This window comes from Cryptomeria japonica, chromosome 10 (genome assembly GCF_030272615.1).
Source record: "Cryptomeria japonica chromosome 10, Sugi_1.0, whole genome shotgun sequence".
NCBI lineage: Eukaryota > Viridiplantae > Streptophyta > Pinopsida > Cupressales > Cupressaceae > Cryptomeria > Cryptomeria japonica.
Window position 1 is genome coordinate 135093536 of NC_081414.1, and position 72089 is coordinate 135165624.

The window sequence follows — 72089 nt, forward strand, 5'->3', positions numbered from 1 at the left end:
TTTGCCAGGTTTTCACCAAGTAACAATTTTGTATGTTTATGATTTTTTTGTCTTTTTGAAATTTGTGGTTTTTTTTGTATTTTTGAATTTTTTGATTTTTTTTGTATTTTTGAATTTTTTTATTTTTTTGTATTTTTGAATTTTTGATTTTTTTGTATTTTTGAATTTTTGATTTCTTTTGTATTTTTGAATTAGGATACTCTGAAGAAATCTGTGTAAAACCTGTGAAGGTGCATGTTGTTGATAGGATCCTCCAAAGGTTTGCCATCTAGAGTTGAAAGCTGATATGCACCGAATCCATAGGCTACTGTAATGATGTAAGGACCAAACCAATTTGGTTCGAACTTGCCCTTCTTCTCTCTATCTTGTTGATTCTTAGGATTTTCTTTTAAAACTAAGTCACCTACCTCAAATGCGTGAGGCTTCACCTTGTGATTGTAACTGCAACTCATTTGTTGTTGATAAGCCTTGAGATGATTAAAAGTAGTTTGTCTTCGTTCATCCAATAGTTCTAGTTCTTGCAAGTGAGAGACCCTATAGTCTTCATCATTGATAATGTTTTGCAAAGAGACTCGTAAAGATGGTAACTCGACCTCAATAGGAAAGATAGCTTCAGCACCATAGACAAGTGAATAAGGTGTGGCTCCTGTAGGTGTGTGAACACTTGTGCGATAAGCCCAAAGTGTGGGATTAAGTTGGATATGCCAATTGCGGCCAGCGTCATCGACTGTCTTTTTTAGGATTTTAAGAATGGTTTTATTAGATGCCTCAGCTTGACCGTTACCTTGGGGGTAATAGGGCATGGAGAAACAATGGGTAATATGGAATCAATCACAAAGTTCACGAACATCTTGATTTTTCAAGGGACGTCCGTTATCGGTGATGATGGAAATAGGAATACCATACCGACAAATGATGTAATTGAGAATGAATGTAGTAATCTGTTTTTCAGTGACTTGTGTAAGAGGCACGACTTCAATCCATTTTGTGAAATACTCTGTGGCAGCGATGATGAATTTGTGATCATTGGAAGAAGGAGGGTGAATCTTGCCTATGAGATCGAGTACCCACTGACAAAAGGGCCAAGCAATTGTGATCAGTTGAAGTTCTTGTGCTGGTGCATGAATAAGGTCTCCATGAATTTGACATTGCTTACATTTCTTGACAAATTGATATGAGTCTTTTTCCATATTAGGCCAGTAATATCCAGTCATGATGAGTTTTTTGGCTAAGGTAGGACCACTAGAATGTGGACCACATATCCCTTCATGAACTTCACATAACACAATCTGAGCTTCGTCCCTTTCTAAACATCTAAGAAGAGTGCCATCTAGACCTCGACGGTATAGGATATTGACTAGAATGACGTATCGAGAAGATTAGCGAATGAAAGTGCGATGTTGGTTGTTGGATAAGTCAGGAGGAAGGGTGTTGTTACAAAGGTATTTGAAAATGGAACCGTATAACTAGGAATTGGGACCAATGACACATATCATCTTAGCAGGAGTGATATCATACGAAAGAACCAAAAGGTTATCCACCAAGAACTCATAGTGGGTTTCATTTTGCGGTAGATCGATTAGCGAGGCAATAGTAGCCATGACATCTGCGACTCGATTCTGCTCTCTTGGTATATGCTCAAAGGTTAACTTCATGAAATGTTGCTTCAGGTCATCCACTATTTTTTTGTAAGGCATTAATTTTTCATCATTTTTTTGGTAGTCATCAGTTGCTTGATGAATTACTAGTTGAGAGTCCCAAAAAACATGAAGTTCCTGGATGTTCCACTGAACTGCAATCCACAATCCAGTTGTTAATGCCTCATATTGTGCTATGTTATTAGGGCAAGGAAATGATAATCGATATTGATTTTGGAATGGAATCCCCTTGAGGAGTGATGAAGAGGATGCCAGTGCCTGCACCATGTTGTGTGTACGGGTCGTCAAAGTATAGTTGCCAAGGCTTTGTGTGTGATACCATCAAGATGGATTCATCTGGAAATTCTGAAGTTAGAGGAGCATCATCTATCATGGGAGCATCTTCTAACTAATTTGTAATAGATTGTCCTTTTATTGCTTTTCTATCCACATATTCAATGTCGAATTCACTCAAGAGAATCACCCATTTCGCTAGTCGACCGGTAAGTGTTGCTTTATTGAGAAGGTACTTCAATGGATCGATCCTTGTGACCAACTTAGTTTTATGAGTTAGCATGTAGTGTCATAATTTTTGCGAAGCAAAGACCACAATGAGACACACACACTCAATTGGTGTGTAGTTTAGCTCATAGCCTACCAAAGTACGACTGATGTAGTAGACTGCCTTTTCTTTGCCCTCAACATCTTGTTGTGCTAAGAGTGCCCTCAGTACTATTGATGTAGATGATATGTAGAGTAATACGGGTTGTTCTAGAACTGGTGGCATAAAGACTGGTGGATTCAGAAGATAATCTTTGAGTATCTGAAAATCCTGTTGACATTTATCATCCCATTTGAATTTGATGTTTTTGTGTAGCAAGTGTTGAAAAGGATGACATTTATCTGCAAGTTGTGCTATGAATCTTCGTATGGATTGGAGTCTTCCTTGCAAAGATCAAAGTTGATTGATATTTCATGGTGGTGGCATCTCTAGAATCACCTTGACTTTTGCTGGATCGACTTCAATTCCTCTTTTTGAGACAATGAATCCCAGGAGCTTCCCGAAGGTTACTCCAAAGACACATTTCTTGGGGTTTAATCTTACTTTGTATTTTTCTAACCGATCAAAAATGACTGAAAGTATGTCCAAATGTGTATCTCTGTCTATTGATTTTCCCAAGAGGTCATCAACATAGTCTTCTACAGTTACGTGCATGAGATCATGAAAGATAGTAGTCATGGCTCTTTGATATGTAGATCCTACATTATTTAGCCCGAAGGGCATGACATTCCAGCAAAAAGTTCCCTAGGGACAAGTAAATGTTGTTTTGTGCTGATCCTTAGATGTGATTTTTATTTGATTGTATCCAGAGAATCCATCCATCAAAGATAACATTGCATGATCTGCTGTGAGATCTACGATTAGGTCAATATTTGGCAATGGAAAATCATCCTTAGGACAAGCTTTGTTGATGTCTTTGAAATCTTTGCATATTTTGATGCTACGATCTGGCTTACTAACTAGTACTAAATTGGATATCCATTCAGGATAATCAATTCGGGGTATGAATCCGACATCCAATAATTTTTCAAGCTCTGCCTTGACTAATAATGCCACTTGTGGATGCATCTTTCTTAATTTTTGTTTCACTAGTTTTGCCCCTGGTTTAACTGTCAAATGATGCATTACTAAATCCGGATGCAGTCCAGGCATATCAACATGACCATGCAAAATTGATTTGTCACTCCCTGAAGAGACTTATGAACTTCGGTCTTTCTATTTTTGTCAGAGATTGTGCCAGGAATATGTTATGTGAAATTTATTTTGTACCAATGTTTGTTTTGATGGTCTCTATTCTAACATAGATGATTTTTATTCATATGATGTTGGGAGAATATTGAGCCTTCCATCTTTGGGTGCCTCAGAGAGGTTTTCACCCCTCAGATACATCCTTTCTTTTTACCTTTTTGGGGTCAAACAGTGCCACAATGTGGTTTTCACCATAAGACCCATGATTTGTTTTTGTTTTTTTACATTTTTGTGATTGGAAGGCCCAACACCCTCACCAAAATATGTCACGCTTTTGAGTTCTATAGTGTATCCTGCCTTATGGTCCCCAAGAGGAAGATCATCTCGTATGCCTAGATAGTCAATAAAGGCTTCAACGTTTTAGAATGTGTCGAACTGTATAGGTCCTTCATGGTCCCAGTCAATAAGTTGGTGGTGAACAAGGGGAAGGCCTTAAATATTTTCAAAGTCGGCGGGACTAAGGGTGAAGATGCAGTTATATTCAGGTATGTCGAGGTAGTTGTTGAGGTCATCATTGGCACTCTCCTCATCTGTCTCGATTGTGAACGAGTCCAAATTGTCATCAGTAAAAGCGCATTCAGGGACGGGTGTCCTCATCTTTCATGATTTCAACCTAGAACCTAGAGGCCAATATTGTGTGGGATCCTCAGGGGTTGTTTCTTGACAACTTTGAATTTTCTACAAAATTCCTCTTCTTCTGTGGGTTCACCTGGTTCTCTGAATGTCTCGGTGAGTTCATAGTCACTAGAGGATTTGTTTGAACCCCATTCCATTCATTAGATTAAGTGGAATATCAGTTCTCTTGTTGATCATTGGACCTCATGATCTGTAATGCTTCTTCTGATTTGTGAGTGTTTGCCTTGGAAGAGATGAAACCAAGCCCTTTTGAGCACTAATTTTTAAATGTCAATTCTGGTTGCAAAGGTTGAGTGATACCTTCTTTTCTTAAGCCAAGAGGACTTTTGCCATCATACCCAAACTTTTGTAGGATCTTGAATCCTTTGCCATATTTTTCACATGATATGTTGATGTGCTCTTATGTACCATCTTCAGGGTCTCTGTAAAGCATTTTGTATAAGTATTCTCCTTCCATTTCACCTCACTTTTGGAAGATAGTAGGATCCCATTTGAGTGTAATGATAGATACCCGTTTAGAAGGATGGGGTCGTCTATATTCTTTTGGTGAACTCATAACTTGTCGTAAGCACATGGTTTGATTCAAAGTGTATTCACCCATGCCTTTGTCCTGATATTTCCCTTTAACCTCACCTTGCTTTGATGTGGAAGGTTTTAATGATTCAAGGTCAATGTATGCAAAAGAAGGGATAACTTCTCTATTAATTGGAATGATTGTCTCAGCTTTTGGTCTCAAGTTATTGCAGTATATAAATGGATTAGGATCACCATTAACTGTTACTTGAACTCCATTGTGAGGAAACTTAATGTATTGGTGGTATGTAGATGGGATTGCCCTCATCTCATGAACCCATGGGCATCCTAGCAATATGTTGTATGTGAGATCTAGGTCCAGGACTTGACAAACCACGTCCTTTGTAACTGGCCCAACTTTGAGAGGCAAGGTGATTGTGCCTTTGGATGAACACTCTTCATCATCATATGCCTTGATGGTAATTTTGTCTGTAGCATTCACAACTTTGTCTAAATATCCCAATTGTATTATTGTGTTCAAAGTACATATATTGAGACCAACTCCTCCATCTATCAGGACTCATTTTATTCGATGTTTGTGTAGGAAGGCTTCAATGTGTAAAGGTTCATTATGTGGTTGGCTCACGGAGGCGTCGTCAGCTTCTGTGAATGTAAGGGAGTGTGGAACAGAAAGGTATCTCACCATGTCTTGAAACTGGTCCACATTTAGATTAGTGGGGACGGAAGTGTCTCTCAAAGTTTTGTCAAGAATGGCTTTATGTGTAGGGGATATGTGTAAGAGCTCAAGGATGGAGATAAGCGTGGGTGTCTTCCCTAACTGTTCTACAAGGTCATACTCAGGTTTGGTTGATGAGGAAGTAGTGTTTTTAGCTGGCACACCTTGCAAAGTGAATTTACCTCGATGAGTTGTAACATTACATTCAGAGGTAGGTTCAGAAGAAGATCCAATGCCTTTAGGGACAACCTTGGGTCTTTGGGTAGAATTTTCAAGCATTTTGTCCTTGATGATAATGGTAGAGACATAATTGTCCATTGAAATGTGATTGACAGTTGAATCATAGTTAAAGGATGCTCTGGTATAGTTGGTCTGGTCATCTGTGGCTTTGGATTTTCCCTTGCCATGTTTTGGGAATGGTTCTTTAAACATCTCATGTTCTTGATTGGATGAATGCCCTTCAATCTCAATGTCACCTCTATCAATAAGATCTTGTATGATGTTCTTCAGTTGATGACAATTTTTTGTTTTATGGCCCTTGCTTTTATGATATTCGTAGTATTCATTGTCATTCCACCAATTTCGTTTGACCTTTGGCTCAGATGGAGGCATATTTGGAATTGTTATTATTTTGTTTGCCACTAGCTTCTTGAAAGCTGACTCAAGTGGTTCTCCCAATGGGGTGTATTTCCTTCATGGTTTTGAAGTTGTTTGAGTATTCACTTGATTGTTTGTAGAGCTTGATCCAGAAAAAACGATTTTGGGTCGTATTGTATTGGCATCAACAACACCATCATTGACTGTGTTCTTGTTTTTATTCCAAAATCTTGGCTTGTCTTTTCCTTTAAAGTCCTCTTTGTTTTCTTTGAATATCTTAATTACTCCTTGTTCAATTAGGACCTTCTCTGTTGCTAAGCCTTTTTCAATAACGTCCTTGAAGGTGGACAAATAAGCTTTTCTTAGATCATAACCAATTTCTCTATGGAAATTCTAGGTGAACATCTCTACCATTTGTTTTTGTGGAATTTCACAAGAGCATCTGCTGGCTAGATTTCTCCATCTTTGTAAAAATGATGAAAAAGATTCTCCATCCTTTTGTTTGGGGTTGCACAAAGTAGTGAATGATATGTATGTCTCTATGTTGTATGAGAAATATTGGATAAATGCCTCTGCTAAGTCACCCCATGATTTAATTCCAGGTGGGAGTTGGGAGAACCATTTCGTAGCTTGATCACCTAAGCTCTATGGGAATAATCTCATCAAATATGTCTCTTCTACTGCTACCTCAATGCAAGCTGTGAAAAAATGTCTTATATGTGCCTTAGGATCCCCTTTTCCTCTATACTTATCAAACTTAGGTGTCACAAAGTGTGTAGGAAATGGAGGCATTGGAATGCTTTTGTCAAATGGATAGGGACATATGTCTCTCATCGTGTAAGTTGGCTTCAGTGTATTTATGTCCTCCATTTTCTTTTTTAAGTCCTTGATTTGTTGTTCCAAATTGTTCTTAGGTGGAGACTGACTTCTTGGACCATACCCCATGCTTGAGCCACCGGGTGGAGGAGGAGCATGTTGCATATATGGATGGTATTGATCATACACATGTTCATATGGAGGAGGTCTATAATGATGTTGCGTATAAGGACCACTTGGTATAGATTCATGATGAGGAAGGGAATATTTGTTTTGTCCATGTATACCATACTCTACAGGCATGTCATGAATTTGTTCTAATGTGTTGCCCCCAAATTTGACACGGGGTTTCCTTGTGTCCAAATTTTGAACATGCCTTTGGATATCCAATTGCTTTGGTGGTTGGTCCTTAGCATTGGTATGTGATTGAGTATATTTTTCTGCATAAGACTTCCATAGTGGTCTGCAAAGGTGAGTATCATATGTTTGACCATGTGCATGTGGGACCTCATGTTTTTGAAACAAAGATGATGGTGATTCAGGCACAAGATGTGGTCCTCTATTGCCTCCACTATTAGGCCTCCTTCGATCCATGTTGAGTTGAGGTTCTTGCAAAGGTTGATTTTCCATTAATTGAGACATGTCAAAATCATGAGGGATCTTCACTCCACTTTGTGCCATCACTTGTAAGAAATATTGTTTATCTCTCCTCATTATTTCCTCAACCAATCGATTAAAATGGGGATCCATAATGAAGTCTTCCACTTCTATTGAATGTATGGAAAAGTTGTTCATATTGGCATTGTGTGTATCATTGTTGTTTGTAGTGTCCATGTTCTCAACATTTGGAATGTTTCTATAGGCATCCATGTTAGGTAATGTGGTATGATCAGAATTGAAAAAGACATCATTATCATACTCATAGGCACTCATGTTAACGAACTCTTGAGCCTCTTTAGCTTCTCTCCTAGATTTTTGGGAATGGGTTTCAACCATGAACTAGGTTTTGACCAAGATGTGTGAAATTAGATGAAAATGGAAAGAGTATGGAAGACCAAGAGTTGGATGGAATGTAAATGAATCTAAGGTTTACTTGCAATGTCCAAAGTGTAAGACCAAGAATGTATGTAGTAGAGTAGGTGTGGCTTCCAAAGAGATGATAGTTTCTCTTGATGAGGTAAGTTGACCTTGACTCTAAGTAAGACCAAATGAGACCCAAAGGTGATAGACCTTGATGAGGGACCACTTAGCAAAATGTTGTTGTATGTAGTGTGTTGACAAAGTAAGATGAGGACAAGAAAGTGACCTTTTGACTCAAGTTTAGACAAATGTGAATGTAATGTAAGGTGTAAAGCAATGATGGACTTTATGAGACCTAGGAATAGGCTAAATTCTAGATGAAAACCTGGAAAGATAACCTAGGAAGCTCAATAAGTCTGAAACTAACTGCTCTTGTTTGTTGGACTGTAAATTTTTCCAAATATGAAAATAGGCGTGCCTGTCTACTTCACAGACATAGTTAAATGACACAGACGTGGTTGAACAGTGCACATACGTGTTTCTAAGATTTTGTGAATGCAATTTTTTTAGGATGACATAGACGCGTTTCTGTACTTCACAGACGCAGTTAAATGACAAAAACATGTTTCTGTCAGACACAGATGCGTTTCTAAAAATTGAGTGCAATTTTTCCAATTTGTAAAGTTGTTTGTTGTGACCAAATCTAAATTTTTTTGACTGTTTTTCGTGACAAGAGGACACAATATTGATGAAGACTAAATGTTTGTAAGTGTTTAGACTCAAAATGACTCAAAGAAAAGTGTGTTGTTTGATGTAAAAATGTTTTGCATACACTTGAAGACACAAAAGACACAATGTTTTGATGTTTGATCTTGAATGTTTGAATGTTCAAAAGAAGACAAGCACAATTCTTATAGTTGGCCAAGACAATAATTGTTGATCCCACATGGGGTTTCCCCCAAGGCTATGCTATTCAGAGAGGATACTTAAATGCTTGACCCCACTGGCTCCACCCTCGACACTCACTTCTCTGGGGCAGCCAAGCATCAGTCCCCACAAAAAATCCTCGTGGCAAACTTTGTAGCTCTACTAAGAACCGTATGTGTGTGGGCCACTCCAGAGGTCCGACCTCCTGCCCCAACAACTAGAAGGATTTTGGCTTTCTAAAACAAAAAAAGGTGCTAGTAAGGGCATCCGCTTGTGTGGCCATACATGCGACACTTTCAGCTCTGTAAATATAAAAGGCTCCCAACTGGTAGGGGTTACACCCTACAACTGATCAAATAAATTTGATCAAACGGGTTTGTGGGGAGACATAGTGTCCAGATGAACTAATCAGCACACGTTACCCATGGCTTTCACCATGGATACAGTTATTTATAGTGGTTCAAAAGAGGTGGGTTTTCCTCGCTACCACTTGGGTCGTTCTCTCCTCACTAGTAGTCCTAATGACCACATGGGGAGACAGGCCCTCTAGAGATTAAACAAAAAGAGCCTATTGCTCAAGACACAAATGACACTAGTTCAATTTTAGTGCACCAATTGAAGTGTTTGGTAATCTATGAAAACAAGGCACATATTAAAGATCAAAAGAAAACCCTTGTCAAGATCCTGCAACAAATATTTGTTAGTAGTTTGGGTTGTTTCAAATGATTACCCCTTCCTGCAAGCAAACAAGTTAGGTGAATTTTAGATCCAAAAGACTATGAAATAGGGGCCTTCGACAAGACAATTTGCTTCCAAGACAAGATGCACCAATTTTGTTAGCTAGATCACAACATGTTAGCCCAAAATAAACTAGATCTGAAATCCAAATGACGAAATAAAGCCCCAAAAATGGATCAAAAACTGAAAAATGCAAGATCTTAAACACATACGCAATTAAACCCGCAGTCACATAAATCTGTCCATTTTAATTAAATGAATATTTTCTATTTATTTGATTAAAAACCCACTAGCCATCAGTTAATTAAATTAACATTTAATTAATTCATCCTCAAACATTCTCCTATTAATTAAATAAATTATTCAATTTATTTTAATTAATTCATTAAACCAAATTCACAATCAATTAAATGAATAAATCCTATTTATTTAATTTAATCCCATTTCCTCTTTTAAATAAATAATTAAAACATTTATTCAAATCATTAAATCCCCCCTACTTGCATTCTCCTAAAAATGCAAGTTGCACCTATTTGTTGAAATAAATAAATTTTATTTTAATAAAAACCCTATTTTCCCTCACCCACCAAACCCACTTGCAATCATAAACCCCTTCTAGACTCTTCTAACCCCTTCCTAGTTAGCCTAATCCATCCCCTAATTATTGTCACATTCCTAAGCAACTTGAAGTCACTTCTCAAAGACTCCAAAGTCTTTGAAAAGCATTTAATGCTTTATGTGTTCAACAATTTAACCTCTAAAGTCTTCCAAACCACTAATGGCTCTTACATGACCATTAATGACTCTTACATAACCATTTACGGTTAGATCCAGTTGCACCCATGGTTAGGGACTTTGATCTCTAACTCAACCCTCATGTAACCCATGTGTCTCCTCAAGCATTTATTGCTTTGACCATGTTTATCCTCACTAACTCTTGCACAAGAGTTTATCCATTGGATAAAAGCATTACTATTTGAATAATGAATTCACTCAACTCAACATTAACCCTACCTCCCAAGTTAACCCTCAGGTCATGTCAAGCATTTAATGCTTCTTTCCTCTCCCCTCAACCCCTCTCATCTTGACACTTGTCATCCTGGGATTGGGTTGAAAGTCCTCACATGGATCTTAAACCATTCAATCATGACCCTTGTTCCGTTTAAGATATCAAGTACTTGGTCGGCTTGTTAGTTATTTATTCATTTATATCAGGTTCCTACGCTACTCCGGGATATCCACAAGTGATTAGAGTAGCCATGATGGTTCCTAAGCATTGTTTGTGTATCTTCTATGAATTATTCCAATGAATTTCTGGGGCATGTACTAATAGTGTCTATGTGGGAAGTTCACTAAGCTACGTGATCTTATGCAAAATACAACCATGGATCAATATGGCTTGCTGACTACATCGTATACCTCGACCATATGAGCATGAACCATTATGGAGGGTCCATATTCTTTATTTATGTTGCTTGCTTGCAGGTATAATGCTCCAAACTTGGTTCCTACTGCCTCATCTAAGATTGATACTACCCTTGCTCAATGATGAAAATAAAGCACTATGGATCATCATTTCATCTCATCTGTTTATATTGCATTCTGTTGCATATCACCCATCCATTTGATCATTCATTATTCATATTTATGGTTTTCTATGCAAGTGTGCACAAGTTTAAATATGAGACATTATTTGGTCTTAGATACAATCACGACATAGTTCTCTAATACATCATCAGTGCATCATGTAAAGTCTAACCAACCTTGCATTCATCTCTCATGAACACATAGCATCATCATTTCATTACATTTAGTTGCATTTTTAAATACACTTAATTCATTATCATGTACTTGCATATAGGTTTTATTAAATTTATTTTTAAATCTTCATTTAAATACATTTAATATCATTTAGTTGCATTTACAATGCATCCAGTCCATTGTCATTTACTTGCATTAGTATCATTACATCATTTCATCATTACAAAATCAAGACATTTAGATTCATTTGTAGAAATTTCTCATCATTGCATTTACTACCATTATTAGCCATTAAGTCATTCATTAAGTCATCTAGGTACAGTTAGATGTCTTGTTAAAATCATCATTCACCATCATTTTAGCTTATTTACCATACATTTGTCTAGATTCCTTTAGTTGCATACATTTATTTCTCTATCCATTAGTTAAGTGCATTCATCTATTTATTCACGTATATTCTTATTCTCATTCATTTCATCTTACAAATATTTCCTTTAGGATTCATTAATATGCATTCATTATTCTTCTTATTGCATTAAGGTGCAGTTGTTCATTACCCCTCTATTGCATTATCATCACATTATCATATGCATTTACATAAGTCATTTACATTCATTTTAACCATCTATATACATTTACATAAGTCATTTCGATTCATTGCATTTCATCATAATTAAACACAATTGCATATCATCATCTCATCAAACGCAAGTGCTATCTATATCATTGTTAGCATCATTTCATTATGCATATATCATCATTATGGCATTACATACATAAAACATTACACCAACACATCATGCATATAAATTAACCTGCATCCACATGTTAGTATCACATTCATAAAACAAGCATATACATCATATAAGTCAATATAAAATAGGCATATAGGAATCATCTCATAAATACATACATATAGCACGTATAAATATCCATCTAAGCATAAATCATAGATCATCATCCTGCATAAATCTATACATATCATCAGCATGCATATCATCACAAAATATAGGATCTCCTCATATATCACATCATATCATCTCACAAAAACATACATGTATCAGATTACAATGATGTCAAAAATATCGGCTACCAAGACCCATCCAAGTCACAGTCCAAAATGGCAATGTAATAAAATACATAATGCTCTCTCAAATGCCACTATGGCCAAATGTTGCACCACCATCACCACCTACTCCCCCACTACCCCTGCACCACCTGCACTACCTCACCGCGGAGGACCCATCACACCACCACTGCTCTGCATCCTCTGAGACTGCTCTGATCTCTCCCGATGCATCTGTGAATAGCTCAGTGCCCGCCGACTAGATGGCACCACCTGCTCATATAGGCCTTGCCAATAATCAACCTTTCCACCTGCCCTCCATAACTTCCTCGCCAATGAATCAGTTGATGGCCCCTGTCCCTGTACTCCCCCCAAGGCCCGAACTCTCTCTTGTAGCTGGATCACCCTATCAACTACTTGATCTCTCTCCCACATCACTACACTCAACTCTGACTCCCATGCAGCTGAACATCTCTAGCTGCAACCTCTACCTCCATATCCTCTAGCTGAGTCTGCAAAAATAATATCATATAATCCCGAAGATCTCCTCAAACTATAGCTCCCTCCTCTCCTCCACCTATAGCTCCCTCCCCCATATCCATAGGTGCCTCTCCCTCCCCCATATCCTTGCCACCTAATCTAACTCCTTCCTGCATCAAAGGCCCTTGTGACAGTCGCAATGGCTTCCCGCCTCTCCCTCTCTACTGTAACAATCCTCCACCACCACCTCCACCTCCCCCTCCAAATCCACCACTCCCACCTCCTCCTCCTCCATCCCCTCCTCCTCCATCATCTCTCCCTCGTCCCCCTACTCCAACTTCTCGACCCCCTCTCCTCCTCAAGAGATGGAATCAGCTCTACCGGATCCGATATGCATGGAATAGGATGTGTTGTAATGTACTGGGTGTACTCATCTGTCACCCCTACATCTACACTCCCCAACCTCATCTGCCATGGTATCGCTTGTAAAGTCTGAAACTCTACTAAAGCCTAATCATATGGTAATACTGGCCCCCACTGGAACCTCTCTCGTACGACCTGTGCATACTCTCCTGACCCACTCAACAATCCCTGCTTCCGTCCGAACTGTCTCAGCACTCTGCCCAATACCTATCTCTCCACATTGTAGGTTGTCCTACCAATCAAGTACTGTGTCATAAATACATAAGGCAAGGCCTCTGCATCATCATCCTAGGCCTCACACTCAATATAGGGCCTCCAAATCATCTAATGCTCGTCGCCACCACTCTAACTTCCCCAGGTGGGATTGACTCATCATACCGCCATACATATACACATAGGGTTGATCTACTGCTCTAAATCTCATACTAACCGGTCGGGTCACAGGTAGATGCTCCTAGGCCCAGATATGCAATAGAGTGATCCCAATTCCCAGTGAGCTCGTCTCTCGATACACCACCTCATGCAGCTCCCAATACAGGTGTGACAGAACGCACGGTCCCCATGCAAAGCGGGTCCCCTCACTCATCATCTGCTCTATAACTTGACCCCAACCCACAGCTAGTCCATGAGATTGTCGATCCAGGCATAGAAGGTCCCCAACAATACCTGATAATACAGCTGGTAGTGGCTCATATAATGCAACTATATCCTTCCACGCTATTGAGCCATTGTGAATAAACACATCCTCATCAAAAACCTGCTGCCCCGCTGCTATCCCTCAGGCTCAGTCATATGTCACAAGCTCCCCTCATATAGGAATGTGTAGGATCCGCCATACATCCTCCAGTGTCACAGTCATCTCCCCCATAGCTAGGTGAAACGTACAAGTCTCACTATGCCGCCGCTCTGCCAATGTTGTCATCAAATCGTGATTCGTCCGAATCATGGGCATATACATCACATCGTACAAGCCTGTCACTGCAATGCAATCAATCTCGGCCTCTGTCAGCCGATCTCTCAATTGTTGTGTAGCTGGATGCCTCTTCCGCATCTATAAGACGAGAAAATCCTCCCACACACGCACAACAACCATCATCATCAGTTGTTTTGTTTCAAACTTTCTTAAGTTTAAATCTAGACTATCAACAGATACTCTGATCTGAAGAAGTTGAGGAAATACAACTTCAGAGATCCCAAGAACACCTGCATGCAAATACCTGTCACAAGAGAAGAATGGAGGCACATAAAGCAAAAAAACATAAATGCTCTAAAGAAGAAAATTATCATTCAGAAAGGGAATCAATTGAATGAACAAGTACAATACAATCCTTATAAAAGAATAATAGAAACCCTAAAGGGATAATGTGTATTTAATATTATTAAATACCTACAATATTTATTAAATGCCTAAGTTTAGCTTAAGCGTAGAGTTTAATAGACTAATAATTAAATAAATAATTATTAGCTAATACAAGATAACTCCAACAACCCCCCTTAAGATGAACTTAGGGAGTAGCTAAAAAACTAAATGCATGAAGCAAAAAATGCAACTACATGATGAAGGCAAATTTGGGTCCCGGCAACAAGGCCCGATGAGGTACCCAATCATAACCAAATCTCTATGAACTGGAGAAATAGAGAAAGCCACGTGGGAAAAAAACTCTACTCCAAAAAGAGATGGAAAAGAAAGAAAAACACCACTAAAGCAGGAAATAGCTGCAAACACTGTCGAAGAGTAACTGCTGATCTGAAGAACCTCCACTAAAATAGAACATGACCAGGTAGAGAAGACTGTAATCTGCATGAGTGCCCTCAAATGACACTACTCGAATCAGATGGCAAACAAAGGCAAACAACTGAACTCGAAGATACAGATGACATGAGACACCAAAGCCTGAAGAGTTGATCAATCAAACCAAGGAAGCATTAGAACCAACAGGACAAACCTCCCCATAATGCTGAAAAGGGAGAGGGATAGGTACACTGAAAAGAACGACCAACAAGAACTGCATGATAAAGAACCAGGAACATCAAAGGTGTAGAGAAAGTACAGTGTCATGGAAGGAACACTCACTTGACACACATCATGAGGCGAATGTCATGGAAGGAACACTCACTGGACAAAGGTAGATGGCAAACAAAAGACAAACATCAACCCCCTCATGACACTTAATAAATAGTGCATGTACAATAAGGCACAAGATGTGCAAGATCCCAAGTAAACAATGCATGATGACACTTTATCTCAGAGTGTTTGCATAAATGAAATGCTACAATGATAAAAAAACTAAAAATAGAAACGAGAACCAAAATAGAGACATCCTACCCAGATAAGAGATCCCAGGACCTGAAACAACCAAGATATCCACCAGAGTGCTGAAAAGCAAAAAACTGAATAAAATATGCATGGAGAAGAATCTGGAAATAAAACTCATATGGCTGGAAAGTGCACAGAACAAGCTTTCTAACAATATAAAGTTTTCGAAAAACGAAGTTTGGATGCTCATTCTATGGCTCCCGGAGTGAAAAAAAGAGACCCCACTTTGACTGGAAAAAAAAATACAGTCAAACAGCAAAATTGGAAAAAATTACCAACATGACGAGGTTCGACTTGGAACCAGCTTTCCGACGCCTATTTGTTTTCGAAAAAACAACTCCGTATGCCCAAGATATGGCCAAAAGAAAAAAAACCCCTCTTTTTGGGCAAAAAAAGGGTAAAAAAAAAAAAATTAAAAAATATATATATATTTTTGATGAAAATTTTCTGATGCATTTGCAGGTACAGCCATACGGATTTTTGTGCTTCGTAAAGCGTGCCAATGAAAAAAGTCATGGCCCAGACGCACTTGTCACCAAAATAGGTTGAATTATATATCAAAATGAATGGAAACGCCCTTCAGAAGCCAAAAATGAGGTCTATTTTGGCCCAAACTACTCTGAATTTTTTTAATGATTATTTTGACAAATTTCTCAAAATTCGTGCCAAAAAAAGGCAAAAACCAAAGAAAAATTTCAAAACCCAAATTTGACAAATTTTATATGGAAATGGGGGTTTTGGGGCATTCTGAGCTCAACGGTGAGGTCTGTTTGAGCCCACAATGATCAAAAACAAAATAGCTACCCCAAATCCAATAAAAAAACTCTGAAAAAACTTGAAACCCTCCTCCAAAAAATCTTCTGAAAAATCAAGAACAAGCAGCAGCAGATGTAGGCTTTGATACCATGAAGAAGTTGAGGAAATACAACTTTAGAGATCCCAAGAACACCTGCATGCAAATACCTGTCACAAGAGAAGAATGGAGGCACGTAAAGCAAAAAAACATAAATGCTCTGAAGAAGAAAATTATCATTCAGAAAGGGAATCAATCAAATGAACAAGTACAATACAATCCTTATAAAAGGATAATAGAAACCCTAAAGGTATGCAACCCTAAAGAAACCCTAAAGGGATAATGTGTATTTAATATTATTAAATACCTACAATATTTATTAAATGCCTAAGTTTAGCTTAAGCTTAGAGTTTAATAGACTAATAATCATTAGCTAATACAAGATAACTCTAAAGAAACCCTAAAGGGATAATGTGTATTTAATATTTATTAAATGCCTAAGTTTAGCTTAAGTATCTTCGGGTCTCAACAAGTAATCGATCATGGCACACCTAGACCACAACATGCATTTATCCTAATGACCTAAGTCTCAGCAGGATTGCTATGGTTCAAAATAACTAACCTCTCCACCAATCCATCATTGGCATCAGGAGATTCTTTTTCTAAACACTGGGGCATCTATTTTTCAGACAATAGCGCTACTCTGTTAACAATCGCGCTACACACTAGCGCTAAAACACAATAGCACTATAACAACTATGCAATAGCGCCATTTCAAAGCACTAGCGCTACAAAAAGGACTTGATCACGCTCAAACTACATTAGCACTAAAACAACAACTAAACTGCGCTGCAACTTGCAAAAGCCCTAAAACCACTATGCGATAATGCTATAGCAACACAATAGCGCTAGTTTAATTGACAACAACGCCAAAACACAGTTTTAGCGTTATTATTTTGACTCAACTTGGACACTTCAAAAAAGACATCAAAATTGCGTGAAAAACAAAATTTTAAATTTACATACCACTGGTCCGTAGTCATCTGGTCACTGGAATCGATGAACCCGCTCTAGCCGATGATCTGCCATCGATACCGGCATCTTGACTATTGCTCGTTTTTTCAAAGAAGTCACTATCAAAGCTCTAAATCATTATGGAGATGAATGCAAATGACCTTGTTTTTCCCCTTCACCCCCATATACACCCTTTGACGTAAACCTAATTTTACCTCGCTCACCGCCATGGTCCTCGGGAACTTCCAACGCCTCCGATTTCTTCGTTTTATCTCCAATTTCTTCGATTCTTTCACCGATACTGCTAAATTCTTTTCTTCTACCTCCTCGCCAATTCCCATTCTTTTTCGAGAGATCGCCCGATTTTTCAAAATTTTCGGCCCATCTCTCGAGGGGGCATACCACCCATTAAATTAACATTTTATGGGGCATATTTCTTCACACCTATTTTTCTTTCTTTGAAACGACGAGATAAACCGCACCATCTCAAAGAAGGGCAAATGTAGTCGCATAAATATGTCCATTTTAATTAAATGAATATTTTCTATTTATTTGATTAAAAACCCACTAGCCATCAGTTAATTAAATTAATATTTAATTAATTCATCCTCAAACATTCTCCTATTAATTAAATAAATTATTCAATTTATTTTAATTAATTCATTAAACCAAATTCACAATCGATTAAATGAATAAATCCTATTTATTTAATTTAATCCCCTTTCCTCTTTTAAATAAATAATTAAAACAATTATTCAAATCATTAAATCCCCCATACTTGCATTCTCCTAAAAATGCAAGTTGCACCTATTTGTTGAAATAAATAAATTTTATTTTAATAAAAACCCTATTTTCCCTCACCCACCAAACCCACTTGCAATCCTAAACCCCTTCTAGAATCTTCTAACCCCTTCTTAATTAGCCTAATCCATCCCCTAATTATTCTCACATTTCTAAGCAACTTGAAGTCACTTCTCAAAGACTCCAAAGTCTTTGAAAAACATTTAATGCCTTATGTGTTCAACAATTTAACCTCTGAAGTCTTCCAAACCACTAATGGCTCTTACATGACCATTAATGGCTCTTACATAACCATTTATGGTTAGATCCACTTGCACTCATGGTTAGGGACTTTGACTTCTAACTCAACCCTCATGTAACCCATGTGTCTCCTCAAGCATTTATTGCTTTGACCATGGTTATCCTCTCTAACTCTTGCACAAGAGTTTATCCATTGGATAAAAGCATTATTCTTTGAATAATGAATTTATTCACTCAACTCAACATTAACCCTACCTCCCAAGTTGACCCTCAGGTCATGTCAAACATTTAATGCTTCTTCCCTCTCCCCTCAACCCCTCTCATCTTGACACTTGTCATCCTGGGATTGGGTTGAAAGTCCTCACATGGATCTTAAACCATTCAATCCTGACCCTTGTTGATATTACTCAATCTCAACCATTCATTGCTCCATTTTACCTATAAATAGAGCTCACTTTCCTCATTTTCAAATGCTCAAGCCTCAAGCATTCTCAATCACTTCTATAATCCTGAAAACCTGTATGCATTTAACTTATAGCCAATTTTAGAGAAGAGCATTTTAGCATAAATCACTAATATATTGTCATTTTGGACTAAAATAAATCTTAGTTCATTTCATAACATCTCATATTAGTTTGTTTTACATTTACATAACATAGTTTAAAACATTTCAATCTTAAATCTCCTTAAGACATCCATAGTGCAAAAAGCTGCCGAGAGCTACACTCATTTGGAAACTTGGAGAGGAGAGGAACAAGGGAGGAAGAGCTACAAGTATGGTGGAAGGCATTTGGAGATGCCTTGTTGCATTTGCTTTTATTGTTAAATGTTTTATTGTGCTTATAGTGTCTCTCTTGATATGCATGTTTAGAATAATCTTTGGTTGATTAACACTAACTCTTTGTTTCTTGTGTTTTTTGTGTGTGTGTTGCCTCACCACAGGTTTTTCTAACATCTTTCATTTGCAGAGCATCAAAACCTAACCCAGACGCGACATAAAATCATAAACGTGCCTAAATTATTCGCAGATGCGCCTAGATAAGACAGATGCGACTCCCGAACACAGACGCATTTGAAAGGTGTACAGACGCGGTTTGAAAACAGACACAACCCTACAATCTACAAAATAAGATAAAATAATGCCGAACACAGACGCGATTATAGAGGTCACAGACGCGACAGAAAAGCAAAAACGTGGTTCCAGGATGCGCAGACGCGGAAATGCCGAAAGTTTGTCAAAAATGTCAGATCTGCAACTTCAAAAACACAAAATCTACAACAAAAGATGTTAAATGCAAAAGGGACAACAGTCCCACCAGGCGTGCCAAAATGTTTATGGTAAAAATGGAAACAATAATATTGAAAGACTAAATGAATTCAACCATGAAGCCCTAACCTAATAACAACAAAGATCCACCATAACATATGAAGATTACCTAATACAATGCAAATCAAATAAAATCACAAATATTATACCATCACATGTCCAATAGGGTTTGGATCTCCATTCTTCCTATCTCCATTGATCTTGCTTGATATATTTGCTTTCAAATTTTATGTGTGCACAAGAGCTCAACAAAAAACGAAAATGTGGTTGCAAGTAGGCTTGATCGCATATGAAAATTCGAAAGCGTAGTCAGGGTTTAATAATGAAGGAAGCATCTCCTTATATAAAAGACACTATAAGAAATGGAGGGATAAGATTAAAAAGTGTAAAAGATAAACGGTCGGCTAAAATTAGAGGGTAGGTAGAGAAAATAAGAAAATAATGAGAGCATAGATAGTGTAGGAATTAAGAGATGAATGACATGTGTCACGGGTAGAAAAGACTAATGAATTAATTAAATAAATAAAAATTTATTTAATTAATAGAAGAAGTGGGATGATTAAATAAATAAAAGTATTTATTTAAATTAGGAAAAGGGTAATTTAAATAAATAAAAGTATTTATTTAAATTAGAAATAAGGTTAGAAAAGGATAAATGAATTAATTAAATAAATAAAGATTTATTTAATTAATAGAAGAATTAGGATAAAGTAATTAAATAAATATAGACAAGACAATTTTAGGTGTCTACAATAAATACTTTAATAGGGTTAAACAACAAATGTATTGTATGTAGTCAAACTCTTAAGTTAATTATTCTAATATGGTATAAAAAAGTTTCATCTTAAAAATATATTTCACATAACTTGACGGTTCCAACAAGAGACACATAGCGTCAAGTTCCTGCCTATAGTTATTATTATAGGATAGAGTAGTTGTTAATAGTTATTTATCGGATATGAATATTACAATTTATTTAACTATAACTATCAAGATTGAAGACCAAAAATTGATGTTATTATAGAAAAATTTAATGTTAAGATAATAATTGAGAGTAATGGCATAGGAAGTAGAAAGTCTACAAATTTATTATTTGATAGAGAAAAAAACTTAATATTTACTTGTTGGTAGATAAGATTTCTTAATACCAATTTTTGGATTTTGTCAAATTATTATTTGCACATAAATTAATATTTACGTATTTATAGTGGATAAGATTTTTGTAGATTTTTTTCTCTAAATTTTTTGATTTTGTCAAATTATTATTTGCACATAAATTAATATTTACATATTTATAGTTGATGAGATAAGATTTTTGTAGATTTTTTTCTAAATTTTCTGACTTTTATATCTTGTGAGATGAAACACCACATTTAATGTTTAGGTAAAATAATTGCTATAGAAAATTATAGGAACTTTTATTGACATACTATAAAACTAAAAAGATAAGGAAAAACACTATAAATATGAATTATTACATTCATTAGTAAGATAATAGTTGCATTTTAAGTGTTGTGAAATTTCCACATTTTGAACATTTGCAATACAAAACATTTTAACTGTTGGATGGAAAACCTTGATATATACTATAGTAGATGTGGATGTTCTTGCACTTGTAAAATAATTGAGGAAAATAGATTTTTTGCAATGACTATTTCCATAATACACCAATAAGAGAGTAATACACCAATAAAAGAGCAGATAAATAGTATTATTTGAATTCTAAAAAAATATACAAAAAATAAAACTATAGAAATATGGATAAAGTTTAAAAAATATTTTCAAATGATTTGCCTTAAAAAAAGAATGCACCAAATAGATGCATTAGTAATCCCGCCTATGAATAGAAACGAAAAAATGAGAATTAAAAGATTGGAAAAAAATATCATGAATAATTTTCTATTACACCATTTGTTATTTCATAGTAATTCTGCGCCTAACAAAAATTAGGGTAAATATTAATCAAATTGTGCAATTACATTCAACAAGCACATGATTATATCAAACTACACTTTGCAAGCTACACTTTGCAAGCTAAATGTCCAACTATCTAGCACATTAGATACAGTGCTTGAAAGTGGAATTAATTAAATTTTCAAGCAATACAAGATTTTAGACATGATATCTTGAAAAGGGAATGGGGCTCAAATAGTTATCATTTATTACCAAATAAAAAGAGCATAACAGAGAGAAGGGAAAAGTGTTTCACTTTGAAGTCTGTGAACGAGCATTGAATTGGCATTGCTATTCTTAGAAAGGCAGCTTCCCATGCTCATTAATTCTTGATCCTTAACCACATTAAGCAAAACTAATAAGCATGTAATTATGAAAGAAAATTCAAGATGAAGCTTGTAGCTCGTCTTCTTCTCCTCGAAAATACCCTTGCAAGATTTGCCTCCAAATTAAATCCCACTTTGGCTTTGGAGTGATATGCTGTTAGAGCTCTGTAATGAATTAGTGGTCAATTAAAATGAGTTACAAAACATAAACAATTATACAAATACATCGATAAACCCGACAAATTAAGTATGTGGGTTAAAAAGGAGAAAACTTATCTTGCTTGTAATCCAGACAGATAGTCAAAATAAAAAGTTGTAGATTGTCCTTTTTGCACTATCAAAGATAAGAAGATAGTTGGTTGAAGAATTTGTCCATGAAGAAGCTGAAAAATTGGTGTGACTATCTATTCTGTTGTGAGGTTTTATAACTGAAAATTTGTAACTATTTTGTTTTATTGAAATAAGTAAAATAATTATGAATTCCAAGAGCCCAGAAGATCATGAGCAGTAGATAGTGCTGCCATCTCAAAGATCTTTCAAACTTACAATTAAAAATGAACAATAATCTTACACAAACCTTGTTGTTGCATAACAATAATCTAATAAGTGGTGCATTAAGAATAAATTACAACTAGCATATGATTTGCAAGCACAGGGTGATATCAAATACTCCTCTGCCAATAAACTAGCTTCACCCAACATAAAAATTGGAGCTGATTCCAAGCAAATTCTGCAGATTGGATCAAATTGCTCACCCCCTATCATTTTCTCTGGATATAGTTGCACCTGAAATAGATTGCTAACCTTATAATACATGGATAATTTTAAAATTTAAAGGTTAATGTAAATAAAATTTTAATTTTCTCCAAATACATTCACCATCAGCTGTTGCAAAACTCTTTGTAGGATTGATGCATGTGCCTGTGATTCAAACTGTTGCACCATGAACACAACAAAACTAATTGGTAATAGAGCTAGAAGAGGGACATGGGAGTCAGGAGCACTGTGTCATTAAATAAATTGACAAATTTTTAGATAAACTATTTAGAAAGGGTTGTTGCAAAAACTGGTGGCACCAATATATAGAGACAACACCCAAAATTCCTCTTTGGATTTCCAACAGATTCTTTGTCCTTACAAATTATATAAAAACCTTTCTATAAAGCACATTAAAAATACTACAATATTTCATATTAATAAACCTTTGAGACATATCTCTTAAATAAACTAGAAAACCCAAATATAAACCAGATCTCCAAATTCCTTCCATATAACAGAAGTCCTTCAAATGATTAAACTATTATGATTTTTTTTTGACATGTCAAAGGACAAATGACAAGCGTTGGTTATTCAGTGCAATGCCAATACTTATTAGCAACAAGAAGCGGAAGCACCAACATAAAGCCAACAAAAAAGGAAATATTCCCATACCTCTTTTCTCTTTCTCTCTGAGCGTAGTCTTGTTGCAAAGAAGTGTCTGCAGTGATGGTCAAATAGAGAGGCAACAGAAAGTAATGAAGGCAAAAGAAATAGAGAGGAACATTTTGGATTTGACAATGGCTAATTAATACACTGAACAACTGCACAAAATTTGATGTGCATGCATTAAGCAAGAGAGGATGTTTCTAGACATTTACAGTAGCATTCATACTTTAAAATTAAATGTGGGAAGTGCATATACAGTAAAACGTACAATTAAAATAGTTCTATGTATTTAATAGATATCCAACTGTCAAAAAAGTATATTAATATGCATTGAAAATACATCCTAACAAACAATATTTTATTTAGATTTTTTTGATCTTATTGAATGAGATAAGATTTTGGTACATATCATCTATCATAATCAGAATTTATTGACACTTTGGATCACTTTGGATGGTTCTAAAAAATATTGAATAAATAATTGAAGAAAATAGATTTTTTGCAATGACTGTTTCCAGAATACACCAATAAAAAAGCAGATAAATAATATTATTTGAATTCTAAAAAATATACAAAAATTAAAACTATAGAAATATGAATAAATTTTAAAAAATAGTTTCAAATGATTGGCTGCCTTCAAAAAAAGAATGCACCAAATGGATGCATTAGTAACCCTGCCTACCGACAGGAACTAATAAATTCCATTAATTCAAATTGATTCATCTTTACATTACACTTCTAGTTTTTATTATTTTTCAACACTCCAAATCAATTACCAAAACTATATCTCACTATTGATGTAACCATTACACCTCATTAAAGTAAACCTAAAAATTTATTTTTCCATTACGAAAAAAACACCTCCAAAACCCCTCTTTTATGCCATTGGGTTAAATTACACACATATGTACCGAAATTAATTGACTATAAAATGTGCACTTAAAGATTATTTGTAAGCAAATGATTTTTTTTTCGATCTTGTACTTTTTGTTCCTTTCGACTAATCTAAAGCCCAAATGTAACGTAACCCTACGATGTTGATGTGTGTAGAAGAGAATTACAGGTCTCAGACCAAAAAATGAAAACTCAAATTGTAAGTAAATTAGCATCGCATAATTAACCTGGTCTGATAAGGGCAATGACCGAATGCTATGCACCAAAATTCCCATTCAGTCATTGGATCATCTCCATTCACCAAAACCTATTTCCATTTTCTTTTCAGTAATAGAATTTGCTGGGCATTCTTTTAGAAATGTATATTGATGGCCCCGAGCTCTTTAACTATATTGAGTACATTAATCAGTATCACTCATGATGCCAGGTACGAGTCCCGCTTTAATGCTCTGCTCTTAGTACTTGTTTTTAAATTCACTTAGAAAAAATGGTGGCCCGAAATTTGATTTTGATTATAAACTTTATAGTAATAGATGATGATGCAGAGGAATTTTTATGTCTTCTAAACCAAATATCAGAGTTTATTGATAATTAATGTTTGCTGTACTTTGCTGATGAATATATTATTAGAGGTGTGGATTTGAAGTACTGAAATGGTAGGTGCCATTGAGATACCTTATTAGTTTTAATATAGAATCAGTGTTCCACGGGGTTGTGCTGTTTTGTTAAAATGGTCTGCACTCCGGGAGTGACACAAATTTCAAAGTCCCACACCACAATAAGGTGGACTGTAACAGAAAGGATATCTTACATAGTATTGAAACATATGGGTAAGTGAGGTTGTGGACTGCTGAAAAATATCGGTCAGTGAGGTTGTGGATTATTGAAAATCGGTATTCATAAGTACGTGACACACGTTCAACTCCACATTGCGGTCGCATACCATCATAATGTTGAAACCGAAGTTAAAGAAATTACGCGGAGGAAATGTCACAGAGGTTGCTGAAAGTACAGATTAAGTGAGTCAGGGGAGTATCGAAAATGGATGCATAGGCTTAACTCCACATTTTTTAAGATAGTCCACGCTCTCAACTTCACATCATATTCATGTGGAAACCTAGGTCAAGAAAACCATTGGAAGCCAAGCTCCTTTTGTGAATGGCGTCTTTTGAGCTCTTAGAATATTAAGCTGCATTATTAGATCCATTGGGGAACATCACCAATATTTGGACTAGCGTCCAAAGTTGGAAAGCTGTAAAAATGTCTGCCTCGAGTCTGAAATACCATAAACAAATTATGGAAAATCAAGGATAATTTTGATTTCCCTTTGTTTGCCAGCTCTTTTTTTCTGAAATTTGATAGAAAAGGTATATGTTTGTAGAGATGTACAATTACTGGTGGTTCTTACCCTAGTGCCAAGAATTTGATTGTCCAATGGCATCTACTTGCCATTGTTTCCATGATATCTGTAAGGATTCTGGCTAAGATTTTATTTTTCCAGTAGTACTTTGGCTGGTCATATTTCTTCTTCTGAAACTTTTATTGCCATTTTTTCGCCCCTTTATTGTTATTTGTAATGTCCCCTTTTGGGATTATCCTAGATTTTGCCCTAGAATCACAAGTTCAATTAAACAAGAGCTGTAATATGGTTAGAATTTTAACTTTACCATAAAAATGTCTTTAGCAAGATGAAACCTTGGAATATGTCCTGCAATCATGTTAGGTAACTTAAAATTCTTTCAATATTTCAATTTGTGTTAAGGTAACATATAAATGCATATACATTATTAATTATATCAATCTATTTGAATTTATCATTTAAGAAGACAAGAATCAATAGTTCCATTCCCGTAATCCACCATGATAAGGGTTGGAGAGGAAGCATGTTAGTGTTGAGACATGGACCAGCTAGGACTCGAACCTTGGACCTTCCATACGCTGTTGGAGTGCTCTACCACCGAGCTACTGGCCCCTCTTGGACCAGTCCATTGTCGGTCTGGGTGTGGCTTATTTCCAACACCAACACCCCCCCTTAAGCCACACCTCTCGTGTGCTTGGGGCTCCTAGCCTGGACCTGGCTCTGATACCATGTTGAGACATGGACCAGCTAGGACTCGAACCTAGGACCTTCCATACGCTGTTGGAGTGCTCTACCACTTATCTACTGGCCCCTCTTGGACCAGTCCATCGTTGGTCCGGGTGTGGCTTATTTCCAACACCAACAGTTAGGGTGCCCTAACTTCACTACATCTAAGCCCAAGAGTGCAGAGTACCCCTACTCGACCTCCTGGTCCCAAGTGGCAAGGAACTCTTGTCCATCTAGCATGAGGTGGGCTACTTAGAAGGGGAAGACACACCTGCTCCCCTAATCATTACTCCTCAGTAAGACACTATAACTTCACCACAACTAAGCCCAAGAGTGCGGAGTATCCATGTAATGTCCCGTTCAAAGGACCAAGGCAAAACCTGATGGAACAACTTTTTCATTTAAACACAACAACCCAAACAGCAAAAACCCAACATAACATGTTGCACTTACACTACAAGGTGCACACAAGTATTAGAATAATATCTTTAATAACTTATTTAATGGTCAATATTGTGTTATATTGTAAATATTAGTAGTTTCTAATTTTACCTCTCTTATCGTTTGTTTCTTAATAGAACATCGATCCTTTTAAACTATAAATGATCGTTTGATCATTCAACTAATTCATTCAATTTTTACCAATTGCTTGTGTAATATGGTATCAAAGTAGGATTAAATTTTTTGGAAAAACTTTATTTTTCTAAAATTTTTCGTTGAAATTTTTTAGTGAATTCTTTTCCAATTTTTTTTTTTTTAAAGTGTTCGTGATTTTTTCACAAACATTTTTTCTTGTGGTGTTGGTAAAATTTGTGTGGGTATTTTTTTCACACATTGTTTGGTGTTTTTTCCCACTTGTGCCACCTGCAACTAAAAATCGTGTCTATATTTCAGCTCCCCGAGCCCACGTGATTTGAGCTTTGTCTGTGCGTTTCACAGTGGAGAGTGCCGCTCATTTTTTCGTGGGTTTGAGGGCTGCAACGACTGTGTTTTCTGTGTGTTGGATGAAAGGGTTTTCGGCCAATGCTTGTTGAGTGCTCTGTATTTTTTTTCGGTGGCGACCTCTATCTCTTTCTTCCCGTGTTCAATCAATGCGTTTTTCCCTTTGTGCATTTCGCGACGGGTCTCTTTAGCAATTTGACTTCTGTCTTTTGTTGTAAGTTTTTGGCGCTCGTAGTGTGTATTACTGCCTACGATCTTGGGATTTTCCTCACAGCGAAGGTTATTTGCCTTCGCCCTCAGGATTTTTTGAATCCACGTGATAGTCTTTTTTTTTTTGCACCTCCTATGTGTGTGTTTTTTGCCTGCGCCTGACGACCAGGGTTTCATGCATTCGGACCTTTGTTTTTGCCGCCTAGGGTTTGTACCGAACACTTAGTCTTTGTCCTGCGGCTAGGGTTTTTTTGAAAAATCATTCTTAAAAAACTATTTTTTGGGTTTTTCAAAAATCCTTCTGGGTCTTTGTTTGAATTTTCTGGGTCATTGGAAATCCGTACATTGAGATTCGTGCCTGAAAATTCTCAATTTTGCCTCAAAATCAGTGCTAGCTTTCTGCTTTCGTTTTATTCATTAACGCACCGCGTTTACGCGATTTCATGCATTGATTATCTCCTGCATCAATATTCGTGCCATCATTCGGTCAACTAGCTTTGACCTCAGTTTTCAGTTATGGTGTCTCTGACGAATATTCTGCTCGAGGGGAGTCAAAAATTCAATGGCAGAAATTATAATACCTCAAAGCAGTGGATGCTCACAATTTTTTAGTATCATGTCATTGATCAGTTAGTCCTTGGAAAGGTTCCCCGTCCCACTGCAGCCAGTCCTGATCAAACAAAGTTTGGTGAACAAAATCGTGAAGCTGTCTTGCACATCAAGCTCTCAATGACCGACAATCAACTTTCTCAGATGCCTTCTGACAAAACAATTGTCAAGATATGGGAGCATCTCAAGACGCTACATGAGATGTCTGATAAGAGCAGAGCTTTCTTTCTGAAAAATATGCTATTCTCTATAGTCATGGATGAGCGCAAATCCCTTCAGGAGCATCTCAATTGGATCAAGGACATCCATGACTAGTTAGAAGCTATTGGGCAGAATATGGAGGAGGACATGGTCATCATCACTTGAAATGTTTGCCAAAGTCCTACGAGCATTTTGTCGAAACACTCAACATCACCTCAACCAACGTTGATTTGAAGTTCGCTGATCTCTGCACTAAACTTCTGTAGCAGGATCGGTGGAAGCAACAGTTCTAGCTCATCTTCTATAGAACAAGCATTCACAGCCAAATCCTTTCACAAGGATAAAGGCAAATCTCAGTCTCCTCAGCAAAAACCCTCTGCTCCGTCATCAGAAGGCTCGAAGAAGAAAAGTGTTCAGTGCAATTACTGCCATAAGTTTGGTCATATGAAACTTGAGTGCCATAAACGCTTGGCTGCATAGGTTTAGCAAAGTGGTTCACAACCTAAAGCAAATGTAGCGCAGTAGAGTGAGTTTGCCTTTTACGCCTTCATGGCTAAAAGACCTGTAGACCATGTAAAATCTTCTGCCTGGTATATTGATTTAGGTGCCTCACGCCACTTCACTCATCGCTGGGATTGGTTCATTGATTTTCAACCTTCCTTAGATTCAGTTATCTTTGGAGGAGGGGAAGAGTACACTGTTGTCGGAAAGGGCAATGTGCAGATTCAGTCTGGAGGGAGGAAATTGATTTTACTCAATGTGTACTATGTTCCAGGAATGGAACTCAACCTTCTCTCAGTCAGTCAAATTCTGAGACATTCTCCTCAGCTTGACGTGGACTTCAATTCACATTGTTGAGACATGGACCAGCTAGGACCCGAACCTAGGACCTTCCATACGCTGCTGGAGTGCTCTACCACTGAGCTACTGGACCCTCTTGGACCAGTCCATCATCAGTCCGGGTGTGGCTTATTTCCAACACCAACACCCCCCCTTAAGCCACACCTCTCGTGTGCTTGGGGCTCCTAGCCTGGACCTGGCTCTGATACCATGTTGAGACATGGACCAGCTAGGACCCGAACCTAGGACCTTCCATACGCTGCTGGAGTGCTCTACCATTGAGCTACTGGACCCTCTTGGACCAGTCCATCATCAGTCCGGGTGTGGCTTATTTCCAACACCAACACACATCAGTGCAGTATCATTGATCAGGAGACTCAGTCTACTGTTGCCATGGGTCTTGAGGATCGTGGTCTATTTAGACTAGTTGATTTTGGTGATTCTCAGGAGCTTGCCTGTAATGTCCCCTTCTGGGATTTCCCTTAATTTAATCTTGAGACAACCATTCAGACTTTAAGTGAGAACTGTAATATAAAATTTACCCAAAGTGAAGACATTTCATTATGATATTTAATTTAAATTTTTAAGAATAATTCCGAAGAATAGGACTTATCTTTATAGCTTTCCTGATTTATATACTTGAGAGTAGTTCTTCTATATCATAAACCTCTGCTCTACTAAAAGAGATCCAAATCAATAACAAAGGTGTTACTGCCTGTAACTTAATAACAGTTCTGATTTGATCTGCTGCTCTTATTGAGTGCTTTCCTATGAAATAAGAACCTCCCTCTCCCCTCCTTTCTCAATGGAATGAGTTCCATCTTCTTTAAATATCCTTGACATGAAATGGTTGCAACTTATGGTGAACATTCATAACCTTTGTCAGCGATTACACTTCCTTAATATCACACCTCTTCATAGCAAATTGATTTAACTTAATCTACACATGTATGTTTGACCATCTTAAGATAATCGCTTTCAATAATTGTCTTCTTCTCTCTTCGCATTGCTTTATGATTTAAGATTAATATAATCCATTTTGACTGCTAATTTCCTATTAACCAATGCATTGTAATCCATCATTATTAAATCGCATTTTTCTTTATGATTAATGTAATCGCTCGTCTTAAATCGATATTCTTTGCTTTCATCAGTGATGCTCAGTGTTAGTCTTAATGGCATAAGAAATGATTGATGGTATCACTTGTCTTGTTAGTTTAGTTGATATTTCGATCCCCTTGCTTAAGTAAACATCATTACCATCCAACTCATTGTCTGCTCCTTAACTCGATATTACTTAATATGTCTGTAACATTTGTTTGCAGTATTAATGCCAAATATAAAAATCTGCTATCAATGTGAGGAGGTCTTTAGCGGCTACTTTCTTATTTAGTTTCTCTGCTATCATTCATAAAGCGATAATTCATGACATACGATCCCTGAAAATTATTATTGCTTTATTCACGTCCTTAGCAATGATTATTCATTGTCTTGTCTTTTCAATCATTGCTAATGAAGTCAATAATGGTATCATAGGATATGGACTCGCCCAGTATTGAAGCTCGTATCTTATTGAATTTCTTGTTCATTTATCGATTGTTTGATTAGTAGTCGTTTCTATAATAATCTTCTTTAGAGAAGATGACCATCTCCAACAGCTGGCAAAGACTCCCGACAAAATAACCTATTCAAATGTCATGCACAAATCCCCGATATTGGCTTGAAACTTCTACTTGCATCCATACCCTTAAAACGGAATATTCACACAATAATGGAAGATCCATTTACCGCAAAGTCCAATACTTGACTCTTAATATCACGGTGCTTGTAAACGAAGAGTCGTAGTAGAGGAGATCAAATCGTTTATATTAATATTTCACTTTTCGCTAGGTAATTCGATGTCTTACTTAATAGACCCCAACATTGACACATATAATCGTATTTATTCTTTAAAATATAGTGAAGAGGTGTTAGTTACCTTTAACCGATGTTATGATCCTGGTCATCTTGGCCATTCGCCTCCCATATCGTTATACATGTCTTGCAATGACGTACAGGGACCTCTAATCCATCCCCTATGAACTTTGGGAGTTTTTGCCTCTCCTAGGTATTCTAGTTGTGCAACATTGTCCTTGCTTGGAAGGTACCGTGTGTGTTCGACCAGATTGGATCATCTTGCTCTCTGCGTTCCTGTGTCTCTCTTGCACTCTCAACCACACGCGAGCTCTCTGCGTGTCCACCTTTTGCGTCTTTTGCACCTTGATCACCTTCGTTTATATACTCTCTCCTCGGAGTCTTCGGCTCAAACCCCCCTATTCTTGGTTGCTCGACAAGTGACAAATTCCCAATTCGGTACAGGTTGGTTTCAAATATTTCGGCAACCTCGGTCTTGAGGTTCCGTGCCTCTTCTTCGTCATGTTCGGAGTGTATAGACAGGCTGTTCTTGGATTTGGTTCCAGAGTCGTCACTTGAAGTAGGGTGTATGGCCTAGTCGGCAAGATCTTTCTCCACTACGTCTGGAAGTGTAGGTTCCTCACTACCTCTATCAACTTGTTCGACGTACACAGTCTCTACCTCTCTTGACTGTGGCTTCTACTCACACTCCTACTCCTACTTCTTGTTGGACTCTCCGAGCCTTTGACGATTCCTCTTAACCGCCATCTCCTTCCACTTTGTTCTCTTAGGTGGAGAGATCTTTGTACTGATGTTTCTATCTCTTCCTGGGCGTTTCTGGTACGTTTGTCCTTGTTTGGGCATAGGGGCATTAATTGTCGAGGGTATGGGGTCTGCTCGTATCCTACTACTCTTGCTCCCTATGGGTCCTCTCTTCGTATCTTTGCAGTATTTGTTGCCAATGTTGTTCACGGTTGCTTTCCTCTCATCGGTCTTGTAGTTCAATCAGATTCCGTGCCAACAACCTTGGAAGTCTTCCGAGAAGATCAAAGACCACAATGTTCATTGTGAGTTTGCCACGCATCGTCCCTTTAGGGACTGCTCGCTCCTGAGCTTCCCTCTGTACGTATTGAGTGACGGAAACCTCCCACAGATCTACCAAGTCTTCTGTCAATCGATCCTCGCGCACTTCCTCCCGTGTTGCTTCTTCTTGGGTGTCACTTTTGATTACAAGTAATTGCTGTTCGAATGGTCGGCCCATTATGTGTGCCTATCGCCTGCCACCATATTGATCTTTCAGTTCATATCGGCATCGGTGCCAAAATGTTTACTCCCTACGGGATAGGTACTTCAACTATTGGAAGTAAACAAAACAGTAACAGGAACATAAACAACACATATAGAATCCACAATAGTATATGGCAGAATGATAGATCCTTTATTGCAATATGTAATGAGTACCACAGTAACATCCCCGTTCCTGATACAATGCCAAACATATATACCACTCGGCAGTGGGTTAAGAGTGCCAATCGCCGGCAACTACCAACTACCCCTACGGGAACTAAAACCCATTACATTGCCATTTATTAATTAAAACATAATAAGTATTATTCAGCTAACTATGGCATATTTACCGTTTACAGACTTCATCTCTTACCACCTTTGTAGGGCTGTCTTTGATTGCTGCAACAAACCTCTAGTAGCCCCCCTCATTTTCTTCTATTTTCACATCTTATCCTTCTTGTGCTGATCTCTTCTACTTCATTATTTTTTTCCATTTACAATTATTTCTACGCTTTTATTGCTTCCTTCTGTATCCTCTTAAGATAAGAAACGGTCTTATGCCTCTTCCATAACTTGTGTACATTTTGCTTGATCCCTAAGATCTTCATGCTTTTTCTTACGTTGTTTACCTTTTCTGTTGAACTTCATTCTGTGGTTTCACTTCTTTGATCTTCACTTCTGCCATTGTTGCTTCACAGCCACTATGAGCCAATTCACCAACTTTGCCTTCTGTATCTTTTTGCCTGTTTTTACTGTTTTTACAATTTGAACTTCATCATGTTTTGGCTTCTTTGAGCCCTCTTGAGCTGCCTAACCAACTTTTTAAAACATCACTCATTCGTTTTGAGAAGAATTTCTTTTTGCCTTTTCTTCCATTTATTCCTCTTGTTCTTCCCAAGAAAATCTCGTGTGCCACTTCTCTACTATTTTGCCTTGCACCACGGCCTACCCTAGTGCATTCTTTGTCAGTTGCATCTTCATCTTCTATCTTAATGGAAATCTAATCTTCTTGTTGTTTCCAAAATTCTTCCCCAATAACGCTACTATCATTGAAAATGTTATCATAAAGGGAAGTTCTTCCTTTACCATTTGTCTCATGTTTTATGCAAATCCCTTCATTTCATGCAGCAACTCCTCTTGTAGTATTACGGTACCCAGTCATTCTCTGAGGCTTTAGCAATTGATGTAGACATTACTCCCATTGTCTTTCCAACAATCAACAATTCCTTTTCCATGATCACCATCACTCTAGGCTCTCCTTCATATTCTTCGTTTGGATTCTTTAAAGGATTCATGGCAAACCTCTTCCCATCGTGTATGGCCTCTCTATGAAACTACCAAGGTCTCCCAAGTAGAGCATGGCAAGAATCCATTGGCATGATGTCATGCACCACTTCATCCATGCATGAGCTGATACAAAGTTTCACAAAACATTGCTCCTTGACCATTTGATGGCTTTTTTTTAGTCAAGACACCTTGGATTGGGGTGAACCATCCTATTCAACCTCAATTTTTCTACCATCCTCACAGACACAAGGTTGTTGGTGCTGCTGCTCTCAATGATTACCTTGCAACTTTTACCTCTTGACTTCCACACCGTGTGTAATAACTTCTGCTTTATGCTGGTTCCTTAGTCTCTTGAGGCAGCTTCAACAATATTCTCCTCATCGTGAATGCCTCTCCACACTCCTTTCCAAAAGAGAGAAAAGATGCAAATAAACATAAACAAGTGATGGAAGGGGAACACAAGACCCCCCATGGATGAGATCCATCACAAGTATACAATCAATTATCCCTCCATAGGAAGGAAAGAGAGAGAATATGTGACCCCCCCACAATGTATAATCTCTTGCAGAAATGGTGAATGCTTGAACACAAAACATGATCCAATTTCTACAAATAACATTTCTCCCTTTGGGAAGAAGATCAACCAAATACAAATGCAGAAATGCTTCCCATTCCAAATAGGAATTGGTAGGAAGTAGAATCCGGATGTATGATGACTGTGTCTCTGAAAAATTGCTCATGTTTTGCTAAGTCCTTGGTAGATGATGATGTCACAATCAAATCAGGTACATGCCTAATCAGTGATGATGGTGACAAACTAGGATCAAGTGCTAACTGATGTTGAACTAGATCCAAAGACAAATATGATGAGACAATAGTTGTTCCATGACTACCATTAAAGAGGAGAGATGACCCCTCAAATTTGTCCTCCAAATCTAAATGTGACTCCACAAATAGGTCTGAAATGCCTGTCAAGTGATCATCCCACAAAGATGAATCTGATTTACTTGTTGCAAAGAATCAGTAGGAGCTCTTAGTGAAGCATCTTTGGAATTTGATGAAGCAACAAAAGATGGATGTGTGATCAATTGGAGAAGTGGGAGTTGCAGGAGAGGTCTCTTGATCATCAAGACACTCAAGTGCTGCACCATATTCAAGCTCCTCTAAGGTATCATCATCAAAAGGTAGAATATCAACATTATCAAGTGGAATGAACCAATCTAATCCAGGATCATCTAGGAATGGAGGATTATGTGGATCTCCATAAATCTCCCAAATCTTGCTCCAAACTGTGTGTGGGTACTTGATTCTTGAGATACTATTGTAGGTCTCATAGAAGATGCTCGTGCTTATTGTAGACTTCTGAATGGAATAGTTTTCACTTACAAAAAATAAACAAAACACGACAACATAACAGAATAACAGGAAATGAATATTTAACACAACATATGGCAGAATGATGTGCTTATTGTAGACTTCCGAATGGAACAGTTTTCACTTACAGAAAATAAACAAAACACGACAACATAACAGAATAACAGGAAATGAATATTTAACTTCCGTCTACACTTATGGTTGTACCAATTAATCCTATGATGTGATCATTTTTATTACTCCAAACTGATTTCTTCTATTGTGTCTTTGGCTCAAGGATGAGTCCATAAAGATGAGGCAAAAGATTGAGCCACCTGCTATGTGTCAGGATGCCTTTTGCCAAGATTCATAATTGTCCTTAGTTAGAATGATTACAAAAGGATGAGTTGCATAATCCATGATTATAACAATGATACACTCCTCAAATGATAAAATCAAAGATCAAAACATGATGTATGGCTGAAATGAAGTGATTTGATCAAAACAACACCTTCTCATGTGCCAACATGCCCAAGTAATCCTTTAGAATGCAAATATGGTAAAAACTGAATTAAATATACTTCGAGCTGAATCTGGAAAAAGTGCATGGATGGCTTGATAGAGCTCGGGTGCTAAAAAGAAAGATCTAACTTTAGTCAGCAATTAATTGCACATGTTGCAAAATTAGTAAAACTAGTTTGCACCACTGCAAAGTGCTGAGAACTAGCTTTCCATTTATATCTTGTTTGTGAAAAAAGGACTCTTTGGCAAAAAGTTATGGCATTTTGGAGAAAAAAGGCCTAGTGAGATAATGGGGGTGCAAGAATAGCCCTTGGGCACTTAGCTCTAGGTTCTTCCATACAACTGCTGGCATTACAAAATGCTTTAAGAAAAGTGCCGCGGCTTGTGGGTGGCAGGCTAGTGGGGCAGAGGCGGCGGGTTGGCTGTGCTGCTTCGCTAGCCACCTATGCTTAAGCTCACAAACACAGATATGACTTGGTGCTGATAGTTTCAACTGGCGATTTAAAAATTAATTGAAAATTTTGGATTTTAAAAACTCGATAGGCGTACCTTTTGACACAATGATTGCGTAGACCTACATAGAAACTATATGTCGCTTTCACTCGCACAAAATATGTCGATTCTCTGTTGACTGTGATTGCTTGTGCTTTCATACATTTGTCAATGTGTGCCTATGATAGCATACAACATTATAAATGCATATTGTATGGATTTCATATGGCTGTACAAAGGATTTTGATGGTGATGGGATGAAAAGAATCTCTAATGACCTTGGACAAAAATCTTGAAATTCAATGATTTGATAATCGATCATAGGGTTTTCAGGCTTTCTAGACATGATAACAAGGTTTGTTTTGGCCCAAAGTGCTCAAAAAAATCAGCTACCTCTTGGATCTGGCAACCATCACCCAAATTGAAACCCTCATAGATCTTACTCTGTATGTCGGATTTGGATGAATCAAAATCCAAACCGACTTTCTCAGATGCGTTGAATTCAATGGTGAGGTCCAAATGACACCAAAGTGCACCCAACAAAAAACTCAAACTTTATTACCTCCCAAATTTGAGAAGGGGCATGAAAATCTGAAGCTTTGATACTATGTTAGAGTCACCAATGGACTGAATCCTCCAAGATCACATGGAAAACCAAAAGTTGTCTTCCACACGACAGCAGCAAGAGCAAACTAATGCCTGATTATGTGCTCAATGGATTTGATTGAATTGGATACTACATCACAAAATGTACATATGATGCCTTGCTTATATAGGCAAGTATGATAGGTAGGATTAGACAAGATTGTGGCATGTTTCTTAATCCTATGACAAGAGACAACTCAAAATGACACCTAAGACTTCTAGAAAGATTCGTAGGACTTAAGTAATCTTAAAATGTGAATAGGACCTAGTAGTGAACTAGTTAGGTAAAATACCTTATTCACACCAACAAAGGGCACTGGAAGGTGGAACATGTTCCATGGTTAGGTACCAACTTCACAACCACTTCAAGGGTCTACACATGCACATGCAATAGATAAAACAACTATATTGCAACCTAATCAATTGCCGGTAAAGTTAATGAAGCATAGGAGCAGTCTCAGGTCAACCAATTAGCAAAAGTAGAGTTTGCTGTTCCAAGAGTTTCTTCAAAGGTTATTGGTGTTCCTTTCAATATAGTTGATCAAATGAAAATGGCTAACCTGAATGTGACCATGTGGGAGACTTTCTCCATCTCATCTCATCAAAATGATTTGCTTCAGGAAGCAATGAAAGATAAAAATAAAGTTTAAACAACTAATGTAGTGGTAAGGGAAGGAATAATAGCTCCAACCAGTTTGGTTCAGCCCAAAGCAGAAGGGAATCAGAGTAAAATTAGTAAGCCACCTCCCTTTAATGTCTTTGATTATTGAAGTTCACAACTTCACATAATTCATTATTGCATGATTGATTTAGGGGCTAGCAACCCTGTTATGCCCAAGAAGATAGCTGATCTCTTTGTCATTAAATATGAACCTGTGACTTAGGGGGTTGTTCAACTGGATGGCACTGCTATTAAAATAGTAGGGGTCATTAAAGATTTAAAACTGATTTTGCATGCATGCCTTGCTTGTACCTTATTGCAAGATATATCAATCATAGACACGCTTGCCTCCTTTGCTATTTGCTGATCTAGGGAGTTTAGGACCAAGGTTGGTGGGTACCTATCTTCGGATTAGTCCCACATGCTTTTCAGAACAAGGTATGTTACAAAGGTGACCATCAAAGAAAACCTATCACAAAAGACCATATTAAATCTTACACCCCTAGCTCCATAAATATGAATAGCACATTGCATGAAGAAGGGGAAGAGTGTACTGTTTGTAAGCCTGCTACTCTCTTGGGGGAGGTTTCTCAATTGCTTGTTAGATGAATGGGGAAATGCTCTTCCTTTTGACTCATTAAATGAAGTAGAGGTGATTGGGTTGGGCACATATTGCATACATGAGGAGGATACTCCTATCCCCAACCTTATGAAAGGCTCCGGAAGATCTAGAGGAGCTGTGGCAGTTATTTTTTGATGGTTCAAGAAACAAGAATGGTGTTGGTGTTGGTGTGATGCAAGTGTCTCCTAGCAAGGAGAAATATTACTTCTCTTTTCGGCATTAATTTAGTTGCACTAACAATGTAGCTGAGTATGAAGCTCTTATCCAAGGTCTCCAACTTGCGCATGAAAGAAAGATCCAATTGTTGCAGGTCTTTGGAGACAGTGAGCTGGTTGTTAACCAAATCAGTGCTCAAAGCATAATCAAGAATAACCTGCTCAAATTTTACTTTTGGGATTTGATTGAAGGCTTTGAGGGTTTTGGCATCTAGACTATCCCTAGAGGTCAGATTAAGCACGCTGAGATCTTTGTAGTGGTGGGAGCTCAATTTGACACACTAGCACCTATTACAAACAAGAAGGAACAACATATCAGGCTTGTTGTAAGGCTTGCCATCCCAGATAATCAAGTAAATTTGCAAGTATTTGACAGTGATCAATAGATTGTCAATTTCCTACAAAATGAAGCAGAATTTTTTTGCTAAGAATCAATCTATGCTACAAGACCAAATATGGAGATCAGATTATTCAGCTGAACACCAACAGGTTGTCTAAGTGTCTCATCACCCTAGAAGGCATATTTAATTGTGATAATCAGCTGAAAGATAAGAAGATGAACCTAGTTGCAAAGAAAGGCGACTACAAGCCCATGGCCATGATAAAGGGAAAATCATTAATCTTGAGGAAAGGTATTCTCTACATTCGAACAACAAACTTTTATTAAGCTTTGTCAAAATATGATGATGCAAGAGTTTTGACCAAAGTCTAGCTCAACATACCATTGTGTTAAATCCAAACACAAAGCTTGTTAGATAGAAGCTAGGGCTTGTTGTGATGACCCCCACTCTAGGAACACATATATGCATACCCGATAATTTCCAAAGGACTGTAAGCATGATCACCATTGATCAGATCGGATCAGAGATGTTATTAAGTGACAGGCAGTGACACTTTCGCTCTTCATGGTATGTATAGGAGATGTTACACTGTCCAATGCAATGCCACTATAGAAACATGACATAAGACGAGATGAATGATGATTACGGAGGGTGGATGGCAACATCGATTAAGGCCCATGTCTACATGTCTACATCGTGTGAGTATATTGACAGCGATAATCAAAATAATAATTGATTAATTAGGTGACTCGCCGATAATGACATCAAGGGGTGTGATAAAGAGTATTTGACTAATGGACATACTCTAAAGAATACAATCAAAATAGTTAAGTGCCAGTAATTAAAGAAAGAGTACTATTGGTATAATAAATTAGTAATTCTTGAAGAAGTACAATTTGCTTAACAAATCAATGTTATGAAGAAAGGTGATTGTGGAGAGGCATAAGACACGTCCTGAGTATTCCAAGATATAGAAGGCAATTGAAGTAAGACAATCAGGGGATCAGGACATTCAGATACTTCTCCACTCGCATTTTCATCAACACCCAATCAGATACAGTAACAGATCGGGTATAGTTCCTCAGGATCATCTTGCACATGTTAAGTACCAGAAAGGCAGCGATACTTGCTTGTATACATCTTGTAATATCAGAATATAAGTGATAATAGTAATATTTCATAGAACAGTCTCTGATAAACTGGTATCATAAACTATCATTCTTGCGATCCAGTAGCTTTGATTATTACTGTTAAGTATTAATTAGGACTTTAGGAAAAGAGGTCTCTTGCAAGTGATTCTGCAATCTAACTGTCTCAGTACATAAAGAGGACATCACAGTGGTATCAGAGCAGACTATCCTGCCAGCCTGTGGAAATTGAGTGAATGCAAACATATCAACAAAGGAAGGGTCAAGCAGCTATGGCGGAGCAGTTGGCAAAAGAGATGAAGACATTCATGGAGCAGACAAATGATAAGTTTGAGAAGACAAATCAATTAATCCTCCGAGCCATTCAAAACATGAGCAATAAAAACGCTAGGGTCAATCCCAACCCGGGAAGAGACATGCACTCCAACCAATCTGAAAATGAATATTCATCCCAAGGATCCATCCTTAGACCCACTATGCCCTTGTTCGTACCAAGAGAAGAGCCGATGATAGAAGTGGAGGAACAAATAACTGAAAACGTTGATGAGATAGCAGCAATGTTGCGAGACTAGACCTCGAAGTACAAGAACACATTCCTTTTAAAGAATATTACGAGGTTAGGATTCAAGCTAACCCAAATAGAAGGAAGAAGCATGCTGACAAAGATCTCAAAGCTAGGTTGAGTAAAATGACACTACCACACTTTGATGGGACCGAAAAATCTTCAGCGCAATCGTGGGTTCAAAAATTGGATACATATTTATCACTCAGCCCAATGACGGAGGAAAATACCGTCAAATTTGCTACCCTCCATCTAACAGGGGTAGCACACAATTGGTGGCACCATGGTCTTGTCACTCAAGATCACCGAAACATTACTACATATGGAGAATTCACTCAAAGGCTTATCTCGAGATTCGATCAAAGACATCTGGAGTGGTACTTCAAAGAACTAACGTTACTCACACAACAAGGAACAGTGGGAGAATATGCAAATGAATTTCAGAATTTGGCAGTCATGGTCCCCAACCTCTCTCAAGGAAGGCTCACCTACTTGTTTGTAGAAGGACTCAAAGAATCCATCAAAAAGATTGTCAACCCGTTGAAGCCTCAAAGCTTAAGTGAGGCAATACAAAGGGCCATCAAGGTTGAAGATAATGTCCCAAAGGAAAGACCAAGATATATGACCTCCAAGATGTATTCTAGAAGGGATCGTAGTGATGAACCTCATAAGGAGAAGGGAGCACCATGCCATTTCTGCAAAGAGACATGGAGACCAGGACATAAATGTCAAAGCAAGGAAGGACGTGGGCAAAGGGAAGAATTAAGGAGAAAGAACCTATGTTTTAGGTGTAAAGAACCATGGAGACCTGATCATCAATGTAGGAGGGGACAATTACATCAAGTGGAGGAGTCAAAAGATGAAGAGGAAGGGAACTCATGCAAAAGACCAAGATTGGAAGAGCAAGGGCATGGAACATTAGCTGCAATCTCAAACGAATGTGAAGATAAACCATTCAAACTCAAAGGAACCCTCAAAGGACAAAAGGTAATCTCCTTAGTTGATAGTGGGGCCTCCCATAACTTCATTAGCAGAAATTTGGTAGTAAGAAGGATGCTGAAGGCTGAAGAGTTTGAGGGGTTTAAGGTGGCCTTAGCAGATGGAACCATCAATCATTGCACCAAGGTTATGCCTCAACTAGAAATCAAGGTGGGAGAACATACCGTTAGAGGAGACTTCTATGTAATTTCCTTGGAGAATGATATAATATTAGGGAGACCTTGGATCTGCTCGTTAGGTCGCTTCACTATGGACCTTCCAAATCTTGAGATTCAAGATGGAGAAGAAGTAACAATAAAGGGCCTGCCTAATGGAGATCCAAAAGTAGTTTCTTGCAAAAATATGGAAAGGATCATCCGACATGGGCAAGGAGAATGGATTGCTCAATGCTTGGTCTTAGACAAATCTGGTCCAAATTCACCGTTGGTTCATATAGACATGCAGACCATCTTGAAACGACATAAGGGAGTTTTCAAAGACATGCCACTTGGAATTCCGCCAAGAAGAGGATTCGAACACTCTATTGAACTCGAAGAAGGGGCCAAACCAGTAATCACAAACCCCCTATAGACATCCACGAAGATTCAAAGAGGAGATTGAAAAAACATCAATGATCTCCTTGAAATGGGGCACATTCAACCGAGCTGCAGCCCCTTTGCATCATCCATTGTCTTAGTCAAGAAAAAGGATGGAACCATGAGATGCATAGGCTACCGCGCCCTCAACAAGAGAACCATCAAGAACAGGTACCCCATACCAAGGATTGATGAATTGATCGATGAGCTTCATGGAGCAAAATATTTCTCCAAGATTGATCTACGAACAGGATATCACCAAATAAGAATGAGGAAGGAAGATGTACCCAAGACAGCCTTTCGATGCCATTATGGGCACTTTGAATTTTTGGTCATGCCCTTTGGCTTGACGAATGCACTGGCTACTTTCCAATCATGTATGAACCATGTTTTCCGTCCGCACCTAAGGAAATTCTTGCTTTTATTCTTTGACGACATCCTCATTTACAACAAAACTTGGGAAGAGCACCTTCAACATGTGGAGGAGGTCCTAAGCATCATAGAAAAAGAATCCTTGTACGCCAAAGAGTCCAAATGCGAATTTGGTATGAAAGAGATATCTACTTGGGTCATAAGATCAATGAAGATGGGGTAAGTGTAGATGGGGAGAAGATCAAAGCTATTAAGGAGTGGCCTACGTCCAAAACGTTGGCCCAACTCAGGGGGTTTATTGGTCTATGTAGCTATTATAGACGATTTGTCAAAAGATTTTCCAAAATGGCCGCACCCCTCACAAACTTAACCAATAAGGGAGCCTTCTCGTGGGATGTTACAGCACAACAAGCGTTTGATCAATTGAAGGAAGCCATGAGTTCGTGTCCGGTTCTAGCTATCCCAGATTTCACACTACCATTTGAATTACAATGTGATGCATCAGGAGAGGGGATTGGAGTAGTCCTCATGCAAAGAAGGCACCCAATAGCTTTTGAAATTAGAAATTTGACTGAATTAGAAAGGCACTATTCAATTTATGACAAAGATATGCTAGCTGTTATGCATGCCTTAGCCAAATTTCGGCAATATCTTGTATGTGGAAGATTCCATGTTAAAATTGACCACAATAGTCTACGCTACTTTATGAATCAAAGGGATTTAAACGACCGACAACAAAAATGGAATACAAGCCTATGACTTTGACATTGAATATGTCAAAGGCACCCAAAATGTAGTAGCAGACGTATTATCAAGACAGCCTTGTTTGAATACCATTACAAGTATCATGAAAGAATGGAAGAATGACATCCTCACAGAATATACTAAAGACCCCCTTGCCAACGGAATCCTAGAAAGAAGAATACCAAATGATGAATACAAGGTAAATGAAGACATCATCCTATATAAGAACAGGGTATTGTTGATGTGTATTTTGTACACTATCAAACACAGAATAAAATACCTAAGGGTACCTTATCCTCTCTTGAATAAAGCCTCTGATTGCTGAAGATATCGCGGAAAAGGATCAATCAGGATGACTTCAAGGTTCTTGTATGTAGGGTCTCTACGTGTGGATAAGCTCTCTGTGGTACGATGTGATTTGCTGGAATCACAAGGGGACTTACATTTGATGATTGAACGTCTGATCTGCTTTGAATATTGCTGGAACACAGGATTTTCACTAGCTTAGATTTGAAAAAAGGAAAAAAGATGAGGGCGAGGAAAGAATCTAATCCTAATACTAAGAATGTAAGAGCAATGAATGATCTTTGATGAAATTCTAACTAAGTCTTGTTTTGACATCGCAGGACCATCTCCACAAGGTTAGTGCGATCTTCGAAGGAAAGCTTTATGATGTTCAAATCATCACTGCAGGCATAGACACCATCAGGTTGATGCATATCGATGAAGAAGCAACAATTGAAGTTAAGCTTAAGCTGAATGATTCCAGTTGAGTACGCAAGGCAAGTCTACAATCAACAAACTGCTAGTAGTATGGATATACGAGTTTCACCATCAATCAAGCACATTTCTTCCACTCATCTAATAACATGAAATCAAATATGAGAAGTATAAAGACCATGCAAATTGTCGAATCGACCCATAAATTTCACCATTTCTTCAATGAAGTTACAAGTCTTTTACAACAACATCTTGGCAACAATCTTTGCCTTCTCTCTCTACTCTACTCTAATTGCTATTCTATCAACTAGCTAATCACCTTCTAACTACTCTCTATCTATCTTCTATTAACTGCTTCCAACTATTTTCTAACTCTTTTTACAAAATGAAATGCCAGGGCTTATATAGTGCCCTCAATACAATTCGATGGCTTAGATCAATTCGAGATCAATGGCCAAGATTTTACAATGAAAAACCCTAATTAGGGTTTGTTACAACCATTACATAACATTTAATGCTCGACCAATGAAATAATTGTATTGCTTGGACACATGTCCTCTCTGGAAAAATTCGACCAATGGATAACCGGGGTAGGTACATCGGAGTTTGTGCCACCTTCCATGAGTTAGGTACATTGAATCTGAACATGCTGAGGTAGACCACACTGACTGGAGAAGTGATGACTAGGATGCCACCTCGTCTGACACTTGTAACTTGGTAAATATTCAACTTGATGTTGTTGAGAAGCTAGCTTTAATTAATTCATTTGGAACTATCTGCTTCTTCAACGAACCCTTGTTCTAACTTCTTGTGTCCTTGATGTGCAGGATGATTGATGTACCTCGCCTTGGAATACTGGATTGGAGAAGTTCGCCCTTGTCGATGCTAGGCTGGATCGAAGAAGGTCGTCCTTGTCCTTGCTTGATCGTCCTTGATCTGACTTGATTTTCCTTGAGGAGAGTCTTCCGACTTGTAGATCTTTCGAGCTTGAGAGTCGCCATCTTGACACCTACACAACATTTCACAATTAATAATATATCTTGAAGTGTAGAAAGGAAGATTCAAGATTCTAATTTAGGAAACTTCATGATAAATCTTGAGTTATCATTTCCTAATTTAGGATTTTCAAAGCAAAATTTAAATCTTCAAAAAATGGTGCCAAGGTGATTACGCCATACCTCCACTTGGGAATTAATTCTAAAAAATGATGCAAAAATAGGAGAATTCGCCAGGCAAAATGTAGATCAAGACTCCCTTTAGCAAAATGCGCCCCCTTTAGTCCTCACAAGCATCAACTCCACCACCTTTAGTCTTCAACACTTGAGGAAAATTCGCTCCAAATAGGCCAGCTTTCGCACTTCTTCTTTGCCCTCCAAATCGCACTTTGAAATAATGAGTGAATGATTTGGATAATGAAAAAACACACCCCAAATATATAGAGCGCTCACCATTTCATTTCCCATAGGCCGACTTAACAAAATAAGCCAAAAAAATAAAATATAATAAACACTAAGAAGAAGGCCGACTTGATAAATAAAGACAAAATAATGCCTTGTGTGCTCAACTTTTAATTTTTTATTTCACAAAAATTAATTTTAAATGCCTTTATAATATAAATTCGATTTTTTTGAGGCCCAAAATTAATTTATTAAATGCCAATTTAATTAATTTTTTCAAATATTTCGAAGTTGATGATTTTGGCATTTCATGCGATTTGGAGGATATTAACGCCCAAGTAGAAAATAGTGAATGCCAATAACTTCGCTCTGGTCCCTTGGAGAGGGACAGGAGCGCCTTTTCACTTTTGTCCTCAATCCTTCATTTTTTAATTGCCAATTCACATTGTGGGGCTAGCAATGATCCCTTTTGTCCCTTCAGTGCATGTTCAACTCGTTTTTTGCAAGGCAAAATTGATGTTCTAGAGATTTTCGCCCTGGTCCTTCAGTGAGGGACAGGAGTGCCTTTTGCATTTGGCCTAGGATCATCAATTTTTTGGAGTCAAACCTTTGTTCATCATGATTTAGAAGAGCTTTCCAATCTTGCTCAACTTTGCCTTAGCATAATCTCGGAGGGAAATTGTTGATTTTGTAAAAATCGCCCTAGTCCTTTAGTGAGGGACAGGAGCGCCTTTTGCATCCATTGCGCAAATTCTTGATCATATCATCCTCAAGGCATTTTAAACATCATTTCAAATTCGCGCCTTGGCTTAGATTTGTCCAAACTTGGCGAGAAGGACTGGATATTAGGTTTTTCGCCCTGGTCCCTTGGAGAGGGACAGGAGTGATTTTGCAAATCCAAGCTTATCCGTCCTTTGTTAGCCTTCCAAATTATATTCAATGGATAAATCATGTTTTCCTTGGTCTCTTCAAATCATAAAATTGTCTTGATCCTGCAAGAACAGTGCAAATTTGAAATTCAAGCTCCGGTCCTTCAGTGAGGGACAGGAGCGAATTTTGTCTTCTAGGCCAAAATGCTTCACTTTTCACCATGAAATGTCTTGGCTAAGGAAGATATCATCTTGTTACACGCCATGAATAAGAGTTCAAAGAGTTCAAGTCTAAGAAAGGTCTAAAAATGTGTATATAAAGAAAATCGCTCTGGTCCCTTGGTGAGGGACAGGAGTGCTTTTACCTTTGTAGACAAAAACTCCATCATTTCATTGTCTTTGATCAAGTCTGGATGCTCTATCATGCTCATTTCGTCCTTCACCATGCCTTTGATGTTTCAATCTGACCAAACAAGGCCAGGAATGACTCAAATAAGCCCCTTTCGCCCTGGTCCCTTGGTGAGGGACAGGAGCGCTTTGCCTTGGTCCCTTGGAGAGAGACAGGAGCGAAATTCGCTCCGGATCCTCAGTGAAGGACAGGAGCGCTTTTTGACTTTTTGAACTCTTTATCAGGATAATTTTTATGGAATTATGTCACTTATACTTTAAGTTATATTCCATATATACTTTCAAGATGTTTGAGAGTGGTTTCAGACCTCCAGGAGTTATATTGCAAAATCTAGTTTTTTGAGGTTTTTCAGTTTCCAGACTTAATCAAATTTCAGGATCAAGACATTCCAGACTTAGCCAAATTTCATGATTAGGACTTTCAAACTTAGCCAAATTTTAGGATCAGGACTTTCAGACTTAGCCAAATTTTCAGGACCAGGACTTCACTCCAGCAGGACCTGCTATCCTATTGATCTCCCCGACAACACTCAAAAATGCAAAAGCCAACTGACAAAACCCTAAAAGACCTAAAAAAAACAAACCCTAAAAAGCAAAAAACAGGGGTCCCCATTTGCAATGGGGCGATGTGTGAAAACGTCACAACAGGTATACCTACCAACTAATTCAAGGATGAAGGAGAAGATTTTGAGGGAGTACCATGATAACCCCCTAGCAGGACATCAAGGTTACTACAAAACGTATAGGCAGATTCATGAAAGATACTCATGGAAAGGACTTAAAAAAGATGTCCTCAAATATGTGCAAGAATGTATGACTTGCCAACAAAATAAGGTGGAACAAGGACACCCTGCTGGACTCCTACAACCACTACCCATTCCTAACCAAAAGTGGGAGAGTATCTCCATGGATTTTATAACCGGACTACCAAAGGTGTAGGGAAAGGATTGTATTTATGTTAGAGTAGATAGACTTACAAAATATGCTCACTTCTTTGCCATCTCTACCAACTACAGTGTAGTCCAAACAGCAGAAGTGTTCTTTAAAGAAGTTTTTAGACTTCATGGTTTACTAAGGAATATAGTGAGTGACGGGGTATTTGCTGGTACAACTGGTAAATTAAATACAGGAAATAATAATGTACATGACAATGCATACCAGACACGGTAGAAAATATATCTTTATTTGCACATTCAATTATTACAGAGAAGAGACCAAAGATGGTCGGCCAAGGATTACAATAGATCCGACAATACTATCCCCCTTCCTTGGCAGTACACAACACATTTAAAGGACCCGACGGTTTTCGAGAGGTACACAACCATCAACCAACCGACACATAACCCGAGACTGGCAACCCACTCAATACAATTAATTAATACATTGTCGAATAACAAATATTATCAAACATAACAACAGGCAAGTTATGCCAACAACATCATCCCCCCCCAAAAGAAAAGTCATCTTCCAAACGACAAGCAAACATCAAGTGATATTTGGAAAGACTAACGACATATAGTGACTTCGACTGGACACCCCCAACTTGTAGTGTACTTGCCAAATCAAATGGGGATTTGGGGCAACACCCCCAACGGGGTCAAGGGGTAGCGCCCCTTGCAGGGTTCTGAGGGCAGCTCCCCTAGCGGGGTCGAGGGGCAGAGCTCCTTACGGGGTCGAGGGGCAGCGCCCCTCGCAGGGTCCTGAGGCAGCGCTCCCTGTCGCGGTACAGGGCGGGGTCAAGAGGCAGCGCCCTCGCCGCCAACACCAAATTACAACCTTCAAACCCACACGAAACTCTACGGCGTGCATCAATTTTTGTGCTTTTTAAGACGTCAGAAACGAGCCCATTGAAGTCAAAATTCTGATCAAGGTGCATTCTCCCGTACGGGTATTGTGTTTTTTGACTTGTTCTCCTTCCATAAGGGCTTATCCTCCTTGCGTATAGACTTGTTCTTTCGTACAGGCTTGTGCTTCTCTCGTGGTTGTACGATGCATAGGTGTGTTGCCTGAGACTCCCTTCATCCAACTCAAAGCTGATGCCTTCGAGTTTTTTATATACTGCTTTCTTGACCATACGGTATTCCTCTTGTGATCCGTACAGATTTCTCTTGGTTGCTGTACCTATAGCGTGGTCAAACAACCTCTCCCTGATTGCTTCCCTGTATACCGTAAGATGCATCCTGTACGATCTCCGCCGTGCGGTTTCACCGTACGCCGTACCTTGTTCTCCATGCAGTTTATGCCATAAGCCGTACGGGTCGAATGAATGGACTGCGTCGTACGGAATGGATGGATGAGTATGCCGTACGGGTTGATTGAACGAGGTATGCCGTAAGGGCAAGCTACGCCGTACAGAATGGTGCTCTTTCGTACGCCGTATGGACTCCTTGCCTTGCTCTGTGCTTGTGTGTCGATCGTACTTGTTGACCATACATTGTAGGGTATTTCTGCTTCTTCACCTGCGCCGTACGGATTCAACTTCTCCTGTGGCTGGATGGGAATGTTCCTTCCCTCTCTCGATTTTGTCCTACTGTCAAGTTTGCTTCCCTGGCTCTCCCTTGACCGTACAGATCTCCGACACTCGGCTTCTCTAGTTTGTACGGTGTAGCTGGGGCTCTTAGCTTCGTGTGGTAACCTCATCACGTCGACACAACCTGGACTCTTAGGAGCCAACTTGCTCTTGTCTGCTCTGAACCGTACGGCGTGGTATGGACTTAGTCAATCGTTCGGCAACTTTGCTCTCCACGTACAGTGACAATTCCTCAAAAAATTTACTCTTGGCGTACAGTGACAATCCTTCAACAACTTCACTCTTGGTTCCTGTGGACCGTACGCTCCATGTACTCTCGGCTCTTATGGGTTGTATGGTCAACTTGCTCTCGGCTAATTTGAACCATATGGCTGAATTACTTTCGGCTGATGTGAACCGTTTAGCGTATAGTATTAACTTCTTCGTGGCATCTCCACCAGGCTCTACAACATCCAATTTCAGATCCTCGCCTTGTGAATCTTCTTCGTACATCTTAGATACTTCCCCATTCCCACTCGACGCCCATTCCCACTTGGCGGCCTCTGTTCAAATGGTACAGGCTCACTTGGCAATTGTTCGTATAGCCTAGACACACCAACGCCGGATGTGCACAAATGAATATCGTAATCGTACGACGGACTTTGTACTTCCTCAATTTGGCCAATTTGTAGCATGTTACAGTCGGGGTGGAAAACTTCATAATCCTCCATCTGCCAGTGAAATAATCCATTAAGAGAACTCGTCTCATCCTCAGAGCAATCTTCTAGTTTGAGCACCCCTTCATCGTTGGGTTTCATGCCTTTCCTTCCTCCGTTCGTACCTAACTCTCCACCCTCAAACTCAGAGTCCGAGGGTGCCAGTTTTTCACTCACCTCTTGGTTCCTCAAGTCAATGACATGCTTCCTCCCGTCACTCTTGATCGAGAGTGTGTTTCGCTTCCAGTTATGATTCGCCTTGGCAGTAACCAACCATCCCCTCTCGAGGAGTGCATCATATGCCTTCTTCTGTAACCGGATAACTACAAAGTCCGAGAAAAATTGTTGTGTCCCAATCATTACTTTTTGTGCCATCAACGTTCCCAACACTTGGATGTCGTGCTGGTCAGCACCTACCAAGTGGAAGGTTGGCAGCCAAAGCTTCGGCTTCCCCAGACATTTCCATGTGTCTTCTGGCAGTACATTTACTCCCGAGCCTCCATCGACAATGGTGTTTGTCAACTTCTTCCCCATTATTTCCATCTCGACGACCACTGGCTTCCTCCTGATGCTCACCGTCAACAACATTGGATCACTAGACTCATTCCCTTCGGTTGATTGTTCTCCTGTCAGTTCCTCTTTGTGTGGCTTACATTGTTTCTGGAAGACTGTGTCATCACTGACTGTGTTGGCAATTGCCATTCTTAGTTGCGGCATAGTTTGAAGAAGGTCTGCCACCTTGATGGGTACGATTGTTTGTAGCCCCTGCCGGACTATGTTATTCTCTGACTTCCGCAATGACATACTTGCAGTTCCATTGGAAGTTACTTTTTCCTTCGCCAACACTTGTTCTACTTCGGCTTGTTCCTTTTCCGTACTAGAGTTTGAATACATTGCCTTCTTTGTTTGTGCTCTTGTGATTGCCAAAACTACGTCCTCTTGTCCCTCCACGTCCAGCATATTAATACCCTTCTGATTCGGGCAGTTGGTGTCTTCATGGTCACCTGGTCCACACCATTTGCACAATAATTGTATGTTGTCTTTCCTATTATGGCAGTCTCTCGCAAAGTGTCCCCATTCACTACATTGGCGACACTGTATGATAGGACGTCCTCTGGAGTTGTACTGTATTTGGTTTTGCCCTCGTTGATTTCCATAACCACTTGGCGATACATTCTGTGATTTCGATGGGCTTGACTCTCCCTATGTGAAGAGTACTTGTGTACTTCTCATCTTCAAATTGTATGGGCACTCCTTGATTGAATGCCCCAACACTTGGCAAATTTCACAAAACATATTTCTAGGACAATTACCTTTTGTGTGCCCCTCCCTTTTGCACTCAATACACCATAGTTCATTACCTTCATTGCTGGTTCCTTTCTCAGCCTTCAATTCTTTCATCATTCTCAACATATCTCGTCAAAGGGCTCGTACGGTTTTGTATTCTTCGTCAGTGCTACCTTCGGTGCTCTCATCATCATCGGTCTTCCTCTTCTCTCGGGAGGAGGTTTTATTTTCGCTCTCGATGTCCATTGCTCGATTGTACGCATCAACGTATGAGGACGGAGGCACTACTTTCATCTTCTTGCGCAGTGAGGGTATCAATCCCTCCGCGAACCACCTCTTCTTCAACCTGTCGGCTGGCTGGTTTTCCATCTTGTTCAACAGTTCTTTGAGCCTACGGTTGTAAGCGCATACACTCTCATTTTTCCCTTGCTTGTTATTATAGATTTCGGCCACGATCTCATTATCATCCCTCAAGAGTTTGAATTCCTCCTGGAACGCCCTCTTTAGATCACTCCATCTCGTCTTGTGTTGGGCGTCGAGGTCTGTGTAACAGTCAATGGCAACCCCCCGAAGGGTGGCGGGAAATGCCTTCAGCTAGTAGTCCCTGTCATCTTGGCCATTTGCCTCCCAAATGGTTATGCATGTTTTGCAATGCAGTACCGGGTCCTCCGACCTGTCTCCCATGAACTTCGGTAGTTTTTGCTTCTCCTGGGTGTTCAACATTATTTTCACTTGGAAGATACGTGTGTATTCGCCTTGTGTGCCAGACTTGGGTGGACTGTTTCGACCGCTACATTCCAGTGCTTTCCCTACACTCTCGGCCACACAGGCGTCCTCTACACGTCCACCTTCAGCGTCCCCAACACTTCGAGTACTTCCAGGTGTGTCGGACCTGAGTGAACTGTTCCGACCACTACGTTCTGGTGCTTTTCTTGCACTCTCAGACACTCGCGCGTCCTCTACACGTCCACCTCCAGCGTCCCAACACTTCGAGTACTTCCAGGCTTCGACTTGTCTCTGTGCTCCCTCCGGCCGAGGGTCGGCAGATCACCTAATCGCTTGGTCTTAACCACCCTATGGCCTCTTCTCACCTTTGATGGGATCGACGGACATGAATCACTCAAGGCTGACCCGATTTCTTTTAAGGCAACGACACCAAAATGTTTGCTGGTACAACTGGTAAATTAAATACAGGAAATAATAATGTACATGACAATGCATACCAGACACGGTAGAAAGTATATCTTTATTCGCACATTCAATTATTACAGAGAAGAGACCAAAGATGGTCGGCCAAGGATTACAATAGATCCGACAATACCATCCTTGGCAGTACACGACATATTTAAAGAACCCGACAGTTGCCGAGAGGTACGCAACCATCAACCAACCGACACATAACTACTCGAGACTGACAACCCACTCAATACAATTAATAAATACATTGTTGGATAACAAATATTATCAAACATAACAACATGCAATTTATGCCGACAACATAGGGCTAGCCGATTTCTTAGCCAATTCTGTCACGAACTTTTCAGATTGGCAAGCACAAAACTTACTCCAAGTACCAACTATCACCCACAAACGGATGGTCAAACCGAGATCGTCAATAAATGGATCGAAGGATACCTAAGGAACTACGTCACATGACAGCAAAAAGCATGGCCTAAGTGGCTGCACCTTGGGGAATATTGTTATAACAATACACATCACATGTCCACGAGAATGAGTCCCTTGAAAGCATTGTACGGGTATGAAGCCACATCATTTGGACACCTTGTCCAAGATAGTAGGGTACCCAGAGCGGAAGACTTTGTGCAGCAGAATATTGACATCCTGAGGACCTCGAAGGAGAACATCCAGCAGGCACAAAATCAGCAAAAGCTATATGCTGATAAAAACCGCGTGGAGAGAACATTCGAAGTAGGGGACATGGTGTTTTTGAGGTTACAGCCATACAAACAGTCCTCAATTAAGCCAAGTGGAGCGGAAAAACTCAAACCTAGATTCTATGGTCCTTACAAAATCTTGAGAAGGATAGGGGAAGTAGCTTATAAAGAGAACTTCCCAAGGATAGCAAGATCCATAATATATTTCATGTATTTCGGTTGAAGAAGCTCCTAGGGCAACAAATTGTTCCATGTACGCAGCTACTGCCATTGGATGATGAGGGGAAACTCATGCTAGAACCAGAGATTATCTTGGATACCCGAGAGGGAAGGCTACGGAATAGAACCATCACCAAATTCCTTATTCATTGGAAGGGCCTACCAAGGGAAGATGCCACATGGGAAAGGAAAGAAGATATTGAGGCCATCTAGAAGGAGAGCCACATTCATATGTGAAATTTATACCATTGTAATTCAAGTATAAATATGAGAAAGATGTACAAATCAAAATTTCTGAAATCAAATTATTAGAATAGGTATTCAAAAAGGGTATGGCTCAAGGAAGCCATCACTCTAGAAGAGTAGGATGACCCAAAAGGTCAGTCCTCTATAATGTAACAGCTCAAGAAGCCAATGAGGATAGCTAGGCTCAAGGAAGTCAGCACCTCTTTAGATATGTGGGCTCAAGGAAGCCAAAGATGGGCAGCTTGACTCAAGGAAGTCAGCACCCTGAGAAGAATAAGGGCTCAAGGAAGCCAAGGATGGGCAGCTTGAGTCAAGGAAGTCAGCACCCTAAGTAAGAGTAAGGGCTCAAGGAAGCCAAACGTGGGCCAGCTTGGCTCAAGGAAGTCAACACCCTTAGTAAGAAGGATGACTCAAGGAAGTCAGTCCATTTCAGTTAGACAGAGATGGCTCAAGGAAGTCAGTCTCTCAAGATCGGATAGAGGCTACTCAAGGAAGCCAATCTCCCGCATGTGGACCAGATGGCTCAAGGAAGCCAGTCCCTCTCAAATGGGGCGATGGCTCAAGGAAGCTAACCCCTCTAAGGTGTAATATATGCAATAGAAACTAAGTAGTAATTTTTCTAACATTTATCATTACTCTGATTTATATGATTATATGTTCCATACTCCTTCATCAAAGAAAGAAGACAGATATTGCTTGAGGACAAGCAATCTTAAGAGGGGGAAACTGTGATGACCCCCACTCTAGGAACACATATATGCATTACCCAATAATTTCCAAAAGACTGTAAGCATGATCACCATTGATCAGATCGGATGAGAGATGTTATTAAGTGACAGGCAGTGACACTTTCGCTCTTCATGGTATGTATAGGAGACGTTACACTGTCCAATGCAATGCCACTATAGAAACATGACATAAGACGTGATGAATGATGATTACGGGGGGCAGATAGCAACATTGATTAAGACCCATGTCTACATGTCTACATCACGTGAGTATATTGACAGCGATAATCAAAAGAACAATTGATTAATTAGTTGATTCACCGATAATGACATCAAGGGGTGCGATAAAGAGTATTTGACTAATGGACATACTCTAAAGAATACGATCAAAATAGCTAAGTGCCAGTAATTAAAGAAAGAGTACGATTGGTATAATAAATTAGTAATTCTTGAAGATGTACGATTTGCTTAACAAATCGATGTTATGAAGAAAGGTGATTGTGGAGAGGCATAAGACATGTCCTGAAATACAACCTATCCTTTCGGTATTCCAAGATATAGAAGGTAATTGAAGTTAGACAATCAGGGGATCAGGACATTCGGATACTTCTCTACTCGCATTTTCATCAACACCCAATCAGATACAGTAACAGATCGGGCATGGTTCCTCAGGATCATCTCGCACATGTTAATTACCAGAAAGGCAGCGATGCTTGTATACATCTTGTAATATCAGAATATAAGTAATAATAATAATATTTCATAGAACAGTCTCTGATAAACTGGTATCATAAACTATCATTCTTGCGATCCAGTAGCTTTGATTATTACTGTTAAGTATTAATTAGGACTTTAGGAAAAGAGGTCTCTTGCAAGTGATTCTGCAATCTAATTGTCTCAGTACATAAAGGGGACATCACACTTGTGAACCCAAAAGATGAGCCCTTAATGAGGAAGGAATTGACCACTCATAGAAGCTAATATCATTTTCCCCATTAAGCACTCTTCTTGGGTAGCCAACCTTTTTCTTGTAAGGAAAAAGAGCAGGGAGATTAGACTGTGTAGAATTTAGACATCTCAATAGGACTTCTCTGAAAAATGATTACCTCCTCCTTTCTATGGAACAAATTCTACAAAGAGTAAGTGGTTTAGAAAGGTTATCCGTTTTAGATGGGTACTCAAGCTATAATCAAGTTCTGGTCCAAGAATCGGACCAGCACAAAACGATATTCACTACCAAGTGGGGCACATAGGCCTTTTTGCAAAATTGATGCCAAAATGTAGCCTTGCCTACCCAGAATCCTTTAGTTAAGAAAATATCATAAAAAATAATACTTGCATACGCTGCTAATTCATTACAGTATACAAATCTGTAGATGTGGTAAACAATAGTTACAATACTAGAATAATACACTAGCCACCACATATGTTAAGGAATATGGCTTTCAATGCTCGGAGGCATGCCAACTAGCCTTAGTCCTTTTCCTTCTGCACATTGGACTTCACTCTATATTCTACAATTGACATCATGAATTCTCTTATATTGGCGTTTAAAGCTTAGAGACACACATGTAAAACATTGCCTTTGTGAGATATTTTTAGTTGGATTTATAGTTATTTTATGATGAGATCAAGTTGATTAGGGATAAAATAATTTATATATTAATTTCCTTTTGTTTGATTTGGTGTATTCCTCTTGCGAAGTGACCTTCTGTTTAGATGACAACTGTTGGGTATGTCTTCTGTCAAATTCCCAGGGTGCATGATACCCAAAGATCTAAATGTTATACTTATTTAAACACTATGATGTTCCTGGGGTTTAAATCTAGGGCTTCACTTTGGAAGCTCCAATGTTTACCACATGAGCTCATCCCAGTCAAGAAATACAGTATACATTATTATTGATATGCAGTATACAGGAAATAGAGTGTGCCTCTGTATGCAATTATATGAAGTGAATTTGGAATTTTCCTGAGTTTCACAAAAATGGGAATGAGCTGAGACGTAAGACTATTAAGTAAAATTCTTATTAGAGGACGTGTATGAGAGTGATAGTAAGCTGAAGGATTGATATGGAAGACGTTTCTGTAAATATGAAATAGGAAACAAAAGAGAGAACAACATGGAAAACTGAACTTGGTTTTGAATTTTTTGACGACTTAAAGAAAGTGAAAGCTCTCTAGTCTTTTTGTTTTGACTGAAGAATCTGCTTTTGAATTCATGATTATTTTTACTGACTTTGGTCAGTTTCTTGATTATTTACTTCATTTCACCATTACAGCCAGTTAGGAGGTCAACAAGTCACATTCAAGCATCTTCGTTTGTCATTTAGGTTTAGACCTCAATTCTGGTGGTGTTATTTTTCTGTTAATGTTTCTAAGAACAAGCATACTTGTGATACATCTTGATCTCAATTTATCTTCTTTAAAGAGCTCTTTTGTAATGAAAATTTAAGTGGTTAATTTGGATACTCATTATTCAAACCGTCAATTCAACTATTAGGATTGTAACCCTCTCTGTTAGCCTTCATTTTTCTTTTTATTAATGCCTAGAATTCGAATTCTTTAGCTCAGAGTTTAGGATCATCATAATGAAAATGTTGAACATGCAATTTGATTAAGTACTTTCGTGCAGGTCTAATTCTATATCGGCAACGGGGCCCTTCCATTTCCCAATGCTTATTGATGTTGATGAAATTTTCTTCCTTCTCAAATGGAAGTTCAGAATCATTTGGCCAAAAGAAGCCAGTTGGATGTGGAGGGGAGCACAACAATACCAGGGAACAAGAAAATATAGACAATGAGGTAAATGAAATCTGCAACATTCTAGGTAAAGATACATGGGGGCCACATGTGGAGGAAGCTCTTGAACAAATGAATGATAAGTTTCATCCTGGACATGTTGCAGAGGTATTAAAGAGGCAGAAGAATGTGGACATTGCACTGAATTATTTCAGATGGCTCCAAAAGAAAAATCGTAATCAAAACAGACCAGAAATGTATGATGAACTTCTAATGATCATTGCTAAGAGCAAGCAATATGATAAGCTGCAAGATGTTCTTGAAGTGATTCGTATAGCTGGATTTGAGCCACAATTCACTACTACTGTTAAATTGGTAAATAGCTGCATCCATTCTAGGATGCTGAAAGAGGCTGTGGAGATGCTTCTTGCTATGAGAAGGCTTAAATTTCGGCCTGCTTTTTCAGCTTATACCACTCTCATTGGTGCACTTGGAGAAGCTCATGAGCCAGACATGGCACTTTTAATGTTGAAAGAAATGCAGGAGATAGGATATGAAGTGAGTATCCACCTATTTACTACCTTGGTATGTGCATTTGCCAGAGAAAGTAAGTTTGATGCTGCATTATCTTTGTTGGAGGAAACGAGAAGCAATGCCTTGAATGCAGACACTATTTTATATAATGCTTGCATTTTTTCTTTTGGAAAGGTAGGTAAAGTAGATATGGCCTGGAAATTCTTCCATGAAATGAAGGCACATAATATCATGCCAGATGATGTGACATATACAACTATGATTCGTGTACTTTGCAAGGGAAATAGATTAGATGAAGCAGTTGATCTCTTTGAAACCATGGAACATACTAGAAGGGTGCCATGTGTTTATGCCTATAACACATTGATTATGGGCTTTGGAAATACTGGAAAGTTTGATGAAGCATATAAATTACTTGACAGAATGAGAGAGAAGGGATGCAAACCAGATGTCATAGCATACAACTCTATTCTTACTTGCCTTGGAAAAAAAGGAAGAGTAGTTGAAGCTTATAAGCTTTTTGATGAAATGAAGAAGGATGCTGAACCGAATTTGTCAACCTACAATATCATCATTGATATCCTATGCAAGGCAGACATGCTAGATGAGGCTTACAAAGTACAAGGTTTAATGGCACAGGCAGGCCTGTTTCCAAATGTGATGACAATGAACATCATGATCGACAGGTTGTGTAAGGGTAAGAAAGTAAATGAAGCCTGCAAAGTTTTTGAGAGTTTGGGAGCCAAGGGTTGTACTCCAGATTCTGTAACTTATTCATCTTTGATTGATGGATTAGGCCGGCAGGGCAGGATTGATGAAGCATACAAACTTTTTGAAAGGATGCTAGACAAAGGGCATGCACCAAATGCTTTTGTATACGCACCGCTTATCAAGAACTTTTTCAAATGTGGTAGGAAAGATGATGGCCATAAGATCTTTAAAGACATGATCCGTAGAGGATGCAAACCAGATCTAACACTTTATAATATATATATGGATTGTGTTCTTAGGGAAGGGGACATTAAGAAGGGCCGTGAAATATTTGAGGAGATGAAAGAGTATGGGTATGCTCCAGATGTTAAAACATATTCTATTCTAATGCATGGTCTGATAAAGGCTGGTGAAGCACGAGAGACCTACAAGTTGTATTATGCCATGAAGGAACAAGGTTGTGAACTTGATACTCATGCATATAACACTACCATTCATGGTTTTTGCAAGTCGGGACAAGTGAACAAAGCTTATCAACTCCTTGAAGAAATGAGGCTAAAGGGTTATCCTCCTACAGTAATTTCTTATGGAGCTGTTATTGATGGACTTGCAAAGATTGATAGACTAGATGAAGCATATATGCTTTTTGAAGAAGCAAAATCAAAAGGCATAGTTTTGAATGTAATTGTTTATAGCAGTCTTATAGACGGGTTTGGAAAAGTAGGCAGAATAGATGAAGCATACTTGATAATGGAGGAAATGATGCAGAAAGGGTTGAGCCCAAATGTTTACACATGGAATTGTCTACTTGATGCTCTTGTCAAGGCAGAGGAAATAAATGAGGCTTTAGTTTGCTTCCGCTCAATGAAAGAATTGAAATGTTCTCCAAATGTTGTGACTTACAGTACTCTTATAAATGGTCTTTGTAGAGTACGGAAATTTAACAAAGCTTTTGTGTTTTGGCAAGAAATGCAAAAGTATGGTCACTTTCCTGATGTTATTACATATACTACTATGATTTCTGGTTTGGCTATGGCTGGGAATATAGCCGAGGCACATGACATGTTCCAAAAATTGAAAGCAAGAGGTCAAAAGCCTGATTCAGTTTGTTACAATTCCCTCATAACTGGTCTGAGCAATGCAAACAGAGAAATGGAAGCATACGATATTTTTGAGGAAACCCGATTGAAAGGGTGTAGAATAAGTGTCAAGAGCTGTATTATACTCCTCGATGCCCTAAATAGGGTAGGAAATATTGAGAAGGCTGCCATTGTAGGCGCCATTTTAAAGGAATCAGCAAAATCTCAGCATGCTGCCAAATTTTTGTAAATCTGGAGTGCACATGACTATTAATATTTATCAACTCATTGTAGATTAAACATGCATGCTTGTTATCGAGTCACTGTTTATCCCTTTTCATTTAATTTGAAATCTCATTAAAGTTTTTCAATATTTTGAAGTATACTGGCGGAGGCTCCCTGCTTTATTTTTAGTTTAATACAAGGAATGCATAAATCACATAATAAAACCTAATAGCAGACCAGTCAAGGTATAGTACAACCATGTTTGAAGTTGATGTTTTATTGAGCATTGGCGTTACTATAATATTCTCAATCAGTTCCCTCTTGTTGTATCTTCACCAAACATACTTAAAGCTAGCTATATATAGTATTTCATTTGTTTCGATCCTATATATGACCTTTGTATCTTTTGGTAAAATGATAAAATAAACATTCACCTTAGTTGATTGGATGTCTCTGACATGACCATTAATGAATTGTTTTATACACATAAGCGTCTCTTAAATCTTTCAAAGAGGCAGATTTATTTGGCTGTGGCTATTCTGGCTCCAAAACGGACCTTTCATATAGTGTGATAGTGACGTGTTAGTCAATCACAGCTGTTTATTGCAAAATCGACGGTGTAAAACGTCCGACTAACACGCGTGTTAGTCAATCTGTACTGCCGTTTTGGAGCCAGAATAGATGCATCCGATTTATTATAGGATATTCTATTGGATTAATTGTAGCTTTTCAATGATTGTCAATACTGAATGGGGCCTCTAGTAAATCACTTATCGATAATGTATCATGTAGTTTTATTAAATATCCAAGATGTATGAATTAAGTGTAGATCCTTATTATCAACAATAGAAAACCCACCCATAAAATAGACCAATGCACCATAACACCAATATATGGTTGATGCCCTTAAGCCAACTTGAATAATTATATTCGATATAGGCTTTTCAACAAATATATGATACAATATGGATATAGGTGAGGAAAGTTTTCTACTTATGTAACTATATATGAAATGGGCAAGGAGTGTCAACACAGTACCTTATTAGACCAACATAAAGCCCAAGGGCATACTACCATTTCAGTAACTTACTAGGCCATTATAACTTTTAGCATCCCTTCTAAAGCACAACTTAGAGCATCCAAAGTAATGTGACTCTTGCCAAACTCAAATATCCAGCATTAGCTCATAAAGAACCATGTAAGCTGCACTTGCCAAACCTTTTGACCAATGCCCCCTCCAAAAGGAAAATTTCTTTGAAGGACTAGGAGCACATGTGCATGGTAGACCGCTTTGTATTACACTAATATCTCCTCTTAATGACCTCTCTCTTGAGAAAAAAGACGTTGTGTTGAAGTTTTCAAGCTAATTATGATTCAAACCACTTTGATTTGTCACATACTTGTTGTAGGTATCATAAGGACATTTGTTAGAGTTGAAAGAAAATTTAAATGAGGCATGGGTTGCGTATACTCTTGGGTGGCACAATATTATATGTGAATTTGATTCTTAGGTGGTGGTGAATTTGATATCCCAACAGGAGCATGGGATGTTAGTTGGCACTTGGCATCAGTTATTAGGCAGATGCTTCAGGTGTGCAGCTCTCTGGATTCAGTTATTTTCACACACATTCCTAGAGAGTGTAATGGTGTCGCTGATTGCTTAGCCAAACGGGCCTCGGATCAGATGCAGGGATGGAATATAGTGGATAGGGGGCGATTGCCTCTTGATATGGTTCTTAGGCTAGAACAACTATTGGACAATGATAGGGCTTTCTAGTCCTTTCTTCTCGTCTCTCTGTTTGTATCTCTTTTGTGATTGAATAAATTTTTACCCCTCTTTTAGTAAAAACGAAGGGTATGTAGGGCATTAACTATGGTATGGGCTTGTAGTCATGGGCATTAAAAAGATTGGATAAGGCAAAAGTCAGGGAGGAGCAATTCAGTAGGGAGTGGATAGGATATCCATCAGTACATAGAAGATGGGGGATTTCATAAGAAGGATAGTGCAATTGCTTTGGTAGACATATCCAAAAGGTAGAAATGCAAAGAGAACAAAAAAAATGTCTGAACAAAATACCTCAAGGAAATGTGATTTCATGGAATACCGTGATTATAGGATCTGCACAAAATTGGTCTGTTGATAAGGCCTTGGAAACTTTAAAGTAAATGCAATTGATATGTGTCAGCAAGACTCCACGACCTTTGTGGATATCCTCCTTGCTTGTGCCAAAATGAGAGCTTTGGAAGGAATGGGTTATAAATGCCCATCAAATCATTAACCATAACATATTTTTATGAGAAGAGGGGATGTCATAGAATACGTAAGGGGCATGTTTCCTCATAACGGACAATATGTATAGTCAAGAATGGAACAAGACAGGAATGAAGTGAACAAGCAGCATGCTTTCCCAAAATTGTGGAACTACAACTGTCATTACATTCAACAATCAAAGAGAATGATGCCTCTTTAGAAGAGGGAGGATATACTCCATTTTCATGCATTAGTGTTTGATTAATAATAACGTTGTTTGTATTTTTGTATTCACAAAAATAGACAACCCTTTTAAAAATTTTGTTTAAAAATAAAATTTTTACTCTAACGCATGCTTCCTGAGGTAAAATTTTGCTTCGCCCTTGGACTGACTTAATCCTCAGTCCATCCTCGATCCACATTCTAAATTTCATCGCATTCTGAGTTCGTTCGCCATGTTTTTCCTTCAATTTTGGCTTTTTCCTTCTTGACTGCAGGTGAGAAATTTTCCTTGGATTGCAAGTTTTATTTTTCTCTTGTTTTAGTGTTGTAGGGAAATTTTAAGTCAATTACAAGTACACTTTATGTAATTTTAAAACTTGTAACTTACTTTTTATTTCCCCCTTGTTGTTTTATGTCTTTTAAGTCATTGTAGGAATTTTTTGGACATATTGCAAGTGAATTTAAGATTGTGAGTTATAAGAACTTGTAATTTCTTTAAAAAGTTCCTACTTAAGTGATTTTAGCATGTAATAGGGATTTTATATCCCTATTACAAGTTTTAAAGTTACTTTTTAGTTGTAATAGGGATTTTATTTCCCTATTACATGTTTTTGGTCTTTTAAGTTGTTTTTCACTTGTAGTAGGGATTTTATTTCCCTATTACAAGTCTTTTTTAGTTTTAAGTTATTTAAACTTGTAAGGGGGATTTTATTTCCCTATTAAAAGTATTTGTGACTTGTCTTTTGCTCTTTCAAACCTGATTTGCCTAAGAAATGAAAGTGAAGTAAATTTAAATTTGTAAAAGGGTTTCTAAAACCCGTTTACATGTCTTTGAAGGCATTTTAAACTTGTTGCTTCCCCCCAAGAACGCAACCAACATTCTCCTTCCTAGAGTTCGATTTTGTAAAGACTTCTAGTTCGATTTTGGTGGAGAATCCTTGAAGCTAGGGAAACGTAGCAAGTAGAGATCGATTTTTATGCATTCCTAGCTGTGTTTTGAAACACGTTGCTGTTTTTGGAAGGCACTTTTTACCAACAAAAGTTGTGGCTTTGAGAGTCACGTTTTTCCACCATTCTTGCCACGAATCTTCCCTCTGCCTAATCGTTTTAGTTTCTATCTATCATATGTGGGATTTGTAAGGTGTTTGACATATTCTTCCTCCATTTTGGTAGCCGTTTTTGCTGTTTATGCTTCAAATCCGAGTTTGCAAAAATGTGGCTGGGGTTTTGGAGCTTAGTTTGTTGTCTATTTAAGGAGTCGGTTCTTCCATTCAAGGATTGTTTCATCTCTTTGCAAGGTATCTTGATTAAGCAAGGTAAGGTTTATTTTCTGTTTTGCTTTCATTTCCTTTCTTTTTTGCTTTTTTCCTTGTTTGATCTTTCTAGATGTATGTTTTGTTTTTGTTTTAGTTCGGGTTTCAAAGAGATTTTCCCCTTTCTATCCAAGTCTTGAATGTAATTTGAGAATTGCATTGTCTTTCTTTTTTCTTTTTTTCCTCTTTACTTGCATTTTGGGTTTTTTAAACTTGATTGCAAGTAAGATGAAAAAGTGAGTTTTTCCCCTTTGGTTGAAAAGACTTAATCATCTTTTGCCAAAAGTTCAAGTTTCAAAGTTGTTAAAAAGCTCGTCCTTCCAATTTTGGGTTTTAAAAACTTGATTACAAGTAAAAGTTTTTCCCATTCTCTTGAAGATGATTTTCCAAAATTCTTTCCTTTTTCATCCGCATTCATCACCCTTGTACACACATTCCATTCCCAATGTCTTTTCCATGTCAAAATTCCATTTTTCACACATTCTTCCATTTTTCTTATTACAAGTATGCTTGCATTCGGGTTTTACAAACCCGATTGCGAATATGTCCTACCCCACTTACATACTTGTAACATATCCCCCAAGATCCGAAATTGATGTTGCTTTGATGCTTCTAGATCTTCATCGCAATGTGCCAAGTTCTTGTTCAATGTCTGATCTATCGTCATCTTCTACTCCAAAGAAGATGAAATACAAATATGACAAGTACCAGAATGAGATCTCCACTTCTCAAGTTTCCTCTTCCATGGAGCATACCAAGGATGCAAAAATAGGGCATGTTGACATCTCAGAGTTTGTTAAAAGGGTGGAGGACCGAAAGGATTGTAATATGCAACGCCTGATGGATAGCTACATTCACCATGCTTCTTCTTTTCCCGTGGCTACCCTAGAACCTGAATTTGTTGTTGCTTGTGCTCATCATTTTGATAAAGAGACAAGAACTATCAAAAATGATGATGGGGAGGTGATAATACGTCTTAATAAAGACACTATTGAGAAAGTTTTTAGAATACCACCAACACCTGTGTATATGGAAATTTCCAAAGATAGTGCAACTGGATATTTTGTTTCAAGGGAAAAGGATTGGAAACACCACATTAACAGGTGGATCCATGAGCCATGAGCCGCTTTCACAAGGTGGGCTAAGTTATACCGTTGCGAATTCAAATGGGAAATTTGGAGACATCATTACTCTCCTCAATAGGATGTTGGGTCTAGAGCATTCTAATGTTTTTGAACCCTGTATGTATCATTTTATCATGTTTATAAGGTAGTCCCATCACATTTCATGGGGTGAAATCATTAGTGATGCTTTGTGTGAACAAATTGTAGTAGTCCCTACCACTATGATGTTCTACATGAACTCATACCTAGTGTATCTAGCAGCATCACTTAGACACTTCCCTGGTCTTTCTACCAAGGGTGATCGCTCGCTTATACCGGTATGGAATTACTATGATCAGCTGCCTTTGAGACCCAACAAATTACATTATAGGAGGGTTCATGATGCATTCTTTGGTTATTTTATGTGTCAGTTTGACAAGACACTAAAGAATAGAAGAGTGTCAGAGGAGGCATGGGAAAGTGTGAATGAATATGTATGCTTATCCTTCAATTCCCAACTTTCACTTACGTGAGAGTTGGATGTTACAGCGGGCAGCTGTACAAGCTTCCTAGATTCCCAACTGATAAGATTATTCTTATGGAGTTGGGAAGACAGATCATGACTTTTTATGCACATCAATCTGTCATGCATAATGTTGGGATGGGGATTTCTGCAACTTACCCATTGAATATTGGTCGGTACTCCCTCATTACATCCACCAAAGCCAAAGCCATGAAGACCGAAATGCAGGAGATAAAACTCAAAACGTTCAAGTCAAGAACAAATTTCAACTATCGGGGTATGAAAGAGAGAATCAAAAAGTCCTTCATACATGTGCATCACATATAGGATATTTGGGTGGATCTCCGTACAGAGAAAGAAGTTCCTTAAGATGGATTATTGCAGGCTCACTCTTGAGCAGATTGTTGATATGAACCTGGTGGACATTCCGCAAGGAATGATTGATGATGGAAATGTACTCGATTCAGAGTATGTTGAAAAGAGAGTTGATGAAGTGCCACATCCATCAATTCATTGGTCACATAAGGAGGGTACTTCCATTCTTGACAGATTTCAGCCTATCTTAGCTAACACTAAGACTTGACTCAAAAATAATGGTGTTAGACTCATTAAGATCAAGGTTGGAAAAGAAGATGATTCTACAGGATCTCTTAGACGTAAGTTTGTAATCCAGATAGATAACAAGGAAGGTGCATCATCTTTGGGAAGAAGAATCAAGTTGCGGGTTAGTCGAGCAATGGTACTTCCTCCCCAGGAAGTGACAGTTCGAGGAAAGGAAAAATCCCAGCTCCATGTTCATGTGATAGATGTTGAAGATCTAGAGGAGGAACTGCAATCAGATAATGCTCTCGAGTCACCCATTTCGGAATCACCTCATGAGGCTCCCCCTCAGATTCCTTTGGAATTACCTATGTCATCTCTTGATGCGAATGTGGATGCTTTTTCCACTGTTCATATTGTTCCTGTCTCAGCGGGTGAATTTCCTCAAAGGGTCATTCCAATATCAGTAGCTGAGTTGTCTCTTGATCATCCTCAAGAGAATTTGATGAATATCTTTGAGGATAATCCTACATATGCCCCTTTGTCTGAGATTGATACTTACACTTTTGGTTTTGAAGAGTTCATGATGCAATCATCATGCCCTTTGATTAATGAGTAGTCTATAGTTGCCATCCAAACAGTAATAAACCTCCTCTAGGATGACAACTGTTATTCGAACATAAACTGCTTCTCCCTCACTTTCAGTTGTTGCTCAAGGAAAGTTGATGACTTTACCTCCATGGCTTAGTTCTTTTACACCTAAAATAAAGAAGCAAGAAATATCTCCTAACATCTTTGATTTCCAACATCTCAAGCAATCAAAACCCAAGGTTTACAAAAGGGCCAAGACAATCTCGAGGGTAACAATTGATAGTAATAGGATGAAGGTGGCTGAAATTGTTGAGCCAATTGTAGACAAGCCACAAGAAGAGATGCAAGCTGCTGATTACAAGATCACAAGGGTGCAGTTGGGCAAACAAACGCATGAAGTGGTCAAACATGATGCTCAACAGTTAGTAGCCTCATTGGTGCAGCGGTGTACTTCTAGCAACGAAGGATAAGCTAGAAGAAGAAAATATGCAACTTTTGGCAGCAATCCAAAAGATTACCAAGTCTTCAAGTGAAGGTAGCAATCCTTCAACTTTCACAAGTGCACAGGAACGAGTCCAAGGAGTTGAAAGAGCTATTCAGAAGGTACAAGCGTTGGCTTCTTGGGTGGATCAACTTCATGATCTGTGTGCGCAAGTGCTGAAAGACATTCCAAATGACGGTTAAGTTGGAGACCACTAAAGAAAAATTGAGTCATACCTCCGAGACTTTCAAACAAAACTTGGAAAGGGTTGAAGGTAACTTGATGGTTTGGCACAAGATGCCTCAACAACAGTTGAGTGTTCTTTAGGAGCATGACATTATTGCTTCCAGGGTCATGTATCTAGAATTTGAAGAGCTCATAGAGAACAAAGCCCTCGTTCTCAAATCCCTCATTGAGGATATTGATGATGCAATGAAATTGCGAGTTTAAGTGTTTCAAGGTGTTGTTACTCGCTGTGAGACAGCCTCTTGCAATATCATTAATCAGAATGGGGAGTTGTTACCAGAAGAAGAAGTTCTCGTAGATCTATAGATGAAGACTCATAATGAGTGGAGGAGTGAGCAATTTTCAGCTGCCTTAATACAAGTTTTGATGAAACATCAAATCTTCTTGCACCAATCCATTTTGGAGAAGGACAACTCTATGCTTCTTCAGTGCCATGATACCATTGTGAAGACCATGATTGTCACCAAAAACACTCACGAGCCGAATCTTGATTAGCTACGAACGGTTATCCAGAAGTTCGAAGGATTCATGTCTAAATATGCTACAACTTAAGTGTTTTTCAATACTTGGTTTGTATTTTCAGAATTTTAATTTCATAATTCTAATTTTCTTTTTGACATGTTTACTTGTAAAAGCATTTTTGTAAAATGCAAGTCATCACTTGCACTTTTGTAATTACAAGTAGGTTGGTTACAAGTCAATTTAGAATAGGACTTGTAACCTTGAAAAAGTCATGGTGGTCGAGAGAATTTCTCAAGTTAGTTGGGATCCTCTTACCTTTTTTTCAAGACTCCTCTCCTATAAATGCTTGAGGAGGTCTATTGTAATGAGGATCATTTTGAAAGCAAGCAAAAACTCTGCCAAATTTGCAGCAAAGAAGTCTTTGAGCTTCTATGTGTAAATTGAAGAATTGAAAGGAATAGAAGAAGATTGCTCAAGTGTTGAGACTTTGTGCTACATTCTTGAGTTTGTGTTCAAATATTGTCTTTGTTGCAAGTGTTTTTTGAAGAACTTAATCAAATTTGATTTGCAGACTTTGTGCTGCAAGTATTGGAGATTAATTTTAGTAAGAATATAAGTTCTATTGAGAGAAGCTGTAAGACTTTGTGCTTACACTTGTTCTTGACAGAGATTAGAAGTATATTTTGTGTTAGGAAATTGCTGAGAGACTTTGAGCTCACACTAATTCTTGTTGTTTTGTGTAGAAAGGAATAAGTTATTTCAGGCTTTGTGCTGTTATATTTTGTTGTTGTTATTATTAGTATAGAAAATGGTAGATAGGATTTCACATATTCAAGACTTTGAGCTTGATATTGTTGTCCCGTCCCGAAGGAAGTGATGGAATTCTTTGAGCTTTCAGGACACTTCATTTCCTTTCTCTCATTTCATTTCAAAAGTTTTTACTATTGTTTTACGTTAACTTGCTATCACTTTTCTGTGGAGAGAAAAGGATATTGGCTTTCTTGAAAAAAGAAGAAAGACTGTTGTTCCATCCTATTTTAGTTTTAGTATTAGATAGATAGGGGGAGCCTTCCCTTAATTAGGAGAGTTTACACTCAAACATTGTGGTTGAAGCCACAATTTTGTATATTTCCCCAAGTGTACAAAATTTTCAACCAATAGTTTTTTGGCGACTCCGCTGGGGACATGAACACATTTGAGAGCCTCACGCTTTTGTTTGAAGTGTATGATCTTACTCATTTTTCAGAACATCTTTATTTGGGATTTTCTTATTTCTCTACGCTGGAAGGAATTCATTTCTACGTTTGTTGTAAAAAGTGTGAATGTTCTCAAGAAATATCTCCCGTTGAAAAAGCCAGGTTTCATTTGCTCACTAGTACATCCTTCCTTTCATGAACTACAAGCTATCCACCATCCAAGAAAAAGAAGCTTGTCCCAAGTGAAAATTCTCCTTTCTTTCTCAAACCGTTAATACCTTCCTCTTCTAGCATGGCTGGTAATGTTCCTCCTCCTCTCACTGGTCCTTGGGGGCAACTTTTGGTCCTTTGGCTTTAATGCCACCGCTCCATCCTCTTCCGCAAGGATCTCGCAAAATTTTTCCTAAGTTCTATGGAGATGGCAAGCAACACCCCGATGAACATATCAAGTCTTTTTACATGACTTGTGGTGTTCTTGGAGTAGAACATCAAGATGTTGTTGTCCAGTTGTTTGCGGAAACATGTCAAGGTATTGCAGTTGATTGGGTTTATAACCTTACTGCTGGTTCGATCGTATCATGGGCTTCATTGAAAGATAAGTTTGAGGAACGTTTCAAGCCCGCAGAAGATGAGCATGCCTTGCTGGCTCAATTGCCACAAATGAAAAATGATACGTATGAAGACATGCATGAATTCATTGCTAAGTTTAATAAACTTGCAAATAGAATTCTTACGGATTCTCAAATTACTCCTGAGAACCTTAAGTGTTTCTTCACAAACACTTAGCTTCCTGAGGTTAGTTTCTTCCTGAGAAGAGCTTCTCCAACGGACCTAGCTGCTACACAGACAATGGCCACTGAGATTGAAGATGATTTAATCTTGGCTAGTAAAATCAGAAAAAGACTCTAATCGGTCTAAAGGGAATTCATCTTTTGAAGTGGCTACCTCAGGCACTACAGACCCTATGGTGCAAAAGTTGGCGAATGAAATCATTGCTTTGAAGAAACAAATTTCCCAAAACTCGTTTGCTGCACCATATAAGGATATTCCAAGGCAGACATATCCTAATTCTACATCCTGTTATGCTGCTAAAAATCAGTCTAAGTTGCCTCCTCCATCTGAGAGGCTTTCTCTTGAACCACCACCACAGAATGCAGCAGTTGGATATTATGAAGCTGATCCAAATGATTCATCATTTGATTATTAGCCCGAAGAAGCTACTTTTCTCCATCCTAAAGAAGAAGTGGCTGGCGACTCTACTATAAGGTACATGTATTATGATGACTCAACAATTGCTGAAAGAAGTCATAGTCGTGCATATGCTGTTATGACGCTATCCCAAACAAGGTTGGCTCAACAAGAAGAAGCAACAAAAGTGGTAGGGAATGTTCATTTGCTTGTTACTATTGCTAAAAGAGGAACACCACTGCCTAGTCTTCCTATGGACACAATAAAGAATCAAGTAAGTGATCATAAACCTCCCGTTATTTCTTCCTATGAGCCTAAGTTCAATGTGCATAGCCTTAAATCTTAGCCAGGCAATGTCCATCCCTCTCTAGTTGGTTCATTTCAAGCTTTTGATATTATAGACCATGCTAGAAAGACAAAGATTGAAATGTCTAAAGTTGAATATTTACAAGCTAATCTTGATCAATTTGATAGGCTAGCTAGCTTTATTAAGAGTAAGGATACTCATCCTATACTTGAAAATACTATTCCTCAAGAATCCAAGAATTTCCCCAATCTTCTAGTGACCATCCCATCTGATGTTCTAGGAAAGATAGAACCTTTTTATATTTTCTTGTTGATTAATGGTTTTCAGTTGAGCAATTGTGTCTTGGATTTTGGTGCCTCTAATAATGTCATGCTTGCTAAGGTAGCTCAATCCTTAGGGCTGACCTTGACCAAAAATTTTGGTCATTGTTACTCCATGGAGAAAAAACAAGTGCCTCTTATTGGGCAAATCAAAGATGCTCAGTTTGCATTTGCAAGTTTTCCAAAAAAGAAAATAAAGATGAAGGTTTTGGTAGCTGATGTTCCTGCCTCTTATGGAATGTTGCTTGGTTGTAATCTCTGTAAGGACGTAGGCAGAGAACTCAATATGGATATGATTGAAGCCAGGATACATGTTAAAGGTGTTGTGCAGAAATTAGTTCCTGAAAAGGAGACTAAATATACAATTGTTAAGTCAAATGATCCCCATGCCCAAATTCTTTTTGAATCTACTGGTTTTGGGAATTATTATCTCCATATAGATGAGGTCTCTGAGTTTGTTGAAGATTGGCCTTCCTGTGGTTCTGATGCCTCACTACTTTCAGCCAATGAAAGGTTTGCTGATGCTGAAGAAGATCAAGCGTCAGAAGTGGAACCTTCCGATTCATACATTATAGTGGAAGATGCTTCGTCTTTTGTTGCTGATGAAAATACCCAACTACTTGTTCAAGAAGGGGAATTTCAGTCTTCTCCTACTAAAGAAGCTGGTTCGACTTCTTCTATTGATAAAGATGATACTTTTTCTTTCCATAATGCACCAGTCCTTGATGAGGTTAGTACTAGCCACTCTGATGACACCAGTAGTTCAAATGACGTATGGACTCTTGAGTTTGATGGTAGTTGTGCTGCAAATGGATCCAGAGTTGGTGGTGTCCTTATTTCTCCCAAGGGAGAGATCTTCCCTTATTCCTTCTAGTTGCAGTTCACTAATACCAACAATACGACTGGATATGAGTTGCTTTTGTTGGGTATGGATGTTGCTCGCAAGAGAAGAATTAAGATTCTTCATTCTCAAGGTGATGTGGAATTGGTGGTCTGTCAAGTCTGAAATATTTATCAGACAAGGAATGATTGGCTCAAGCATTACTAGAACCTAGTATGGGACAATATTGAAAGTTTTGAAGCTTTCAGTATTTTTGTTGTACCTCGTGAATTCAATGATAGAGCTGATTCTCTTGCAGTCTCAACTACTTTGTTGATTCCACATCTTGATTTTGGTCAAGATAGATATACTATTGAGTTAATTTGCAGACCCAATGTAACTGATAATTGGGATCATTGGCAAATTTTCAATGATGATAAGTAGATTATAAATTTTCTTCAGACTAAAGACAATTTTAATATTCTGTGTTTTGAAGGAAGCAACTCATCTTCTTCTTCCTCTTTAGATTCAATGTTGGATACATCGTCTGAAGTAGATGATGAAATTCTTCAATTAAAAGAGAACAAAATTCCAAAGGCACTGGCAAAATCAAGATAGATATACTATTGAGTTAATTTGCAGACCCAATGTAACTAATAATTGGGATCATTGGCAAATTTTCAATGATGATAAGTAGATTATAAATTTTCTTCAAACTAAAGACAATTTTAATATTCTGTATTTTGAAGGAAGCAACTCATCTTCTTCTTCCTCTTTAGATTCAATGTTGGATACATCGTCTGAAGCAGATGATGAAATTCTTCAATTAAAAGAGAACAAAATTCCAAAGGGACTGGTTTCTCTTGAGAAACTCTTTGATAAGCATGATCGCTTTACCAAGAAGCAACAACAAGAGAATTCAAAATCTTCTATGGGATTTGAAAAGTATAATATTGGTTCAGAAGAAGATCCTAAATTTATCAATATTGGCAATAATTGCAGTCCAGTTGAGAAAGAGCAGTTCATTCAACTTTTGCGTCAGTACATGGATGTATTTGCTTATTCCTATGATGACCTTAAATCTTTTCATCCGAAGGAGATGGAACATGATATTCCTTTGAAGCTTGGCGCAGAGCCTTTTCATCAAAAGCAACATCAATACAATCCCAAAATTTCAGATACTACTCATTCTGAGATTCAGAAAATGTTGAATGCTCAGATTATCTTTCCTATCCACCATTCAATGTGGGTAGCAAATATAGTTTCGGTGCATAAAAAGAATGGAGAAATACATATCTGTGTAGATTTTTGAAACCTCAATCAGTTGTCGCTGAAAGATAATTATGCTCTACCAATAGTGGATTAGGTGTTGCAAACAGTGACATG

General features: G+C 38.3%; 1 protein-coding gene across 1 annotated transcript; it reads left to right on the forward strand.

Moving 5' to 3' along the window:
• The first annotated feature begins 24316 nt into the window (after window positions 1–24316).
• On the forward strand, window positions 24317–59288 carry LOC131030905 (pentatricopeptide repeat-containing protein At3g06920). Its single transcript, XM_057961861.2, has 2 exons — window positions 24317–24677; window positions 56485–59288. The coding sequence occupies exons 1-2, from the start codon at window positions 24668–24670 to the stop codon at window positions 59163–59165; spliced, it is 2691 nt and encodes an 896-aa protein (XP_057817844.1). The 5' UTR covers window positions 24317–24667; the 3' UTR covers window positions 59166–59288.
• The last annotated feature ends 12801 nt before the right edge of the window (window positions 59289–72089 follow it).